This window comes from Cryptomeria japonica, chromosome 7, assembly GCF_030272615.1.
Source record: "Cryptomeria japonica chromosome 7, Sugi_1.0, whole genome shotgun sequence".
Taxonomy (NCBI): Eukaryota; Viridiplantae; Streptophyta; class Pinopsida; order Cupressales; family Cupressaceae; genus Cryptomeria; species Cryptomeria japonica.
The window spans coordinates 360006225-360078313 of NC_081411.1; positions in this window are offsets into that span (position 1 = coordinate 360006225).

The following is a 72089-nucleotide window of genomic DNA, read 5'->3' on the forward strand; positions in this document are numbered from 1 at the left end:
ATGAGACCTATTTATAATCTAACCTTATTAAAATTAATGGAAATGTGTTTAAAATATCATCTCTAGTTTTAGGAATTAGATTAAGCGAAAAGGGTCTAACCCATATTAATGGATACCTTATTGGAGTTTTAATTATGAAAAAATTAAGTTGCAAATTTGAACTCTTTTTAAATTCTAAAGAGTTAGTATCTCCTTAATGATGGGAAAAGAGTCCCTTGGGTTTTGAAAAGATAAATATTGCATAAGGAAAAAGGGGTAATTAACACTTGGATAATCGAGCATTAAGAGATCTATCATCTTGAATTAATCCTTCTTAGGATGTAGATATAATAGTTAAATCTCCTTATTAAACAAATTAGTTTGACTTACGAAAAACAAAGCAAAGGAAAATGTTATTGCACCAATGATACACTTATTCCATAGTTTTGGATCTTTTCATCAAATAAATAAATCCTAATAGTAAGTAGGTTCCCTCAAGACATTCAATACATTTCAAATATTTAAGTTCTTTAATTATTGGATTTCAAAACTAACTTTTGTATATTTCAATTAGTACAAGTATCAAATGTTAAAGGAATTTACCTAACAAGTAGATGTGTTTAGATTCATAGTAACCCTTTTATGTATTTCAACAATATGAGTTAATGTTAGACAAAGTTTTGCCTCAATTTGAAAGGTTGGTTATTTGATTTGTTTCTTTATTAGATTCCAAGATATGAGTATATAAGGCATTGTGAATAGTCACTTCTTTTAATAGTTAAAATCATTTACCTTCTAGCTAAAAGAAACCTAAGACTAGTGAAAAGGAAAAGTTACACTTAATAGTACAAGTAATTAGTAAGGATAAATTTAATCAACATTAAAACTAGAGGTAAATTGCATAGTTAAATATTCATATGGTAATAGTATTAATTAGGATGCAACAAGAGTTTTATTCAAAACGAAAATTGTTTTAGCAAATGAGTTTCAAGAAACCTATTCCGTGATCACTTAGAAAATTAAATAACAATTCTAATTGAGGGTAATTTAAGGAGCAAACATTAGCTCCCTTTGAAGTATTTGAAATTGATAAAGTTGTTATTTGTAGAATGTATCCAACAATAAAGTTAATGTTACTTCAAGTGGAAGGAGTTATTAGTTATCACTTTATAATCTTGCAAAGGTATTAGTTCAAAAGCAACTAGAATTTTATTGATTAGAATTTTTTATTAGGAGACTTAGTATTATTTACTTGGTTAACTAGCAAGTGTTTATACTCTTGTCTAATCTCTTTTTCAAACAATTAGTAACTAAGAATAATGTGGTTAGTTTGAAGCTTATTGTTGAATAGTTGTTTCCTTTTCCCTTCAGCAAGTGAGTATTAAATTCATTTCCAAAGTATAATTATTTGATAATTTAAATTTTATTTCAAGCAATTTAGTACCTTTCAAGTATTAGGATTCACATTTAAAGTAGTGTTATCATTTGTCGATGAAATTTGTATTTCTTCATATGGAAGAATTAGTTGGGATTATTATTAAGTACTTTTCACTTCAAACAAGAAGGTGTTAAAATTCATTTCCAAATTCTTTCTATTCAATCATTTAATTTTCTTTCAAGCAAATCAGTACTAGGATTCATACTTATTGTGTAATGGTTTGTCCCAAAACAATTATATCTTGCAAGTAGTTCAAATCATTTTCATAAGTTATCTTTGGAAGTATCATGGTTTCCAAGCAATTAGTAATTTCATGTATTTAGTTCAAGTTTTCAAATTTTTAATTATCATAACTTTCCTTAGGAGAAAATACTATTCCAAGTAGTTGATTTGTTTATGTTCCTTTCAATTACGTAAAATTCATACTATAGTTTTTAAATTCAAGCGATAATTCCTTGTATATAATAGTTTCTTTTTCATAATTGTATTGGTATATTGCTTCATTTAAGATTCATGAATTCAAAGTTAAATTCCTAGTTAGATAACTAAACAAGAGGAGTTGAAACCAAAAATTAGCAGCTTTCGGTATCTATGGTGCCTCTGGGTCACACTTACGGGTAATGTTGTCATGTTGAACTACTGCACTTAATGCCTAATAAAGCTACAATAATGGCGTCTGTGGCATCGTCCCTCTAAATCATCAGGGAGATATAAGGGTCATTTGGAAGTTAAAAACCAAGGGGTGGGTAATCCCCCTTGGATCGATAATCTAAAAAGATTAATTTTTAATTGAATTTACATCCAATCAATTGAACTTTAGATAACCCCATTAGGGTTTGGATGAGTGTGAAGATCTTGGAAATTTATTTTATCTTGATACTGTAGACACCCAAAATTGTCATGTCTAATTAAATAAATATTTTATTTATTTAATTATCTAAGCCTAATTCTTTTATTAATTAAATAAATCTTTATTTATTTAATTAATTCATTTATCTTCTTCTAGCCTTATTTCTCATTTAAATAAATACATTTATTTATTTAAATTATCCCTTTCCTAAATTAAATAAATATTTTATTTATTTAATTATCCTATTTCTTCTATTAATTAAATAAATCTTTATTTATTTAATTAATTCATTATCTTTTTCTACACATGACACATGTCATTCATCTCTTAATTCATACACTACCTACCTCTTTCATTATTTTGGTATTTCTTTTACCTACCCTCTAATCCTAGCCGACCTCTCTTTTTACACCTCTCAATCTTATCCCTCCATTTCATATTGTGTCTTCTATTTAAGGAGATGCTTCCTTCATTGTCAAACCCTAATGACTAATGACTGATTTTGGAGTACTTGGCTACACTATGATCCTACTTGCAACCACATTCCGTTCTTTGTTGAGCTCTTGTGCATATAAAAATTTGAGAGCAAATATATCAAGCAAGATCAATGGAGATAGGAAGAATGGAGATCAAAACCCTATTGGACATGTGATGGTATAATCTTTGTGATTTTGAGTTATTTGCATTGTCTTAGGTAATCTCCATATGTTATGGTGGATCTTTGTTCATTGTTAGGCTAGGGTTTGGTGGTTGAATTCATTTAGCCTTTCAATATTGTTATTATTGTTATCCATTTTCACCATAAACATTTTGGCACGCCCGGTGGGACTCTTGTCCCTTTGCATTTAACATTTTTGTTGCAGATTTCGCATTTTTGAAGTTGTAGATCGGACAATTTTCGACGACATTTTAGGTTTTTCCGCGTCTGCGAGCGTTCGGATCGCGTTTTTGTGTTTCAGAAGCGTCTACAATATCTTGAATCGCGTCTGTGTTTTTGCTAGATTTTATTTTTGCAGGTTTCTGGAACCGCGTCTGTGATTGATCTTATCGCGTCTGTGTTCAGGAATAGCGTCTGCGGTATCCAAGCGCGTCTGTGCATTACAGAACCGCGTCTATGTCTGGTATAACTGCATCTGTGTTTTCTGTTTTGCAAATTTGTCAATTTTCTTTGATTCGGGTTTTCGGATTTTGTGCTTAGAGTTTCAGATCTGGATTATTTTCGGCTAACCCTTGCAGATCTAGCTAACCAAGTTTGTGCAGCTTGCTTTGAAGGCAAAATACGTTTTTGTTGAAGGCCCCTTTTCACAAAGTCTTTTTGGGTTTTCTAAAATTTACCTAACTTGTGTGCTTGCAGGAAGGGGTGATCATTTGAAACAACCCAAACTATAACAATTTTGTTGCAGGGCCTTAGCTAGGGTTTTGTAGTTTTGTTGTGTGCCTTGTTTTCATAGATTAGCAAACACTTCAATTGGTGCACTAAAATTGAATCATTGTCTTTTGTGTCTTGAGCAATAGGCTCTTTTTGTTTAATCTTTAGAGGGCCTGTCTTCCCGTGTGGTCATTAGGACTACTAGTGAGAAGAGAACGACCCAAGTGGTAGCGAGGAAAACCCACCTCTTCCGAACCACTATAATCAAATGTATTCATGGTGAAAACTATGGATAACGTGTGCTGATTAGTTCATACCGACACTATGTCTCCCCATAAACCCGTTTGATCAAATTTATTTGATCATTTGTAGGGCGTAACCCCTACCGACTGGGAGCCTTCTGTATTTACAGAGCTGAAAGTGCCGCATGTATGGCCACACGAGCGGATGCCCTTACTAGCACCTTTTTGATTTAGAAGCCCAAATCCTTCTAGTTGTTGAGGCAGGAGGTCGGACCTCTGGTAGCGGCCCACACACATACGGTTCTTAGTAGAGATAAAAAGTTTGCCATGGGGAGTTTTCATGGGGACTGATGCTTGGCTGACCCGAGAAGTGAGTGCCGAGGGTGGAGCCAGTGAGGTCAAGCATCTAAGTATCCGCTCTGAATAGCGTAGCCTTGGGGGTAAAACCCTATGTGGGATCAACAACTATTGTCTTGGCCAGCCCTAAGATTTGTGCTTGTCTTATGCTAAACACTCAAACATTCAAGACCAAACAACAAAACATTGTGTCTTTTGTGTCTTCAAGTGTATGCAAAACTTTTTACATCAAACAACACACTTTTGGAGTCTAAACAGTTTGCAAACATTGGGTCATCAACATTGTGTCCTCTTGTCATGAAAAAAATAGTCAAACAGTCGGATTTGGTCACAACAAAACAACTTCACACATTGGAAAAATTGCACTAAGGTTACAGAAACGCGTCTGTGTCTGTTTGAACCGCGTCTGCGTCATATAAACGCGTCTGTGAAGGGCAGAATAGCGTCTATGTTTTCAACAGCGTCTGTGTCAAATAAAGAGGCATCTGTGTCTGGGAAGCGCGTCTGTGAAGCATACAGAGGCGTCTGTGTCAGGAATTGAAAACTTTAACAGTCCAGCGAACAAAGAAAATCAGTTTCGACATACTTGAGCTTCCTAGGTTGTTTCTTCAGGTTTCATCTAGCGTTCAGCTTGTTCTAAGGTCTCATAGTCCATCATTGCTTCACATCTCATTTTACATTCACAATTGTCTAAACTTGAGTCAAAAGGTCACTTGCTTGTCCTCATCATACTTTGTCAACATACTACATACTACTACTACACTTTGCTGAGTGGTCCCTCATCAAGGTTTCTTACCTTTGGGTCTCATTTGGTCTTACTTAGAGTCAAGGTCAGCTTACCTCATCAAGAGAAACTATCCTCTCTTTGGAAGTCACACCTACTCTACTACTTACATACTTGGTCTTACACTTTGGACATTGCAAGTACACCTCAAGATTCACTTACACTCCATACAACTCTTGGTCTTCCATACTCTTGTCATTTTTCATCTAGTCTCTCACATATTGGTCAAACACCTAGTTCATGGTTGAAACCCGCCTTCAAAAATCTAGGAGAATAGCTAAAGAAGCTCAAGAATCCGTAAACATGAGTTCTTATGAGTATGACAATGATCTATTCTACAATCCTGAGCACACTACATTACCAGACATGAATGTTTATAGACATAATCCAAATGTGGAAAGCATAAATACTATAAACAACAATGCTACGCACAATGACAATGTTGACAATTCTTCAATACTATCAGCAGACATAGAAGAATCCATAATGAATCCTCAATTCAATAGATTGGTTGAAGAGATAATGAGGAGAGATCGTCAATACTTTTTACACATGATGGCACAAAGTGGAGCTAAAATACCGCATGATTTTGACTTATCTCAACTTATAGAAAGTCGACCCTCACAGCAAACTCAACTCAACATGGATCAAAGGAGACCAAATAGTGGAGGAAATAGAGGACCGAATAATATGATGCCTGAGTCACCATCAGTTTTGCTTCAAAAACCAGCAATCCCACATACACAAGCTCAAACATATGATACTTACACTCAAAGACCATCATGGAGGCCTTATGCTCAAACACATACTCAAGGTGTGGATCAATCAAAACAAGTGGATACTCAAGGACATCCTCAAAATTTTGACACAAGGAGACCTCATGTCAAAATTGGGGGCAACACAATGGAAAATGAAAGGCCTATTGAATATGGTTTATATACACAAAACAGATATGGAGTCCCTCAACATGAAGTTATGCCAAGTACTCCATATATGTTGCAACAATATAGACCTCCATATGGACATGTCTATGATCAGTATCATCCATACATGCAACAAGCTCCTCCTCAAATGGGCATTTCAAACATGGGGTATGCTACAAGAAATCAATCTCCTCCCAAGAATAATTTGGAGCAACAAATTAGGGATCTACAAAAGAAAATGGAGGACATGAGTACATCAAAACCTACATACACTATGAGAGATATATGTCCTTATCCCTTTGATAAGAGCATTCCAATGCCTCCATTTCCTCCACACTTTGTAACGCCAAAATTTGACAAATATAGAGGGAGAGGAGACCCCAAAGCACACATACGACAATTCTTCACAGCTTGCATTGAGGTAGCGGCAGAAGAAACATACTTGATGAGGTTGTTCCCATAGAGCTTAGGCGATCAAGCTATGGAATGGTTTTCTCAATTACCTCCTGGTATTAAGTCATGGGGCGACTTAGCAGAGGCATTCATTCAGCATTTCTCTTACAATATAGAAACAGATGTCTCAGTTACTACCTTGTGCAATACGAAACAAAAGGAAGGAGAATCTTTCGCAACATTTTTACAAAGATGGAGAAACTTAGCTAGCAGATGTTCTTGCGAAATCCCGCAAAAACAAATGGTAGAAATGTTCACACAAAATGTTAACAAGGCTATTGGATATGATCTCAGAAAAGCTTGTTTGTCTACTTTCAAGGATGTTATTGAAAAGGGCCTAGCGACAGAAAAAGTCTTAATTGAACAAGGAGTTATCAAGCTATTCAAAGAAAACAAAGAGGACTTTAAGGGAAAGGACAAACCAAAATTTTGGAACAAGAACAAGAACACAGTTAATGATGGCGTTGTTGATGCCAATACAGTGAGACCAAAGTTCATCTTTTCTGGATCAAGTTCTACCAACAATCAGGTGAACACTCAAACAACTTCTAGACCACGAAGGAAGTACACCCCATTGGGAGAACCACTTGAGTCAATTTTCAAAAAGCTTGTGGCAAACAAAGTGATCACAGTTCCAGATTTTCCTCCATATGAACCAAAGGTCAAACCAAATTGGTGGAATGATGATGAGTATTGTGAATTTCATAAGAGCAAGGGTCATAAGACAGGAAATTGCCATCGATTGAAAAACATTGTGCAAGATCTCATTGATAGAGGCGACATTGAGATTGAGGGACATTCATCTAATCAAGAGCATGAGATGTTTAAGGAACCATTCCCAAAACATGACAAAGGAAAAGGCAAAGTCACAGATGATCAAGCCAATTACACTAGAGCACCTTACAATTATGATTCTACTATCAATCACATCTCGATGGACAATCATATTTCTACTATCACTATCAAAAACAAAAATCCTGAGAATCCTTCTCAGAAACCCAAGATTGTCCTAAAAGGTGTGGGATCTTCCTCCAAAGCTACCTCTGAATGTCATGTTACAACCCGTCGAGGTAAGATTACATTGCCAGGTACCTCCACTAAGAATACCAATCCTTTATCAATCAAGCCCGAGTACGACCTTGTAGAACAATTAGGGAAGACACCCGCGCTCATCTCCATTCTGGAGCTTCTGCGTATATCCCCTGCACATAAAGCTATCCTTGACAAAATCTTGAGAGACACTACCGTTCCTACTGATCTGAACGTGGACCAGTTTCAAGCCATGGTGGGATGCCTTTCCATTCCACATTCCCTTACGTTCACAGAGGCCGATGACGCCTCCATAAGTCAGCCACATAATGCACCTTTACACGTTGAAGCTTTCATACATAAACATAGAATCAAGCGAGTCTTGATAGATGGAGGAGCAGGCCTAAATATTTGTACCTTGAGTACCATAAGACAATTGGGATATTCTGACAAGGCTGTGAATGCTACAAACCAAATCACCATCAAGGCTTATGATGATGAAGAGCGCTCGTCCAAGGGCACAGTCACCTTACCGCTAAGAATAGGACCAGTCACAAAGGATGTGGTTTGTCAAGTCCTAGATCTAGATCTCACGTATAACATATTGCTAGGACGTCCTTGGATTCATGAAATGAGGGCAGTCCCATCAACATACCATCAATGCATTAAGTTTCCTCATAATGGAGTTGAGGTAACAGTCAACGGTGATCCAAATCCATTCATATATTGCAATAACTTGAGGTCACATACTGAAACTATCATTCCCAGTAATCGTGAGGCTACTCCTTCTTCAGCATACATCGATCCTGAGTCATTAAAACCCTCGACATCCAAACAAGGTGAACTTAGAGGCAAGTTTCAAGACAAAGGCATGGGAGAATACACTTTGAATCAGACAATGTTTTTACGACAAGTCCTGAGCTCCCCAAAAGAATATGGGAGGCCACATCCTAACAAGCAAATCTCCATCATGATACTCAAATGGGATCCTACCATCTTTCAAAGATGGGGCGAACTAGAAGAGGAAAATTTATATAAAATGCTTTATAAAGATAGTGAAGAGGACACACATGATCAGACTATTATACCCTGTGAGAACTATGGCGAAGGCTTTAAAATTCTACAAAAATTCGGGTATGATGGAAAAAGCCCTCTCGGGTTACGCAAAGAAGGTGTCATGGAGCCCTTACAACCTGAGCTAACTACAAGAAGAGAATGCTCCAAGGGACTTGGTTTTCTGAATTCCAAGATTCACAATAAAAGAACAAAAGAGGCATGGCGAATCAAAGTTGCCGAAGTTCAACAAGAGGATTATCCTTCCACAGATTCTAATGAGTGGGAATGGGGTTCAGACAAATCCTCCAGTGACTATGAGCTCACCGAGACATTCAGAGAGCCAGATGAACCTACAGAGGAGGAGGAATTTTACAAAAAGTTCAGAGTTGGTCAAGAACCAACCCATAAGGATCCCGCACAGTCTTCGTTTCAAGGTCCTAGGTTGAAATCACATAGGATGAGGACACCTGTCCCAGAAGGCGCTACTAGTGATGACAATTTAGATTCGCTCACGATCGAAACTGATGAGGAGAGTGCCATCGATGACCTTGACAATTGCCTTGACATACCTGAATATAACTACATCTTCACTATTAGTCTAGCAAACTCTGAAAACACTAATGACCTTCCCCTTGTTCACCCCCAACTCATTGACTGGGATCATGAAGGACCAGCACAATTTGATACATTTCAAAATGACGAAGCTATTGTCGACTATCTTGGCATTCGAGATGATCTTCCCCCTGGAGACCATAAAGCAGGATACACCATAGAACTCAACAACATGGCATACTTCGGTGAGGGTGTAGGGCCTTCTAGTCGCAAAAATGTGAAAATAAGAACAAAACAAGGGTCTTATGGCGAAAACCACACTGTGGCGCTATCTGACCCCAAAAAAGTAAAAAGAAAGGACGTATCTGAGGGCGAAAACCTCTCTGAGGCACCCGAAGATGGAAGGCTCGACATTCTCCCAACATCATATGAGGAAAAATCATCCATATTGGTAGAGGAGACTATAAAGACAAATATTGGTACAGAAGAGGTTCCACACAACATATTCTTGGCGCAATCTTTGACAGAGGCCGAAAGGACAAAATTCATAAGCTTCTTCAAGGAACGACAAGTCAACTTTGCATGGTCATACGCTGATATGCCTGGACTGGATCTGGATTTGGTTATGCATCATTTGACAGTCAAACCGGGGGCAAAACCAGTAAAACAGAAATTGAGGAAAATGCATCCACAAGTGGCATTACTCGTCAAGGCAGAACTGGAGAAATTATTGGATGTCGGATTCATACACCCAATTGATTATCCTGAATGGATTTCCAATTTAGTACCTGTCAGCAAGCTAGATCGCAGTATCCGAATATGTACAGACTTCAGAGATATCAACAAGGCTTGTCCAAAGGACGATTTCCCATTACCAAACATAGACTTGATCGTTGATCTCACAGCAGGTCATGAAATGTTATCCTTAATGGACGGATTTTCTGGATATAATCAAATTAGGATTGCACCTGAAGATCAACATAAAACATCATTCACTTGTCCATGGGGAACCTTCTGTTGGAACGTCATGCCCTTTGGGCTGAAAAATGCAGGCGCCACTTATCAACGAGCGATGACTACTATCTTTCATGATCTCATGCACATAACCGTGGAAGATTATGTTGACGATCTTTTAGGAAAGTCAATAGACAGAGACACCCACTTGGACATACTTTCAGTTGTCTTTGATCGGCTGGAAAAGTACAAGGTAAGACTAAATCCAAAGAAATGTGTCTTTAGAGTAACCTCCGGGAAGCTCCTAGGATTCATTGTGTCTAAAAGAGGAATTGAGGCCGATCCAGCGAAAGTAAAGGCTATCTTGGACATGCCGCCACCCAAGAATATCAGTCAACTTCGGTCTTTACAAGGGAGACTCCAGTCCATACGAAGATTCATAGCACAACTTGCAGATAAGTGTAATCCTTTCCAGCACCTGCTACACAAAAACATCAAGTTCAAATGGGATGAGAACTGTCAACAGGCTTTTCAGGCGCTCAAAGATTATCTTTTGAACCCACCAGTCTTGATGCCACCAATTCCAGATCAACCTTTGTTACTCTACATATCAGCTACTCCAACGGCACTGGGGGCACTCCTAGCACAACAAATACCTGACGGCAAGGAAAAAGCAGTCTACTATATCAGTCGCACATTGGTGGGATATGAGCTAAACTACACTCCAATCGAACGTGCATGTCTCGCTGTGGTCTTTGCTTCACAGAAGTTACGACATTATATGCTCACTCACAAGACTAAGTTGATTGCCAGAATTGATCCACTAAAATATCTTCTCAACAAAGCTACACTTACTGGGCGGCTGGCCAAGTGGGTAATGATTATGAGTGAATTTGACATTGAGTACGTGGACAGGAAAGCAATAAAAGGACAAGCAATTGCAGATCAATTGGCAGATGCTCCCATGATAGATGATGTTCCTCTACAGTCAGAATTTCTAGATGAGTCCATTCTAACAATATCACCTGCAAAGTCATGACAATTATATTTTGACGGCTCATATACACAGCACGGGGCAGGAGCGGGTATACTCTTTATAACTCCTCAGGGCAATTCTATACCAAAATCATACTGCTTGTCATTTCCTTGCACCAACAATATAGCGGAATATGAGGCATTAACAACTGGATTAAGAATTGCAGTTCAGTGGAAGATCCAGGAACTTTGTGTTTTTGGGGATTCTCAACTTGTCATCTGTCAAGCAACTGATGATTACCAAACAAAAGATGAAAAACTAATGCCCTACAAACAACTGGTAGATGATCTGAAACAGCACTTCGCAAAGATAGAGTTTGAGCAGATACCAAGAGAACAGAATCGTGCTGCAGATGCCATGGCTACAATTGCTTCGCTCATTGATCTACCACAAAATGAGACCTGCTATGAGTTCCTGGTAGATAATCTGCTGATTCCTTCATATGAGATCACTCCTACAGAAATGATATGTGTTGTTGGTCCTGAATCCCAGTTATATGGTTCCATATTCACATACCTTCGCGACAATATCTTACCTCCCGATCTATCGAACAACCAACGCCGCACTTTCATTCGCCAATCCTCTCGATACGTCATTCTAGCTGATATCCTATACCGACGAGGTCTAGATGGCACCCTTCTTAGATGTTTAGAGAGTGACGAAGCTCAAATTGCGTTACGAGAAGTGCATGAAGGGATATGTGGCCCGCATACTAGTGGTCCTACCTTGGCCAAGAAACTTATCAGGATTGGATACTACTGGCCTACTATGGAAAAAGATGCATATCAGTTTGTCAAGAAGTGTAAGCAGTGTCAAATTCATGGAGACCTCATACATGCACCAGCACAAGAACTACGACCACTTGCATCTCCTTGGCCCTTTTGTCAGTGGGGACTCGATCTCATAGGTAAGATTCACCCTCCTTCTTCCAATGGACATAAATTCATTATCACAGCCACAGAGTATTTCACAAAGTGGATTGAAGCCGTGCCTCTCATACAAGTTACTGGGAAACAAATCGCTACCTTCATTTTGAACTACATCATTTGCCGATATGGGATTCCTACTTCCATTATCACTGATAACAGGCATCCCTTCAAAAATCAGGATGTTCATGAACTCTGTGACGGCTTCCATATCTCTCACCGTTTCTCCACACCATATTACCCCCAAGGTAACGGCCAAGCTGAGGCATCTAATAAAACAATTCTTAAAATCCTTAAAAAGACAGTCGACAACGCTGGCCGTAACTGGCATATCCAACTCAATCCTGCACTTTGGGCCTATCGTACAAGTGTCCGCACACCTACAGGAGCTACACCCTACTCACTTGTCTACGGCGCTGAAGCCATCTTGCCTATTGAGGTCGAGTTACCTTCTTTACGGGTCTCTTTGAGAAACATAATCAACGATGAAGATTACAGGGTCTCTCGCTTACAAGAACTAGAACTGCTGGAGGAACGAAGACACACTGCTTTTAATCATCTCAAGGCTTACCAACAAAGAGTGAGTCGCAGCTACAATCACAAAGTTAAGCCTCACACATTTGAAGTAGGTGACTTAGTCCTCAGAGAGAACCCCAAGAATTAGCAAGACAGAGATAAGAAGGGCAAGTTCAACCAAACTGGCTTGGTCCTTACATCATCACAGCGGTATATGGATCTGGAGCATATCAGCTCTCCACTACAGAAGGTGAACCTTTGGAGGATCCTATCAATAGCATGCACCTTCGCAGGTTCTACACATAAGCTCTTCGGAACATCCTAATTCAAAAATACAAAAAAAATTATAAAACAAAAAAAAAAAATCGTCACTTGGTGAAAACCTGGCAAACAGGCACCTTATGACACAAAAAAATTGAAAAATCAAAAAAAGTAAAGAGAAATAATTTCGTCCAACGGTGAAAACCACTTCGGTGGCACCCTGGGCAAGTACCATGGTGAAAACTGGGTCACCAGCGCCATGCGTAGAGACTTTGCTCCTCCCTCTTTCAGGATTCTCTTTCATCATTTCACTTCGCACACACTCACAACCTATTCATCCACAATAAACTTACCCATTCCCATCATGGCTTGTTATTGATCTACCTAAGATTGGTTAGCCATTCATAATAAACCTCCCTTTCCATCCATAATAAATCAGATCCTATCTGTGACTACGGCCAATTCCTACGTCTAGTGATGGGTGTGGAACTAAGAACATCACATGTTTCGAGGAGTACAGTTTCTTCTAGCTTTCTCCAGTCTATTCGCGCAAAATCCGCAATAAAGCAACATTTGCATCACAGATCCGCAATAAAGTTCCATCTTCTCCGCAATAAAGTATCAGTTTCAGGGATTCAGTCAGTTTCAAATGAGACACAGCAGCAACAATGGGCTTCAACAAAATCAAATCTTTCAACAGACTCAGACAACATATGGTTCAATGCTATCTATCCTTTTTGTGAAAGTGAACATTGTGACCACAATCAAATAAGACTTATACAAGTGACAAGAGACACTAAACTTGAGGACTACAGTGGATGTTGGTGTCGAGTCTTGGTTTTCTTTTGATTTTATCTTTTTGGTGACATGTCTTTTAGCTTTTCCAGGATGTCTTTGACTAGAGATTCTATCTCCAGGATGTCTTTGACTAGAAAGGCGAGGATGGGGTATCGTCACCTATTTGCATTTGTTGTCTGTGGATTGTCTCTTAGTAATGCTATGACTTGTCCAAGGATATGAGGACACTGTGAGTCTAGTGTGAACTGGGGCATTCCTTGTTTGTGACTGTCTTATCTCCATGCAAACGGGTACAATGACTTTTTGGGTCGAACAAATGCCTCGATTGTCATAACCTACTTGCCATAATAAAGCTCAATGATGATAACGCACAAGAAGCTCTTTCACGTTCATATCTTCTATCTTTCATCCCCCTTTCTTGATTGACTTCCATTGTCCTTCTCGAGTCCGCGTAGCCCGCTATCACATGACTGAGTATAATGACACACCAAAAACATTTGCATTTCATATAGTCACACCTACATCACCACATATAAGCATTTCATACATACATATAGATATCACAATTGCATCACATCCTGCATACAACACATATTAGCACATCTCACATTTTCATTATGTAAATAATCATTCGCATTATCATATTCATTTACATTACATACATTCACATTTGCATCATGCATACACATATACCACATAAAAGAACAAAAATATATTGCATTGTATCATATAAGCATCCATATCATAAAACATGTATCACATAAGAACATCTCATCACATAAGGTACACATGCATATAGCTGCCGCAAAAAAATGGATCATCTCTCATATATAATCAAAATATGTCATGATACAATGATGTCAAAAATCATATGGCTACAAAATCACCCGCAGGTGTCTACAATACAAAAATAGTACATATACTGATACAAAGGGGAGCCCTCTATGGCTATGATGAACTCCCTCCCTCGGAGCCGCCTAGCCTCGACGGACGCTGAGCTGTAGATGGACCTGCTCCGGGATCACCCTGCCTATCTGGTGGTGGTGGAGGACCCATGACCCCACCACTAGATGCCTACCTCCTACGACTCCCTCCCGTAGTCGTCGCTGTGCGCGACGATCTATGGAAGCTCCTCGCCCGCTGATCTGCTGGCACGACACCATAGTACAGGTCCCTCCAATACCCAATCTCCTCTTCGGCTCGCAACACATATGCGTAGCCTACCCCTGTATCCTCTGCCGCCTGCCTCCCTGCCCTCAGAGCTGCCTTGGCCTCAGTATATCGCTGGATGGCCTAGTCTCTCTCTCACTCTGTGTCCCTAAGCCTGATCCTGAGGCGATCCCTCTCCCACTCCAAATCCGCAATCTCGTCTGCCTGGCCCTGGCAGATCTCTCTCAGCTCTAGCAGCTCATCCTCCTCAGGATCACCACCCTCAGCCTCTGCCTGTGGCTCCTCCTCTGCAGGTTCCTGCACATGTGCCTCCCCCTATACCTGTCTAGGTGCCTGAATAGGTACCTGTCTCTGACCCTGCCTGGGAGCCTGCACCTGTCTCTGCACCTGTCCCTGTCCCTGCACCTGTCTAGGTCCCTGTGCTGCTGGTACATGTAGGGGCAATCCACCTCGACCCCTCACCACCTGAGCTGCTCCCTCCTGTCCTCCCTCCCTCTGAGGTGCCACGCGCCTCTCCCCCACTACTCCCCTCCGCCTTTGTCGGCCCCTGCCTCCATCCCCTCCAGCCTCTCCCTCCAACAGCTCTCCCGGATCTGTCAACCTCGAAAATGGATGCTCTGCCCAATACGCAGCATACTCTGCGTCCATCCCTGCATCCTCCAACTCTGGCCACATATCCCAAGGTAGTGGCAGCATCTCTATCATCTGTGTCACGGCCTGATCATATGATAACAGTGGTCCAAACTGAGCCTGATCCCTGACTGTACGGGCATACATGCCCGAGCCTCGCGGCATCCTCTAGATCCTGTCGAACTGTCTCCCCACCCTGTCAACCAACTGCCTCTCCAAAATGTAGGGCGTACGCCCAATCAGATACCTGCTCCTGAACGTATAGGGCAGCTCCACGGCATCGTCCTCTCACTCCTCGTACCCCAAGTACGGCCTCCAGATAACCATATCAATGTCATCTCTGACACGCCTCCAGTGCTCCAGTCGACCAATCCGAGGCTGTGATGTAATCATATCATACAGGTGTACAAAACTCCGTCCCTGCCCTCTGCCTCTGAAGTGGATAGGCCATGTGATCGGAAGGTGCTCATAAGCCCATACCTGTAACAGTGTCACTCTGCAGCCCAAGCCCACTGATCCGTGATAGACAAACTGATGTAGCTCATAGTACAGATGCGCCAAGACACATGGCCCCCATGCATATCTAATGTGCTCAGTCACTAGTGTCTCTAGTGCTCCTCCCCAGCCCACTGCCAACCCTCGTGTAGCCCTGTCTGGACACAAGAAACCACTGATGGCTCCTCCAATAACAGCTGGCAGCGCTAACCCTGTCGCGGTCATGGTATCCCATGCCACGTGCCCTGCTCTCATCTCCAAACTGGGATCCTGGAATACCCGTCTAAGCGCCTCCCTGTCTCCATCTCGATCATATGGAATCAACTCTCCATCGATTGGTATATGCAGTATCCTGTACACATCCTCGAGGGTCACTGTCATCTCCCCCATAGGCAAGTGAAACGTGCAAGTCTCGGAGTGCCATCTCTCCGCCAGTGCAGTTAGCAAACCCATGTTTGCCCGAAACTCGGGCACATATAGCACATGTCTGAGGCCCATCTCCTCAATAGCAATCCTGTCCTGAATCAACAACTCTGGTCGCAATCTCTAAGTCGACGGGAATCTCTCCCGTGACTCCAGCATAGGCAGATACTCCTGCAGTCAAGCAACTCAATCATGTCAGTTATCGTGGCATTCACTGTTCATCACAAAATGCTACTTGCTACCTAAATGCATACGCTTACCTATCCTAGTGACACTCACTGTTCATCAAAAAGTGTTGCTATCTATCCTAGTAGTGCTCCCTGTTCATCACAAAGTACTACGTGTGTGACATTCCCTGTTCATCACAAAGTGTTACTCACATTCGCACTCCCTGTTCATCACAAAGTGCTGCCTATCTTGGTGCTCCCTGTTCATCACAAAGTGCCTTGATCTATCCTAGTCTTCCTAGAGGACCTGCTTGAGTGTATCCTCTCAGCAGCTTATCCAATCGACAGCGTATGTTCATCACAAAACTGCCAATTTGACCTAGACGACTCAAACTATGCATTTTTGACACACAAACACGCTTTAAACTCATAAACACGCTTATAGACTGCACAAACGCGCTTCTGCAACATAGACGCGCTTTCTGAACACATACGTGCCTAAATCTTTCCTAAACGCGACCAGGGAACACAAACGCCCCTAAAGAGCACAAACACGTCTGGAATTCGCAAACGCGCTCGCATTACTCACAAACGCGGTCCCAGGCATAGACGCGCCTAGACCCGACACAGACGCGCCTGTTGGACACAGACGCGCCTGGCACTGACACAGACACGGTTGCGCATTTTTGCATTTTTTAACTACCCTATTCCTAGCGCATTTATTGCTACCTATTGAGCATTAATGACAAAACTTGAAATGCGTGAAAGTACGAGGAGGTTTTCTTGTACTTACCGGCTCTCCTGCATCTACTGGCCTCTGAAATCGGCGAACACGGTCGAATCTATGAACGAAGGCCATCGCTGCTGACTGCTGCTACTCTTTTCTCGCTCTACACTGTGATCTTGTAAGGATGTGGATGACAATGAGGATGTATTTTCCCCCGTGGTCTATCTTATAGCCTACCCTAGCCCTCGCCCTCATTTCTCGAGTCAGTATTCTTCATCCCGTGACTTTGTCACTTTATCCGATCAGTCCATTCTATCCTGTCTTTCTTATCGAGAGATTGTCTACAATCTTTTCAGACATTTTCATCCAATCTCTCGAGGGGGCATATCATTCCCATTCTGGGGCAACTCTGTATCAGTTCATCTTATCTTCTTTGAAACAACGCGACAAGCCGCATTGTCTCAAAGAGGGGCAAAATGTAGACACCCAAAATTGTCATGTCTAATTAAATAAATATTTTATTTATTTAATTATCTAAGCCTAATTCTTCTATTAATTAAATAAATCTTTATTTATTTAATTAATTCATTTATCTTCTTCTAGCCTTATTTCTCATTTAAATAAATACATTTATTTATTTAAATTATCCCTTTCCTAAATTAAATAAATATTTTATTTATTTAATTATCCTATTTCTTCTATTAATTAAATAAATCTTTATTTATTTAATTAATTCATTATCTTTTTCTACACATGACACACGTCATTCATCTCTTAATTCATACACTACCTACCTCTTTCATTATTTTGGTATTTCTTTTACCTACCCTCTAATCCTAGCCGACCTCTCTTTTTACACCTCTCAATCTTATCCCTCCATTTCATATTGTGTCTTCTATTTAAGGAGATGCTTCCTTCATTGTCAAACCCTAATGACTAATGACTGATTTTGGAGTACTTGGCTACACTACGATCCTACTTGCAACCACATTCCGTTCTTTGTTGAGCTCTTGTGCATATAAAAATTTGAGAGCAAATATATCAAGCAAGATCAATGGAGATAGGAAGAATGGAGATCAAAACCCTATTGGACATGTGATGGTATAATCTTTGTGATTTTGAGTTATTTGCATTGTCTTAGGTAATCTCCATATGTTATGGTGGATCTTTGTTCATTGTTAGGCTAGGGTTTGGTGGTTGAATTCATTTAGCCTTTCAATATTGTTATTATTGTTATCCATTTTCACCATAAACAGATACAATTCAACGGATGATAACGGATTAAGGGTGACGTATTTAATAGAAAATAAGACTTAGTTGTTTTAGGACACAAGCAGAAGGCCACCTTAAGCCTTTTTGCTATAGAGCTACCATAGTGGGTAGCAACCACAAAGAAACTATTTGGGACATTGACCCTAGAAAGGGTTGCATACCCACCAAATAGTTTACATTAAACCATAGTTAGAAACCAGAACTACATACTTTACACCTTGATCCTGTGCCGAAACGGGTATGTAGGTAGTCTAGGGATGGAGTTGTCCCTTGTACTCAGGCGTTTGGGGATGGGGATTATGATTTGGTTATGGGTGAGTAGTTGGTTATTGAAGCTCCTTGGTCTTTTAATCAAATGATACAAATAATAATTGAAAGGTTAAAATTAATTCAATGCATACTTAGAAGGAATCCCGTATGGATTCGCTTGACTTCCCGAGGCTTTAGACTGAATTTTGAGGTGGAACTCAAGCTTGTTTATGTAATTATTCTTATACTCCTAAGGACAGCGACCTCGGTGCACTCCTAGTAGGGGAGTGTAGTCTTTAGAGAGTGGCTCAGGACCCGGATGGTCCCGATGAGTCTAAAGTCTCTAGCCAGAGCATATCCTATTCTTATGAATAGATGCCTACCCCATTTGGGTAGATGCCTATCCTAGATTGGATAGATGAAACCTCTTGTTTCGTATGGATAGATGCCTAACTCATATGGTTAGATGCCTAACCCGTATGGTTAGATGCTTAGTCTCATATGGATAGATGCCTAACCCATATGGTTAGATGCCCATCCTAGTTGGATGGATGCATATCTTATTTGGATAGATGTACCTGAGTATGTGATTGAATAAAAAATAAATAAGAATAAGTAAGAATAAGAAATCAATATTTTTATATATTAAAAAAAAAATCAGTTGAGTTTTTGGATTAATAGTAAGTGGGTTATTACACATTCCAAAGGAGGGATATTAAAGATGACTTAAGCTCATGAACAACCTTGGGAGGATTTTTTAAAATAGACATCAAATAAATAGGAATAGCATTAAGAACTAACTTGATCAAAATAATCTTACCAGCTAAAGTAAGTCATTTATGGTTCCAAGAAGAAATTTTGGAAGACACCACATGAACCACCTTGTCCCAAAACATTGTCTTATCCTAACTAACAAAAAAGGGGATGCCTAAATACTTACAAGGAAAGGATCCCACCTCAAAAACCCAAAATTGAGTCAACCTATTTTGTACTAAAGGGGAAACATTCAGAAAAAAAGTATTAGATTTGGAGCTATTAACTTTCTACCCAGAAAAAGAAGAGTAGTTTGCAATAATTTTCTTGATGACTTTAGCCTTTTCCAATGAGGCCGAACCAAACAAAAGAGTATCATCTGCAAAAAGAAAATGGGATTGGGCAATCAGATAACCATCAATCTTAATTCCTTTCAAAATGCCTGATGATCTAGCAGCATAAATAGCCCTACTAAAACCCTCAACTAAAAGAATAAACAAAAAAGGGGACAAAGAATCACCTTGCCTAACACCTTGAGAGGAAGTGAAAAAACCAAAAGGGGAACCATTAAGTAATACTGAAAATCAAGCAGAAGAGATGTAGGAAAAAACCCATTTAACCCAACTATGAGAAAAACCAAAATGATTCAAAACAAAAGCTAATGAGTGTCAATCCACCCGATCATAAGCTTTAAGCATATCAAGTTTAAGAATCATAGCCAGAGTCTTTTGTAAAGAGATGGAATGCAAAACCTCATGTGCAACAATAGCATCCTCTAAAGTTTCTCTCCTAGGTACCAAACCACCCTGACCAATAGAAATAATCTTAGGAATGAGTTTAGCCAGCCTAATTGAAATTGCCTTAGTGATGATTTTGTACAAGGTGTTACATAAAAGCAATTGGATGAAAATCAGAAAAAGAATTAGGATTCTCCACCTTAGGGATAATAGAAATAAGATTTGTATTAAGCTCTTTCAGTATGGTTCTATTACGCCTAGACTCCTCAAGAGCTAATAGGACATCATTCCCTACAAAATCCCAATATTTTTTAAAAAACAAAGCAGTGAACCCATCAAGCCCCAGATCCTTCTCCGAGGACATGGAAAAGACCACCTCTCTTAATTCAAGATTGGTAAAAGGAGCCATAAGCATCTTATTATCTTCCTCCTTAACAAGAGGAGGAATTGAATTAACAAAGTTACTATTTGAATCCATTGTATCAACAGAAAGCAAGGACTTAAAAAATTTAACAGTCTCAAAGGCAATTTCACCCTCATCGGACATACAATTCCCATTAGAATCATGAATGCAAGATATCCTATTACACTACCTCCTTAATTTAGTTAGGAATGAAAAAACTTAGTATTCCTATCACCTTCTAACAACCACAGATCCCTAGACTTCTATCTAATAATATTCCTCACAAGCCAAAACCTCCTCAAGTCGAGCTTTCAAATATTTAAGTCTATTAAAGGACAAAGAATCCATACCAACTTTTAAAATAAACTCATTCACCTGTTCAATTTCCTTCTGAATCCTAGCCTTTTCTCCAAAAATATTCTTGAAATGAAGAGAATTCCATTCTCTAATCTTTCCTTTAAGATAGGCCAACTATTTTAACAATATGATACATCCTAGACCCACTCACATGAGGGGCAAACATCCACTACATTTTCAACAGGGGCAAAAAGATTGTTCCTAAACCACATCGACTCAAACTTAAAAGGAAGCTTCTGAGGAGCCCTATCCTCAAGAATAGAAAATAAAATAGAAAAATGATCCGAACCAGTATAAGGGAGAACTAACGAAAATAATTCCCAATATGAACCAAACCAACTTTTAGATGCCAAAAAATGACCCAACCTCTCAGCAATTTGGAAAAAATACTTTCTCATGTTTGTCCAAGTAAAAGGACCATTCCGAGTTTTACAATCAACTAGGTTCAATTCCTCAATAAAATGACAAAAATCAACAATAATATGCTTGTTTGGAATAATAGCCCCCACTTTATCTTCAAGACTTGAAATAGCATTGAAATCTCCCCCCAAAATAAAAAAGGAATCCTTCAATGGAGATGCAATCACAACTAATCTCTCCCAAAGTTTCCTCATCTCAACAATACTAATGGGTCCATAAATTTTGAAAAGCCATAATTTAGCATTGGAAAATCTACTTTTAACCAAACCAAGCATCTAATTTGAAGAAGAAGAAACCAAAGAAATATCCACACTAAAGTCATTCCAAAGGAAAGCAAGCCCTCCTGAAGCCCCCTCGGAAGGAGAAATGCAAAATTTCCAGAGCTTCCAGGAGGAGAACAAAGACTTAGTAGAAGACAAATTTAATTTAGTTTCTTGCACCCTCATAATATCACACTTCATTAAATCCAACTGGGACTTAATCAAGCATCTTTTGTTAGGGGCATTTAAGCCCCTAACATTCTAGGAAATGATCCTCATTGGCCTCGAGGGGAGACCGAGGCTCCCCTCTTTACACAATCACTAGTCTGAGAGATCTTCCCCTCAAAAACACCTTCTGAAGACACCTCTTAGAAGCTAGGGACCTTGTAACAGGTGAACTAAAAGGCTTATTTTTTCTCTTCCCCTTGGAATAATCCATCAGAGAAAGAAGAGTTGATTAAATACCTGCATCAATTTCTTGCTAGGTCTTGACATGCTCTGGTTTATGACCCCTCTTCAAAGGGGTAGTGAATGGAGATAAAAGAGAGAGTGGAGACTGAATCAAGGGAAACCTACCACTACTACCCAAAGGAATATCAGGAACACTAGGAAGCCTATCCTTATCTAGATCAAGCACCTTAAAAGGATTAGCTATAGGAAATGCAGACAAATCCTTATTCAACTTAACTAGATCAATATCAATCAAAGTAATCACTATATTTGCTACATCAGATTTAAGAGCAACAAAGACTTATGAAAAGTAGACTTAGGAAGAGAACCAGATCTACCCAACTCATAAGAAGGTTGATCCAAAACATCACTATATGAAGGACGATTAACAAAATTAGCAACCAAAGAATTTACTAGAACATAACAATTAACCTTATCCGAAACAAAACCAACCCTAGATGGAGAATTCATACCCAACGGACGCAAAGGAGGGACATAAGAGGGGATATTAGATCCCTTTAAACTATCTTATATTTTATCCCATGAGAGTGAATCCAAGTTAGTGAAATCCTTCTCCATGAGACCAGTTGAAGATTCCAAACCTTTAGAAGCGGACTTAGTCGACACCCTTTTCATATTAAAAAATAAAGCAGAATCCATAGAAACAGAAGAGTGACCAAAATCATCAGAATCCCTAACAATATTTTGATGCCAAATACCAACAACTGACCTAATATTGTAAGTTTGAGGAAGAGAATTGCTTGAATTAACTAAAACACAAATTTTAACAAGGAACAAATCATCCTCAAACACCGAATGAGATAATAATTTTTTTCCAAAAGAATCCCCAATTTTCTGTAAGATATCAGAATCAACAAATTCAAAAGGAAATTGAGGAAGCTTAAACCAAATCGGAGTCAATTTGAAGGAGACCCAAGAAGGCTCAAAGAGGGGTTTCCATATCTCAACAAAAATTAAATTCCTACCCAACCAGAAAAATGGAACTTCCAAAGCCTTATTTCTAGCTTCTTCTGAATCAAAAACAACAATAAAAGAACTAGCAGACAAAACATGAAAATATAAAGTGCCATACCAATGCATATGAATCTTATATTGCAATTTTGAAAGGGTAATGGCATCACCCCAAACTTGAATAATGAGCGCAAGAGATTGAAGATCCTGAGCTTTTTTACCCAACAGATTAGCACAAATATCAATTAAAGGCACCATAAGCCAAACTGTCTCCGGCTTATCAACCCCCAAATTATGACTAACAGCCAAAGGATTATGGATGCCACTTGAGGCATCCACATAAATCTCTCATGGAGATAAATGAGAATTAGGGTTTACCGCAAATTGATTTTCCACAGAAGTTCTATTATTGAGGGAAACCCTAGACCCATCTTTCTTCTCATCATTCAAATTAGGCACTGAAATAAAGGGCACCTTACCATTCACATTGACAACATCCTTGGACACCCTAAATTTATCAAACCCTCTTTCACCATGTTGCCGCATTATAGAAACCTTATTTCCAGTCTTCCATCGATTGCTTGAAACAAGCTTTCCCTTATGTTTAAAAAAACCCCAGAAATAGTTAGATACATGATAATAATGAAAAATCCTACCGCTGAACTTCCTTCTGCTAAAAACTCTTCTCAAAATGCCAATTGTCTTGCACTGTTGCCATGTATACCCACTTCCCTCCATGAAAAACCCACTGAGGAACATGATCCACGTGTTTCCCAAAGGGATCCATAGGTGATGGGGGATCCGTGAACGCTTCATCCCCCCAAACATGTTTCTAAAAAACCTCTCGCATTGCAAAAATTTGCAGATTAGAGAAACTTTAACTTTTATTCATTATTTTTAAGTTCTTTTTTTTAACGTTTTTTTCCGTTACAAAAATTTATTATTTGATCTTAATACATGTATTTTATTTTTACTTTATTTGAAATAGAAAATAATTAGTTTTAATCAAAATAAGTGTTTTCTAAAGAAAAAATAATTTATATATATATATATATATATATATATATATATATATATATATATATGTATATATATATATATGTATATATATATATATATATGTATATATATATATATGTATATATATATATATATATACATATATATATATATATATATATACATATATATATATATATATATATATATATATATATATATATATATATATATATATATATATATATATATAGAAACGGAAGCTACTATCCTATCTATTTCAAAGGAAGGCAAGATTTACAAATTTATTTCATGAATGCACACTAATTTTTCGCTGACAAAGTCTAAAAAGAAAAGGAAGGAAAATTCTTTTGAAAAGATATGCAAATCCTATATTATTTAATCCCTCCCTCTTTTGATTTAAACAAAATATCAAAATCTTTTTCCTTTAACTAAAATAAACAACATACAAGAAAATAAATAAATAAAAACCCCTCCCTTCCTTTATCCTTTTTTTTTTTTGATAGAAAAAATGCAAGTAAGAGAGTTTTCCAACCTAGATCAAGATGAATGAAAGAACCTTGTTGAATACATCCCCTATTTCACAACCATCCTTTCTCAATCCACATTTTGTAGCTTTATGAAGATCTTCCCAAAACCTCGAAGTAAAATCCTACAATATTTCTACAAAATTCCTCCTACAACTAACATGAATTTGAAAACTAATTTCTTAACAATTCAAAGACCTATTTCATCTCATAGAAATAATAAAATGAACTCCCCTTTTTTCAAAAATCTAGAACTCAATATATAAAAAAGAGAGTCATTTTCCCACTACAAAATAAATTAATTGATTTAGAGATTTTTTTTCCAAAAATAATTCCATACAAAAATTACTATTGTCATAGTGGGGGTTACATGCAAAAATTTGAATTTGAGATTCTCTTCTAGAGCCTTCTCATTTCCTCCTACAACATGTGCTAAATAACATATTGAGAAATTACCTAATTTCTAAATTGATTCCATGCAAAAATGATTGTTATCATAGTGGGGATTACATTTGACCATGCATTCAAAATTTGAATTTGAATTTTCCTCCATTTTATCAAAAATAAATTTTGTAACTCCTTTGTCATAAAAAAAGCCATGAATAGAATTATTCTTTTCATAGAATAGTTTGTAACTCACATGTCATATATTTGCTAAATATAATATTTAATCCTTAATATTTTGAATTTGAAAATATCTTTTCTAGAATCTTCTTAATTTCTCCTACACCACGTGCTCAATTAGAATATTGAAGAAATAAATAATTTCCAAGTAAATTATGACCTCACGAGTGTGTCACCGCTATTTAATTATTCTTTTTAAACCAATTCCATCCTTATTCAATTTTCATTTCCAACTAATATTGCTCATAATAATAATAATAATAACAAGGCATATCAAGGTCCAAAAAGAGGCTTATGACATCAAGTTGAATCTATGGGCTTGCATGAGAGAATGAAACACATGGCAAGATATGAGGGTTTGTTGCAAGTTGTTGTTGTAGGTTGGGGGTTTTGGGGTTGCAGATTTGTGGGCATATATTTGCAAATCTGGGTTTATGAAAATTTATTTGGAAAAAGGTTTCTTTTGTATGTTCATTTTAAAGGTTTTGAGGGGGAGGTTTTACAAACGGCCCTTTAGGAAAAAAAAAATGGACCTCATGGTTGGATTCAGAGAGCCCAAGAGATGAATTTTAACATAAAATATGACCTCCTTAGGCAAAGTTGGACAAAGATGCAATAAAAATTTAGGTTGTATGATGTAGTTGTTGGTGTCATAAAAAAAATTATTAAAAAAAAAATCTCTGCATATTATAAACCCATCAACTTATTGTTTGCATAAAACAAAAAAAAATTGACCGGAAAAGTTGACTTTAAAAAATAAAAATTGGGGAGGGGTTATTGGCCCACATCTCCACTAGTGGTATCAGGGCAACAAGGTGGCTACCTAGGCTCTAGTCGAGGTGGTGGGACCGGCCACCATGCCAAAAGCCAATAAAAACAAAAAAATGCATTCTTTTATGCTGGAGTTTTTTAAAATAAAATAAATTTAAAATGTCGCCAAAACATATATGCCAAAATTTATTAGTGGAAGGGTCCAACTAGGCCGACCCCCCTTATAATATATATTTTTAAAAAAATTGAGAATTACAAATTTAGGTAGATTGGAGAAATTTTGAAGTCCATGTTCACCCATGCTTGCATTTTTAGCCCAATAGGCTATTTTTTCCATGGAGCATAACTTGGGCATATGATGTCAAATTCTTTACTTCTTATAGTCATTGAAAAGGTGACTTAGAGCACTACATATTGGTTTGGTTGATTTTTATAGATTTTTTTCATTTTGATAGTGAAATACATGCTAGAACTCAAGTGTTCCCTTTTAACTTTGAGAGGTCATAGCTTGAGAAAATATAGTCAAATTTTGGACTTCCAATAGTCAACGAAAAGCTCGTTCAGAGCACTACATGGTGGTTTAGGTTTGGAGTTGTTTTGATATTTACTATTATTTTAATTTGATTTTTTTATGGGTTCTTTAGAATATGGCGACATTATGAGTTTATGGCAAGTTGAATCTTAGAGATTTGGAGTTTGTGGCATTGTATACTCAATTATGTGTCTTTGATTACTCATGTATTGACATGGTTATCAATATTTGGTTTGGATTTGTATGTTGTGTTGTTGGGTTGACAATTTGTGCAATGTTGTAGGTGGTCTATACTTGTACAAGTTGCATATATGGCTTAGATGCGGGTTTTCTATGCCCATAGACATTTCATTGTTGATACATATTCCAATTGGGCTTGGTTAGTCACTTGGTTTTTTATTTTTTTTGGCATTTTGAGGAGGAGAGATGGTGTTACCAAGTACACTCATGATGGAGGACCTATGTTGTTGAGTATGAGATGCTTATAGGTGTGAAACGATGTGAGTTAGATGATTTTTTAGTGGAGGTGATCATGGTGTCATGGATGTTCCTTGTGCGTAGGAATTTTGGGATGACATGATTTTATTTGTAGGTGCTTTGTTAGTGGTGTTGGTTATGGATTCCTAATTGGTTATGGTGGTGTATCTTCTTTTTTGAGGAAAATGGTTTTAATTTATCTTTTGAGAGATCATGATATGCATTTGAGTTTCCTAATTGTTTTAGGGCCTTGGTTGACTATCAGTTAGAGGATGTTTTATCATGATGTCATTGATAGCTTCGTTATACATTTTAGTGGGAGATTTTGATAGTGATGATTTGGTGGTGTAGGATTGGCTCCTCATTGGTGGTTTGTTGGTAGGTTTGTATCTTCTTGGCTTGGAGATCTTGGTTTCACTTGATGTCACTAATATTTGAGTTGTGTGTATGTAGACTTTGATGATATTCATTTAGGATTTGGTTATCAAGATGTCATGAAGAGCTTGGTATCATGGTTCAATGGGAGCTTGTGGCAGTGATGTGGATTCAATATTGGATGGTGGATGATATTATTTAGTGTTGCAGATATTTGGAGGATGCCTTATATTTTTTTGTTGCAAAAGGGTATTTCACATTTGCAGTTTCACTGGGAGGAGATAGTGATCTTCATGATATTTGGTGATGTGGACATCTTGGAGCCATGGAGGACTCATGGAATATTTGGTTAAGGTGTGGTTTATAATATCATTTGACATGTTATCTTTGTTTTTTACGATGGATTGTTATTATGTCATGGTACACTCTTGATTGTGCAATAGATTTTTGGCATGATATAGTTATTTGATATGTTCAAATGGACCATGTTATCTCCTAGGAGGGGATGGTCAGATCATGTTGTCATGTTTATGTTCCAAATTTCATAGTTGGAGCTTTGACATTAATCTTAGTTGTTTCTCAAGTAGTATTGAGTATGTGATCATTTTATTGATTACTTCGTGATGATGTTATGTTGGATTTAGATTTTGAAATGGATTGATTGGTTATAGGTGCTCATAGATACTTGGAGACATAGGTAAGGCTTGGATTTCTCTTTTGATTAGAGACATATTTTTGAGATGGAAGCTCTTGGTGAGGATTTCAATAGGAAGTCTGAGGATCCTACACCTTGGTTGTATGTGAGTCCAACATGAACCTATTAGGAGTTTTTTCTTAGTTGAGGCATTATGACTGGATATCTTGGAGGATTATTCTCATTCCCCACTCATGATCTACTTGGTGGTTTATCACTTGAGAGGTATTGCCCATTGTTACTTTTAGGTGCAATATGATTTATGCTTTATCTTCTCATGCGTATGGGTCTCGAGCTATAGTTGTTTGATTCTAGATGGTTCATTTGAGAAGTATATGGCATGTTTATCTCCTTATGCATTATGGTTGATTTATGGTGGTATTCATTTATGTTTAGATTAGGAGATGATATTGGGCTTACTCCCTTAGATTGGGAATGTATTTGGCTTGATCTTCTTGGTCATGAAAGGCTTAAATCCATGTTGGTATTACATGATATATATATTTATTTGAGCTTATTGGATTGAATGGATGGATGTTGTTGATGCTATTCAATTTGGGGTTTTATGGAGGATATCATGCTTGAAACAGTTGGCATTTAGAGGTGACTTTAGAAGGAAATGCTACAAGTTTTGATTTGTAGTTTCTCTCTTTGGTCTTGGTCATCTTCTTAGATGTTTAGTTTCACATTACATTGGATTTGAGGTTTGGTTGGATCTATTGTAAACACTAGTTTTTGTTCATGTTTTTTCATATGGGAGATGACATGGAGGTTTATTTATTTGCTTCTTTTGTTGGTTGTGGAGAAGATGGGAGAGCATTGGAGACTTGTGGCAAGAGTTGTACTTGCATGTTAGCAATTTACAACTTATGCATACTATTGTGGATGTTACTTGAAACTACATGGTTATGATTACACTTTCTATATGATGCTATTAAAATATTTTTGGATGTCAGTCATTTTCAAATTTTACATTACCTTCTCCATGGGAATTCTTGGGTATGTATGGTCATTCTTGGCAGGTATGGTACTTGGGGCTTATGATTTCATGTTATGGGTTGTATATGTTGATGAGAAGCAATAAAATTTATAAGTTTTATATACCTTGGAGGTATGGATAATTGGATATGTTAGCACTTGTTGTGGGTGTTATTTTAGTTATGGATATTGGTTCTTGACAGCTACTGGTGCATATCAATACCTTTGGATTGAGTGTTTGTGTTTGGGATATTAAATTGTTGGAACACAATGGACCACTGAGAGGAGGGTGAATCAATGGTAATCAATAAAAAATTTAAGCTTCTAAAAGATCTAAGTATGAATAACATCAATTACAAGACTATGGGTAGTGATACCAAACACATGATCACACACACATAAGAGACATATCCATAACACCAGAATGTATGAGGAAAACCCATGGTGGGGAAAAACCTCAGTGAGAAATGTTGTTGGTGTCTACTGCTCCAATCCAACATCACAAGAAAACATTGGTTACAACATTTAGGGCACCAACCCCTAGAGTTTATGGGCACCAACCCCTAGCTTTGAGCACCCACTGAGAGATTACAATGATTATATAATGAATATAGTTTAAACACCTTGTTGAAAATAAGGTTTTACAACTCACAAGTATGCTTCTCTTGAGATCAAACTGGCTCATTTTTTCTCTCTGATCTTAGGCTTCAATCTCTCCTCTCTGCACTCTTTTCTGTCTATCTCTCTGTTCTTAGACCTCTGCTCTATTCTAATTGTTGATCTCTACTGCACTCTTTCTTGGTCTCTGCTACTCTTCTCTGACTCCTTTGTTGTTCTATCTTCTCAAACTCTGCACTTTTTCTCTAGTCACTGCAACTCTCTATTGTTCTTTCTCTTTGTTCTCTCCTTCCATTGATCTCAGTTTGCTACTACTCTTCTCTTTCTCTGTTTCTGCAACTCACTAGCTCTTCACTGTTGCATACATCCACTGCACCTGCACTTAGTTGATCTAATATTAACTCATCATAACAGGACAACATTATTCTTCCTCATTATCATGCCACATGATCAGTATAATTTCTTATGCACCATGCAAATCGTTCATTTAGTCGGTCCAATTGGCAATCAGAGTTCTAAGACTTGCCAATCTGTATTATTTACAAACTTTAAACCTGACCCATCGATCTGTTGGATCCAACTAGGAGGACTTGATCTTAGCTGTCATTATGGTGGTTCCACATGCCACATCACCATACACCTCAGCCTAAATAATGAGTCATTCTTTGTCTGCTCTACTACTTGTCCACACAATCCTCTTTGGATCGACCATCTGCAATAAACATCCCTGCTCTATTTTTTCTTTTTGTCTCTGTACCAGGTTACTAATTTTAGTAAACTCAATCTGTCCAGAAGATTTGATTCTACCATAGTTGATCACCTCGAGCCCATCACCTGTCTGCAATAGAATTGGCATTAATCAATTCATCAACATCTGTCGGCCTACCTAGACAAGATCGATAGCAACCTCCATCAAATGCACTAACTCTGCACATCTGATTTGTTCTATACACCAAGGATCCACATGCCTTCACTTTCTTAGTCCAAGTTAGATGGTCATGGTTGGTCAAAATCTATGTGGAAAATTGGGCTACTTTGATTAGTCAAACTTCATTTTGTGGATAATCTTTCATGTTATGTGGTCTACAAACATGTTCATCGCTATAGCTATCTCGAAGATGGATTCTCAAGGCTTCATCAATATAGCATTAATAGTCGGTTGGACCTTGAAGTGTTATCTCGAAAGTTATCAGTTACTCTGATCATTCATCTCAACTTTCCATTCTTATCGTCGTGACTTACTCCGATGTAACACCTTGTCCCCTCATCGACATAACAAACACTATCAGGCAGATTTCTAACACTTAATCCATCTTCACAACCTCTCCCGATGGCCATTTGATTCCTTTCATCATTCTCATCGGCATGAGTTACACCAATGGAAAAAACTCACCTTGATTCCACTTATCGCCATAGGCTGTCCCGACACACAATCTCCATGTTGATGTAAACCAATCTTTGTCCACATAGGTAACTCTGATGAGAACCTCTCCTTTGACTTCCTTTATCACCACAAGCTATATCAAACTGAAGACTTCAATCCAAATGACCACTCATCAAAATAGTTATAACTATCGACATAGGGAAAATGTGCTAGGATGATAAAATAAGTTATTCTACTGCCACACTATCTACCTCCCTTTATCGGTATAGGTATCCCAAAATTTATACTCCATGGTGATAGAATTCATCAACGTAGGCTACTCTGAAATGCATACCCATCAAAATAGTTAGCACTATCGGATCAACTTTTGGATGTTATACCACATGTAAAAAATTATTCTGGTGACTCAACTTGAACCTGCATCGGCATAGCTACTCTGACACCAAACCTCAAGGACCTCCTCCATATCAGCATAGTAATTTCGAAATTGCAACTCATAGTCCTTCAACATGTTGGCATATGTTATTCCGATGATCTTACCAGAGAGACTTCTCTTCTTTTTCCTCTATTGGCATAGAGATAAATTATCATTCCGAGTTCAAAATCTACTCTAATACATCTGATTGATCTCCTTGTCAGCATAACTATTCTGACACAACAATGTCAAATTAGTTTACACTATCGGCATTAAACAAACTTGTTATGTTGCCTTCAATAGTTATGCTGATAGGCATCCTCGGTCACTTGGTCGGCATAGCTATTATGACACAGTGATGTCAGAGTAGTTACCACTATCGACATTATCCAAAAATGCTACTTCACCTTTGTCCTGCTATCCCAAAAAAATGGTTGTCTTTATTTTCGGCATTGCTATCTTGATCCGACAAAGCACAATAGGAACACCACCGACCCGACATCGGCCATACTTATGTCGATAGCACTCTCCTCCACATGATTTGGTATCAGTCGAGCTATTCCAATATGACCACTTCACATTCACAATATTTAATAGGCTTAGCTATCTCGATATGCTTGTGATGCATATGTATCAGATCATAATGTGATCGATATAATATAGTGAGGTTATGCCAGTATACATGATTTAACTTTATAGACTTTATAGGCATTGTGGGAGTCTACAACTTCATAACTGGTCTCTTCTACTACATTTTCCATGTTCATCAATCTGATTCATCAACTTGATCACTCCCATCAACCTGATCACAACAACTCATTTGCAACTTCATCAACCCTGCACACACACATGTTGACATCAATGACAACTTCAATGCCAACATAAATGAGGTAGGACTTATGCTTTGTTGTTACAAATTGTGTGGCTTCTCTTTAGATGGATTCTTATCTTTGTGTGGTGGCATGATGAAGGATGAGAGAATTCATGTTTGAGATGGTGGTCACTTTGTTTCTTGTGGCAAGTATCTTGATGGAGAACATGGAGCATTTTTATTCCTTGATGGTATATGTGGCTACAGGTATTTTTTCCTTGTTCATGTTTGAGGTTACTTCTTGCCTCTTATGTAATGTATACAACAAGTGGGAGAATGTTGGGAATCAGGTGTTGTACACCTTCTATAATGTTTATAATTGTATTATTTATTTATTATGTGTGTGGTGCACCTAGTGGAACTTAGATGGGCATACATCACATAAAGATTTCATTCTTGGGGCCACTTGATGAGTTGTATTGTAACATTGGGATATTATATTGTATTTATTCTATATTGGGGAAAGTAAATTAATAAAGTAAAAAATTAGTACCAAATATTACATGTGGGGTCAATGGTTTGTAATCCCATGGTTTTAGTTACATGGTTTTATGTAAAACTAGTTGGTGGTTTTGTGAGAGCTTGATTCTAAAAATTTAGCCACAAGGGTAGTTGTTTGAGTTTGACAAGTTTGCAGGTTAGCCAGGTTAGTAATTTTGGAGATTTAAAAGCATGGCATGGGATGTGTGGTTACATGCTTGTTCACGTGGAGTGCTTGTAGATGTCTTGTGGTTTAGAAGTGTTCATGGTGTATTGTAATGTTGCATTATTGAATAATACATGGTGTATGGATTCTTTTGGAGGTTGGTTTTCTCACTCATGAGGGTTTTTCCAAGATATATCTTGTGTCATATTTGATAGCTATGTTTTCTATTAATATTTTTAATAATGTAGACCATTAAATTAGAGTCTCATTTTGACTGATAGAAGCTTCAACTAGGATTATTCATACGATTCTATCTTTTATGGGCATGAATGATATATTCAATATTTGTTGCATCTAAGTGATACTCACATGGGTGAAACATCAAGACTTTTTAGGACATATTCTTAATTATTACTTTGAATCTAACATTATTAAGCATAGTATTTCTCCCAAGATCAAGCCTACTTAGCTCGTTGTCCTATTTACAAAATCTTCAACAAGTGTCATGTCTTATGAGACATTTTTTATAGAGCCTCTCATTAATATTAGTAATGATAATACATAAATTACTTATGTTGATAGTGTCCAAAACAAGAGAGAAGTTTGAAATCAACAACACCTTCTTCAATCACTTTATTAACAAGGAAGACAATTTAGTAGTGATACACCTAACTTCAAACTTCTCAAACTCTCAAATAGTAAAGTGAATTTCTCTAAAAATTTCAGCACACCTCAATGAGTGAGCTATAATTATTATTTAAGTTGTACATATCAACAATATAGTCACATCAATTATGTCTTAATTGAGTTGCCCAAAAATACCTCAAAAAATATTAAGTTGAAACATATACATCAAGACATGTAGTGAAGTGATTGCTTTATGCATCACCATATGATTAGTTGTTTCTTTAATATGACTCATGAAAATAATTTTTTATTTATTTCTTAAATACAAAGATAAATACTCATATTTAACTTCACAAATAATAAAAACAAAAAATCATTACCAAGAAAACCGTAACTATTAAGAATGCTCATCCAAAAAAAAATGATATTGAAAGAGAAGTTTGAAAATAAACACTACCAATTTAAAGGACATGAAAGCTTTTTTCAACATGACAAAATAATTATAAATATCATGTCATACACCACCTTTAAAAATGTCAAATCAAACATAGAATGAGAAACTCAATTATTGATAGCTTATGAAAATTAAAGAAAGGGTGTTACCTTTGAAAATAGTGATTACATTTTAATCTAATACTCATGAAAGACAAATCAATAAGGTTTACTTTTGTCTCATCATATTTTGCTACTGAATAATATTTGATTATTATTCATAAATTTATACTCCCTTTTCATCAAAATCTCAAAAACAGGGTCATCATATTATTCTTTAATATTGTTTCTTCCAATAAATAATGTTTTTTAATGAGAATTTGACAATAGTGTATTATGTTTTTGATATTTTGTTTGATAAGTTGTAAGTATATTATAATTGTAGTATGCAGTAGATCTTATGGAATTAAAAATATTTCAGTTAATTAGAATATTTATCATTATAATTTATTAAAAAAATATTTTTTATAGTTTTTATATTATAATAAAATTTGATATAGAATATATATAAATTGTATTTATTTAAAAATGAAAAAATTAATCATGAAAGTAAAAAATGAATAATTGTAACAATAATTTTTAGTTGAGAAAAATTTAAAAAGATGTTTTCTAGTTTATGAATAATAAGATATATAAACCATTACATATATTAGTTAAGGCTCATTATTTATTTTTAAAAATAAGATTAAAAGTAATCCAAAATCAATATTCTCTAATATGAAGATTGTTCGTAAAAAATTGATAAAAAAAAAATGTTTTGATGATATAGAGGGAAGAAGAAGAAAAGATAATTTATAAACATTGGAAAAACTAGATTTTTTTTATGATAAAGAAGGAAGTAGAATGTTTTTATCATATTGCATGTAACTTTTAGTTTTGTTTTATCCATATCACTTACTCTTAAGGCTCCCATTAGATCATTGCAATATTGTGTATTGCATTATGCAATCTAGAGTAGTTAATGATATAAATTGCACAAGAAAATAATATAATGGAAAGTATGTTGTAAATACTTGATAATACTTGAGATTTATAAGCCTCTTTGAGGGGGGAAACCTCAAAATATATTCAATAAGAATCAAATTTACAATATGTCCATCATAAACTAACTATTATCTCCTATAAATGCCTATGTGTGTCATGGTTGCCATCCAAGACAACTTAGATACTTAAATATCACCTATGATGACTTAATTACCTAAATAAGATTAAATAAATGTTAATATAACTTAATTAAGAGCTATGGTAGCCACAAGGAAACTACGCATATCTATATACACACTATAGGATTAAGAGCATAGCATTTCCTTCACCCTCATACAAGCATTGTCCTTAATATTGATCATTTATGGACGATTCTACACAAAATCTCATCTTCCTATTGGGAATATTTGATAACAAAATTCTTCCATAAATGAGGTACTTTATGATGGTCATAGTTCTCAAGTTCTCTATGCACGTCTAGAGAATTAACTCTAGATCCAAGATTATTCCCCCCCCCTTCTTCTAGCCTTGGTACTATTTTTTATATAGGAATCTATTGAACAGTCACCTTCTTTAAACATGGATTGGAAGAATTTGGATGTATATTTGTTGCAGGAGGTAACTCAATGTTGTAAGATGAACTACCAATCTTTTATTAAAATTTATAGGGAGCATAATATTTTGATGATAACTTCTTTTTTTTATTCCTTCAATATATTTGATTATATAGTTGCAATCTCAAGAAAAATCAATCACTCACTTTAAATATCTTTTCATTGTCATTTTGTTTATCCTATTATGTTGTTTGATTTTATGTCATGGTAAAACTCTCCTTGAGACCCAAATGTATATATTGTTGATGATTCATGAGATATTCCATAGCTTGTATTGTTGGTATAATCTTCAATGGTGAAGTGATGGATGGGGGATGATTCCCATATGATGCCATAAATTGAGAAATTTTGGAAGTACTATAGAAGGAAGTGTTATACCACCATTTTCTAGTGGTATCTAAGCAACCCATTGCCATATCTTATCTAAATTTAAACAAGATAAATACCCCTCCAAGCACTCATTGACAACCTCAATTTGTCTATATAACTAGGGATGATGTTAAAAGAGTGGTGATATAATGGGGTAGCCAAAACAAAGTGAAGCCATCTAAAAATTACTAGTAAATATAAGATAATGATCACTAACAATACCATGGAGATGCCATGTAAATTTTTCATATTTTTCATAAATACTTTTGTTGCTATAGATATTATAAAAGGATAAGATAGTTCACAAAATATGTATATTTGTTAATTCAATCCACAACTACCATGATGGCACTCTTACCTTTAGACATTGGAGGGCCAGTGATAAAATCCATGGAGACCTCTTCTCAGTATTGGCTAGGAATAAAAAAGGGATACACAAAACTATGGTAATTGTCTCATCTTTATTTCACTTGCATACCAAATATTCTACCATAAATATTTTAAGATCACCTTTAATCCATTCTCAAAATAAATATGTTTAATTATTTTAAATCTCTTCCAAAATCTAAGTTACCCTCAATTAGAGAACCATGGATCTCCTTACATAGGTATAATCTCTCTTTATACTACAAGGAGTATTTATTCCAAAAAAAAAAAACTTATTTGAACTACTCATATCATTCTACAATGGTTTAATGAGATTCCTTGTAGCAATATTATTTTACCACTCTATTTTTTTCTTTTTTAACTTAAATCACTTGTAACATTACAATGACATAATAGGTCTCATTCTTCTCATCCTTTTTGGGTAGTATATTAGCCACTACATTCTTCTTCACTCTTATATATGATCTCAAAGTCATATCTTAACATTGTAGTAACACATTTTTATTTCTCTTCTGAGGATAACCATTTTTCTAAAATATATTTTAGGATATCATGTCCAGTCATTGCATTGAAATGTCTACCCATCAAATATTCCAATCATTGCATTGATGAGCAGAGTAGATGTGGAAAATAGTGTTAACAAAGGAAAATGATGAGTCAGAGTACCTGCAATATGTTTTTCAGAAGGAAACAACCGGTAGGAAGAGAAAGAGGGAGAGTAACACAGATGATGTCCTAGAGAATGATAGTGGTGGGTATGTGAGAGTTCCCATGTTGTTACACAATTATTGTCACCTAAAGAAATTAAAGTTTCTTATAAGCATAGCAGTGGTAGTATATGATGATCATCACTTGTCAAAAGGCTTGGAAGGGTACATACCCATGAAAGAAATCAAGTGTGTAATTCCTATAGTCACAATCGAAATCAGTCTTATAACCTTGCAAATTTAATAGCATCATATGTTTTAGAACTTAGGCAGTACTCTTAGGGTTAGGTCAAGCTCTTACACTTTCTTTTTAGTGAAGCCTCATTGTTTGTTTGCTTGGAGTCTCTCTTATGCTGACAATGGTCTAACTTAGATATATCAAAACTAAACTACTAATGTTCTATTGTATGATATTCTATTCATAAATTTAAATAATATATCATTTTATTAGCCCACCATATGACCCCTTAGGTGTCATTAAAGGTCATATTGTTTCCTAAGAGGTCATATGGTTTCCTTTGACCCCTTAGGACACCATATGACCCCTTAAGACACCATACAACCCATAGCAACACCATATGGTGTCCTAAGGGGTCATAGGATTCCATATGACCCCTCAAGACACCATACGACCCATAACAACACCATATGGTGTTCTAAAGGGTCATATGGTGGTCTATGACCCCTTAGGACACTATTTGGTGTTGTTATAGGTCCTATGGTGTGCTAAGGGATAATATAGTGTCATATGACCCCTTAGGACACCCTATGAACCCTTAGATGTTGTTAGGGGTCATATTGTGTTCTAAGGGTCATGTTGTGTTATGGTCTCTCTCTCTCCCTCTCCCCTCCCCACTCCTTCTTCTCTCCCTCTCTCCCTCTCCCTCTCTCTCTCTCCCTCTCTCCCCTTATCCCTTCCTCCATACCCCCATCCCTCTCTCTCTCCCTCTCTCCCCTTCTCCCTTCCTCCATACCCCATCCCTCTCTCTCTTCTTCTCTCCCTCCCTCCCTCCATACCCCACTGCAACTATGTCTGCACTTCTATAAAAGTAAGTGAATTTATTTCTTGTCTACAACTTCCTCTTTGATTTTTATCATGTATGATCTCCTCAGAAAATTGATTGATGGATTTGTGTGTGTATATTGAATAGGAGGAATAGGGTCTGAAATTGAACCGTGGGTGCATTATCGTGACAAACAAGGAAACCTACAACAATATTCTTCTCGGATGTGTTTTTAATGAGCAGAGCAGATGTGGAAAATAGTGTCAACAAAGGAAAATGATGAGTCAGAGTACTTGTAATATTTTTTTCAAAAGGAAACAACCGGTAGGAAGAGAAAGAGGGAGAGTAACATAGATGATGTCCTGGAGAATGATAGTGGTGGGTATGCGAGAGTTCCCATGTTTTTACACAACGCCTGTCACCTAAAGAAATTAAAGTTTGTTGTAAGCATGGCAATGGTAGTATATGATGATCATCACTTGTCAAAAGGCTCGGAAGGGTACATACCTATGAAAGAAATCAAGTGTGTATTTCCTATAGTCACAATCAAGATCAGTCCTATAACCTTGCAAGTTTAATAGCATCATATGTTTTAGAACTTAGGTAGTACTCTTAGGGTTAGGTCAAGCTCTTACACTTTCTTTTTCTCGAAGCCTCATTGTTTGTTCACTTAGAGTCTCTCTTATGCTAACAATGGTCTAACTTAGCTATATCAAAACTAAACTACTGATGTTCTATTGTATGATATTCTATTCATAACTTTAAATAATATATCATTTTATTAGCCCACCATATGACCCCTTAGGTGTCATTAGAGGTCATATTGTTTCCTAAGAGGTCATATGATGTCTTGTGACCCATTAGGACACCATATGACCTCTTAAGAAACCATACGACCCATACCAACACCATATGGTGTCCTAAGGGGTCATAGGATGCCATATGACCCCTCGGGACACCATACAACCCATAACAACACCATATGGTGTTTTAAAAGGTCATATGGTGTTCTATGACCCCTTAGGACACTATTTGGTTTCATTATAGGTCCTATGGTGTGCTAAGGGATAATATAGTGTCATATGACCCCTTAGGACACCCTATGACCCCTTACATGTTGTTAGGGATCATATTGTGTTCTATGACTCATATTGTGTTATGGTCTCTCTCTCTCTCTCTTCCTCTCCCTCCCCCCTCCTTCTTCTCTCCCTCTCTCCCTCTCCATCTCTCTCTCTCCCTCTCTCCCCTTCTTCCTTCCTCCATACCCCATCCCTCTCTCTCTCCCTCTCTCCCCTTCTCCCTTCCTCCATACCCCATCCCTCTCTCTCTTCTTCTCTCCATCCCTCCCTCCATATTCCACTATAACTATGTCTGCACTTCTATAAAAGTAAGTGAATTTATTTCTTGTCTACAACTTCCTCTTTGATTTTTATCATGTATGCTCTCCTAAGAAAATTGACTGATGGATTTGTGTGTGTATATTGAATAGGAGGAATAGGGTATGAAATTGAACCATGGGTGCATTACCATGACAAACTAGGAAACATGTAGCAATATTCTTCTCGAATGGGTTTTTAATGAGTAGAGCAGATGTGTAAATAGTGTCAACAAAGAAAAATGATGAGTTAGAGTACTTGCAATATGTTTTTCATAAGGAAACAATTGGTAGGAAGAGAAAGAGGGAGAGTAACACAGATGATGTCCTGGAGAATGATAGTGGTGGGTATGCGAGAGTTCCCATGTTGTTACACAATGCCTGTCACCTAAAGAAATTAAAATTTGTTGTAAGCATGGCAGTGGTAGTATATGATGATCATCACTTGTCAAAAGGCTTGGAAGGGTACATACCCATGAAAGAAATCAAGTGTGTAATTCCTATAGTCACAATCAAGATCAGTCCTATAACCTTGCAAATCTAATAGCATCATATGTTTTAGAACTTAGGCAGTACTCTTAGGGTTAGGTCAAGCTCTTACACTTGCTTTTTAGTGAATCCTCATTGTTTGTTCGCTTAGAGTCTCTCTTATGCTCACAATAGTCTAACTTAGCTATATCAAAACTAAGCTACTGATGTTCTATTATATGATATTCTATTCATAACTTTAAATAATATATCATTTTATTAGCCCACCATATGACCCCTTAGGTGTCATTAGAGTTTATATTGTTTCCTAAGAGGCCATATGGTGTCATGTGACCCCTTAGGACACCATATGATCCCTTAAGACACCATACGACCCATAACAACACCATATGGTGTCCTAAGGGGTCATAGGATGCCATATGACCCCTCGAGACACCATACGACCCATAACAACACCATATGGTGTTCTAAAGGGTCATATGGTGTTATATGACCCCTTATGACACTATTTGGTGTTGTTATAGGTCCTATGGTGTGCTAAGGGATAATATAGTGTCATATGACCCCTTAGGACACCCTATGAACCCTTAGATGTTGTTAGGGGTCATATTGTGTTCTAAGGGTCATATTGTGTTATGGTCTCTCTCTCTCCCTCTCCCTCCCCACTCCTTCTCTCCCCTCTCCCTCTCTCTCTCTCCCTATCTCTCCTTCTCCCTTCCTCCATACCCCATCCCTCTCTCTCTTCTTCTCTCCCTCCCTCCCTCCCATACCCCAATGCAACTATGTCTACACTTCTATAGAAGTAAGTGAATTTATTTCTTGTCTGCAACTTCCTCTTTGATTTTTATCATGCATGCTCTCCTAAGAAAATTGATTGATGGATTTGTGTGTGTATATTGAATAGGAGGAATAGGGTCTAAAATTTAACCACGTGTGCATTATCATGACAAACAAGAAAACTTGCAGCAATATTCTCTTCGAATGTGTTTTAAATTAACAGGGCAGATGTGGAAAATAATGTCAACAAAGGAAAATGATGAGTCAGAGTACCTGCAATATGTTTTTCAGAGGGAAACAACTAGTAGGAAGAGAAAGAGGGAGATTAACACAGATGATTTCCTGGAGAATGATAGTGGTGGGTATGCGAGAGTTCCCATGTTTTTACACAACGCCTGTCACCTAAAGAAATTAAAGTTTGTTGTAAGCATGGTAGTGGTAGTATATGATGATCATCACTTGTCAAAAGGCTTGGAAGGGTACATACCCATGAAAGAAATCAAGTGTGTAGTTCCTATAGTCACAATCAAGATCAGTCCTATAACCTTGCAAATTTAATAGCATCATATGTTTTAGAACTTAGGCAGTACTCTTAGGGTTAGGTCAAGCTCTTACACTTGCTTTTTAGTGAAGCCTCATTGTTTGTTTGCTTGGAGTCTCTCTTATGCTAACAATGGTCTAACTTAGCTATATCAAAACTAAGCTATTGATGTTCTATTCATAACTTTAAATAATATATCATTCTATTAGCCCACCATATGACCCCTTAGGTATCATTAGAGGTCATATTGTTTCCTAAGAGGTCAGTCCCGTGACCCCTTAGGACACCATATGGTGTTCTAAGGGGTCATAGGATGCCATATGACCCCTCGAGACACCATACGACCCATAACAACACCATATGGTGTTCTAAAGGTCATATGGTGTTCTATGACCCCTTAGGACACTATTTGGTATCATTATAGGTCCCATGGTGTGCTAAGGGATAATATGGTGTTCTCTCTCTTCCTCTCTCTCTCTCTCTCTCTCTCTCTCTCTCTCTCTCTCTCTCTCTCTCTCTCTCTCTCTCTCTCTCTCTCTCTCTACCTTTCCTCCCTTCCCCCTCTCTCTCTCCCTCTCTCTCCCTCTTCCTCTTCCTCTTTCTCTCTCTCTCTCCCTCCCCCCCTCTCTCTCTCTCCCCTCTCCCTTCTTCCCTCCTACTCTCTCCCTCCCCCCTACTCTCCCCCCTCTCTCTCTCTCTCCCCCTCTCCCTTCCTCCATAACCCTTATTCTCTCCCTCCCTCCCCCTATTCTCTCCCTCTCTCCCTCCCTCCCTTTCACCTCCTCCTCTCTCCCTCCCCCCTCCTTCTCTCTCTCTCTCTCTCTCTCTCTCTCTCTCTCTCTCTCTCTCTCTCTCTCTCTCTCTCTCTCTCTCTCCCTCCCCTCCCCCCTCCTTCTTCTCTCCCTCTCTCCCTCCCTCCCTTTTGGCCCCCCTCCTCTATCCCTCTCCCCTACTTCCCCCCCCCCCCTCTCTCTCTCTCTCTCTCTCTCTCTCTCTCTCTCTCTCTCTCTCTCTCCCTCCCTCCCTTTTCATTCACATTTTTTCTACTACCAATAGCACATACAAGGTAATGAACCTATTAGTTCACTGCCCTGCCATAAATTTTGTAAGGAGTAGGAGCACATACGTGGTACTTATTACTTGTAAGCGCGTACGAGGTACTAAGCCCATTATTTTCTACCCTACGATACCATTTTTTAGGCTTAGGAGCGCACACACACTACTTATTAGTACATAATGGAAAAAAAAATACCGTTGGGCTTGCCAACATTTTATGGACTAATAGCGTGCACATGGTTATTAATGTAGCGCATACATAGTATGTAGACATATTTTTAGTTTTCCAAGAGCCTCAACAACCTCAAAAGAATTTTTTGAGGTCGTTGAAGGCCCCACTGGAACTGTGTCTGCACTTTTATCACCGTTTTATACATAGAAGTAAGTAAATTTTTTGTTTTTGCATGATTTCAAATGATTGAATTATTGTTCTTATTAGTTTTGTCAATAGTATTGCAATTGTTTAATAGTTTGATTCCAAAAAATAGTGATAAGATGCATATTTATGGTTATTTGTTTGTTTATGAAATTTTATTTACATATATATGTAATATGATTCTATTTAGGACAACTGATATCAACCATGGGAAAGAACAAGTGAGGAATAATGGAACAACGGAGGTTAAAAAGGAAAGACAAAGGTAGCATATGAAGAAATTACGTGACATAAGAACAATGGGAGAAGAAGGTATGTCATCCTCAACATCTCAATTCGATTTACCAAATGAACATAATGCACCTAATGAAATTGAAGAAGAGACATTTGATTTACCGTATGAACCTAATGCAATTGAAGAAGATACTGCATTGAATAATCAATTAAATGATGAACATACACCTTCTCTATTTGATGAATTGAATGTACATAATGCACCGATGTTAACACCTCCTAGAATCATTCGTAGGAAACCAAAGTATCTAATTGACATTGATGAGAATATATTGAAGTCAATGCCCAGTAAAATGAATGGACAAACTTGTAGGAGAATAGTTAAAATAATATGGCAAAACTATTTTGAAAACTTAAACAAACTACAAGATGTCAATTAATTGTTCAAATGATAAAAAATTTGAATTTTAGAGAAATAATAAAAATTCTAGGCCTAAGATCATCTGAAAGTAACAGTGAAAGAACTAGTGTGAGAAATATATTTGATGCATATCAAGCTATTGGTTCAAAATCACGTACTAAAGATTCTAATGCTACTTGATGTGTCATTACATCAACCATAATGAGCAATAAAATAAAAAAAGATCATTTGATAAGCAAAACAAGTAAGTCATTAAACGTTAGTAGAACAACATTAAGTAAAGCATAAAAGAGGCGGGAAAAAATAGAGGAACCTAACAACAATTCTCTTTGGGCATTCTCAGGTAGACTACCACGAAAATACAAGGTTGTTGTTGATGCACTAAGAATGTTTAATTGAAAATTTTTGGCATGACAACACAAGAGTTTCGCCCAACCAAAGAGATGTTATTGAGAAGGCAAATTGGGTCTACAAATCATGAGCCAAATGCCAAACACTATTTGGATATGACTCAAACTAAATTTTATGAAATATTCCTTCAAAAGTTTCTACAAATAGAATTTCTCAAAGATTTTTTGAAATGGCAAAACCTTTTTATATTAAGATTAATCATGTACACACCACATGTTGTTGTAGGATGCATATTGAATTTTCCATGCACTATGATATTTTTTGTCATATTTGTTCTACTTTGCACACTAACGATGTTTTGCAAGAATGCAATATACAAACACCTCCTAAGTCGATAAGAGAATTTATTTCAAGTGTGCTATGTAATAGACATGATGGTTGCATTTATTATAAGATGCCTTGTTTGGAAGGTTCTTGTGCTATATGTGGTGGCTTGCAATGTTTACCAAGATGCGTACATTAGGAGAGCGCACATGAAATTGGTATGAAACTAGTTTCTTTCGAAAAATACAAGACAGTCACATGTGGAGTTAAAGATGGAAAAGATTTGAAGAGATGTGAGCTAGTGAAAAATGATATATGTGTAGCTGAATTTATAAAAATGTTTCAAGAGAAACTAGTTTACGAGTACATGCATACACATAGAACTCGATGGTTAGATGAGCAATTCAAGTTATATAAGGACACATTTCCTCTTGGCACCATTGTATCTATCATTGATTTCACTGAAAATTATACACTACAACCTCAAAATGAAGTGCAATCTATGTATTATCACTCTACACAAGTTTCTATTTTTGTACACATAGCATTCATGCATGTAGATGATAGCACAGAGGAGGATATAAAGGTTGTAAGAGAGTATCACTTCTACATAAGTGAAGATCATACTCATTCATTGGAGTTTGTACAAGGATGCTTTAAAGTTTTCTATGAAAGTTTAAGGGAAAGGAACATACGATACAACTAACACTTAATATGGTCAGATAATTGCACCACACAATTCAAGAATGCAAGGATGTTTTATTGGTTGACAAGGATGCATATGACAAGCGATGTACAACATTTTTGGAATTTCACTGAGGCTGGACATGGTAAGGGATAGCACGATGGTGCAAGAGCATGTGTGAAAAGAACCCTAGCTAGAGAAGAATTGAAGTACGAAGGTGGTGTTGAGTTGATAGATGCAGAAACAATTGCGCGATTGTGTAAGTCTACGATGGGTCCAGGTAATCCAATACGTCAATGGTTCATAGATATTTTTGGTTGATCACTAAATCTAACATTGAAAGTTTTCTAGATTGTTGTACAGTTGCAGGATCGAGTGGAAAGCACTCATTTATGAGTTCAAATTCAAGTTCACTGGTAATTTATACGAGATAGATGGTATGTTTTTTCTCTTCATGCATGTATTGTTTGTGGGAAGAATGTGAATCACAAGAGTGGGTTGACAAATGGTCTTGTAGACCGTTGGTTCCCATTGATACATATCAAATTCACAGAGCAGTACAATTGAGCCAAATGGAGACATCAGTGAATTTTGACCATGTATCCAACCTAGTGGATTCAGGTGATTTTTTGAGTTAATTTTTTTACAAGTATTCTTTTTGGTATTAATTAACACTTTATAAAATGCAGGTCATGTGTATGCAGTTGTTGTAGAAGAGAACAATGAAGAAGGAATGAATTACTATTTGTGTCGTTGTGTTGAGCCAAAAAGAAAATTGACAACCAAAATCATTAATGGAGAGGGTATTGAGTACCTAATAGGGTCTGTTGTCGGGACAGGAACATGGCTTCGAAGATACCCTATCTTTGAGGACTTTGAAACACACAGACATATTCTTCATTTCTCTAACCTTGTTGTTGCAACAAATATTCATTTGATGAAGTATCGTGGTAGACCTCATAACAAGATTTTATGGAAAGCTCATGAATCTGACCACGAGGCAACACTTGACACAATACGAGTTAGAGCTGATCCTGAAGGCTCACTAGATTGATTCTATAGTTCAGAGTAGAATGATTTTGAGAATTTTGTATATATCATCGACGAATTATTCTATATTCATTTTTTGTATATATAAATGTCCATGAGCTGCTTTTTACATGTTTAGGGGCATAATTTTGTATATTTAAATGGCAATGAGCTGATTTGTACATATGTACATGCCAAATTTTGTATATTAAAATGGCGATGAGATGAATCGCACATATTGTAATGCCAAATTTTGTATAAAAACCCATGAGATGATTTGTAAACATTTTTTTGTATAATCAAATAGCCAAGAGCTGATTTGAACATATTTAGAGGCAAATTTTTGAATAATATGTGACAATGTTTTGTGACTATTTTTTGTGTCAATGTTTTGTGACTATGTTTTGAGTATATGTGATGTGATAAGGTCAATCATGAGAATTATTGATTCTTGTATAATCATGGAGAATTATTTCAGTCATTATCAGGTCATAGGGGTCATAGATTGAGACTAGATACAATTTGAGCAAAAATTGTCATTATTGTCAAAAAAGTAGTCAAGCAACTTGTACATTGCACCGGTAGGGTATGACTCTCGATGTTTTGATGCTTTGGGATGAATGAAAGGGGAGTTCCTAGCGTAAACCTACCCACCCAGACGCGCTCGTGACGTTGGTTTGTGCACATGACGAACTAAATCAATTCTAGCCAATTCTGCAACTTTGCATTGGATGCAATTGACGGTTTTTGCAGCAAGCGAAAAAATGTTAACAATTGAAAATGACTCTAAGTCATTAAAAATTGAGATAGGCCATTTTAGAGGAGCCTCACATGACCCCACAGATTCAAACAGATTGATCATATGTGTCCTGGATTGGAAGAAACAATTCGTCAAATTTTGACAATGTTTTGGACTCAGGGCACTTGAGAGATTGCGTCGGTAGGGTATGACTCTCAACATTCTGACTCTTTGGGATGCATGATAGGGGCATGCCTAGTGTAAAATTTCCCACTTGGGCATGCTTGTGCCATGAGTTTGTGCACACGGCAAACTGAAACAATTCTAGCCAATCCTGGAACTTTGCATTGCATGCAACTGACAGTTTTTGCAGTAGGAGAAAAAATGCTACCAATTGAAAATGGCTCCAAGTTGTCAAAAAATGAGATAGGCCATTATAGAGGAGCCTCACACAACCCCACAAGTTCAAACAGATCGATCATGTGCATCTTGGATTGGAAGAAACAGTCCATCAAAGTTTGACAACTTTTTGGACTCAGTGCACTTGAGAGATCGCCCCGGTAGGGTATGACTCTCGACATTCTGATGCTTTAGGATGCACAATAGGGGAATTCCTAGCATAAAACTGCCCACCTAGACACACTTGTTATTTCAGTTTGTGCACACAGTGAACCGAATCAATTCTAGCCAATCCTGCAACTTTGCATTGCATGCAACTGACAGTTTTTGCAGCTAGCGGAAAAATGTCACTAATTGAAAATGGCTCTGAATCATCAAAAAATGAGATAGGCCATTGTAGAGGACCCTCACATGACCCCACAGTTTCAAACATATTGATCATATGTGTCTTGGATTGGAAGAAACAGTCCGTCAAAGTTTGACAATTTTTTGGACTCAGTGGACTTGAGAGATCGCCTCAGTAAGGTATGACTCTTGATGTTCTGACACTTTGGGATGCACAAAAGGGGCATGCCTAGTGTAAACCTACCCACCTAGACACACTCGTGACGTCGATTTGTGCACACGGTGAACCGAATCAATTCGAGCCAATCCTACAACTTTGCATTGCATGCAATTGACAGTTTTTACAGCAAGCAAAAAATGCTACCAATTGAAAATGGCTTTGAGTCATCAAAAACTGAGATAGACCATTGTAGAGGAGCCTCACGCAACCCCATAGGTTCAAACAGATTGATCATATGTGTCCTGGATTGGAAGAAACCATCCGACAAATTTTGACAATTTTTTGGACTCAAGGCACTTGAGAGATCACCTCGATAGAGTATGACTCTCGATGTTCTGACAGTTTGGGATGCATAACATGGGCATTCCTAGCATAAAACTGCCCACCTAGATGTGCTCGTGACATCATTTTGTGCACGCGGCGAACCGAATCAATTCTAGCCAATCCTGCAACTTTGCATTGCATGGAACTGACAGTTTTTGCAGCAGGCGAAAAAATGCTACCAATTGAAAATGGCTTTGAGTTGTCAAAAACTAAGATAGGTGATTGTAGAGGAGCCTCACATGACCCCACAAGTTCAAATAGATCGATCATATGTGTCTTGGATTGGAAGAAACAGTCTCTCAAAGTTTGACAATTTTTCGGACTCAGTGCACTTGAGAGATCGCCTCGCTAGGGTATGACTCTCGACGTTCCGGCACTTTGGGATGCATGACAGGAGCATGCCTAGTGTAAAAATTCCCACTCGGATGCACTCATGACATAGGATTGTGCACATGATAACCAAAATTTGACCATTGCGAGCGTGAGGGTGCTCTCACATGAAACACATATTGTTGTTTATATTCATATTGTTGATTATGTATGCAAATATTCATTTAAATTTATAAAAGGGCAACCACCAAATACAACGAATACACAATAATGAACTGAATACAATAAGTTTTGTAGGGTTAATTCAATATTTTATAAATTTTATCAAATCATATTCCACGATTGTAATATTTTATATCATATATTTTTGTTGTTTATATTCATATTGTTGATTACATAGGCGAATGATCAATTAAATTTATAAAAGGACAACCACAAAATACAACGAATATAAAATAATAAACTCAGTACACATTTATTGGATCAAATATCAACATTTATATATATTAAAAAAAAGACATGTTTGCCAAGTCAATACAAGTATTACAAAAATGTGGCATATGCCATGTCCAAATCAATATACAATAAAAATGTAGAATCTATCTACATGTATTGGTCATTCTATGACAAAAATAACACTATATGATCCTAAACTTGTGGTGGATCATCAAAATCAAGCCTCTTCAATGCAGTACGCGGCTCTATAGATGGCTGCAAAGCCACAATTCAAAAGCCAAGTTAGAATTCTTTTGTAGAAAATAGTTCACAATTAACAACATAACTATGCATTTAACTATAATTCCTTTCCAATTGAAATATAGATTACCTCATCGGCTGATCTAGGAGCTAATGTCTTCGCTCTCCTCTCCTTGTCACTCTTACGAGTTTTCTTGAAGACATACTTAAAAGGATCCACGTTATGGTCGTACTATGAAGGGGTCTATTGTAGATAAAATGTACAATTAATACAATGTAATAACATAAATATATCAAAAACACTTAAAATCTATAATATAGAGAACAATGACGTACCCGTACCTGAGATGCTTCTCCAATGGACTGAGGATGGCTCACCATCGATGGAGAAACTGTCGCTATTACCTATACAAAAAATGATCAAAAATTAAATACAATTAATATAATGCTAATTATTGTAGGTTAAAAACAATTAATGTAAAATATCAAACAAAAGTGTACCGGATCCTGAGATGCTTCTCCAGTGCACGGAGGAGGGTTCGCCATTGATGAAACAACTATCGATATTTCCTGTATGAAAAAATTATAAGATTATAATATATCACAAGTTCACATGCACGCGTGCATATAATCATGAAATCAAGAAAATAAAGTAGAGATACATACCTTCGCCCTCTCTTGATCCACAGCCGAATCAGGTGCATTCAATAAATCCACATAACTCAAAGGTCATTGTACATGTAAAATAGACAAGAAACACTAATCAATCTACAAACCCCAACTAATACTTGATTTCAATATTTTCAAACAATATTACAACTAAAAATGTGTTCAATTACCTTCTTCCCACGTTTTGGCATCTTCGAGAAATTATTTTTCTTAGGAAGAGCACTAGACGTGGAGGGGGTACCCTAAAAAAAACAAAATTAACATGAGATATTAGTACAAATAATATATTAAACATAATTTTAAAAAAATAAAATGAAATGACTTGCATATTCCATCAAAACAATACATAAAAAGGGTTGGACAAAATATGATACCGTATAGCCTTGTAGGCCAAAATCGATCGTTGAGAGCATGATGTCATCAATCTGGGACATTTGGTCCCCTGTCAACACCTACAAACCAAAAATTGGACCAAGCATTAAAGATAGTTAGTATATCTTGTATTTTTTTTAATTCAAAGTGTACTATTCTATTTTAACATGTTACAAAATTTATACTTCAAGCATCGAAGTTGCACCTAGAGTAAATGGGGGAGGAGTATGGGATACCGCTACTGCATCCTGAAATACATATTATTTGTCTCAATTTAAATCGATGTATAAGGAAAAATTCATTTATGTAATTACAAATTTAAAGTGTCTGATAAATAAAATGCTATGAATTCAAATCAACACACCTGTGTCTTTCGCTGATGGGCAAACACCATGTCCATCAACTCATCTGTCAGCACAAAATCCTCAGTCATGCGAGCCTACCATCTACTCCCGCAAATCATGCACGAATGAGATGTGGATCCATCTACACTAGTCGCATCATCTATCCCTGAGCATATCCCCGAGAAACTGACACACATATGCTAGATGGGCTCTATGTCACCACCTGGAGCAACTAATTGCTTATCATCCAGTACAATAGGGTGTGCTAATGATGTCCCATGCTGGATGATGGCACCAGTCAACATTGTGGCAGCCTAAAGAGTTTGTATCTCCATCGACTCTTTCAGCTCTACTAGGACAACCTGATGCACCTTGGGTTTGGGTGCTAGGGGTGGTGACTCTCTGCGGGTAATCGCCTATGGGCTCTAGGTCTATCTTGGGCAAAGCCGCCACCTCTACCATGGAACTCTCTCATGTCAAAATAGTTTGGCCGCACACTGAGCACAAACTCACAGTATAATTTTCTCAAAAAATACAATGGTACCTCATAATTATTACAAGGTGGATCATCAAAGACCATCCACCACTTCTGCCAAAAAAGATTCTTCATCTGCACATTGGTACACCAATGTATGGGAAACCTCTTTGCATTAAGAGGTAATGGCTAACCAGTTTTGGGATCAATGAAAAGGGCACATATTTCTTGTTTACAAATATTTTTGTTTTTGACTCCCTCATATGATAGCCCATCGACATAGAATTGACAACACCTATCCCTAAAGTTTCCCCATCTAGTAATTTGTGTGACAACAACTATGGCACCACTAGCTAATGTTTCTAGGCTATTGGCGAGGGATTGATGATGCTCAAGTTCGAATGTTTTCAATTTATCAATCAGTCTATTGATTTTAGAAGAATTTTGTCCTAACTGATTAATTAATTGCTCCTATGTTTCAGGTGTGCGGTCAAAAGGAGGAATTGGGGGTGTATCTTGTGGGTTTTCAGGAGGTGCATTTGGTTGTTCTTGTTGTGGATTAGAAGAATTTGGTTTTTGAAACAAAAAATGAAAAAACCTAATCAAAATTAATGAAATTAAATTCAAAATGTAAAACAAATTGAACAAACGGAAAAGACAGACAAAAATTAACAAAAACTAACCTTGATCCATAGTGTCTAGAGGAGAAATCTAGCACCCCGTTCGCAGTTTAGGAGAAAAAATGAAAGAAAAACAAAATAAAAACATGCCTTTCACGAGAAAATAAGACCAGTTTTTTTTTAAAAACTTTTTTTGATAGGTACCACGTACGTGGTTCTTTAGGGATTATTAGTGTGTATGCGCTCATTTTCCTAGAGGTAGCACGCACACTACTTTTCCTAAAAGAAGTGCGTATGTGCTACCTTCTCTAGGCTCAGGAACAACAAACCTAAGCGCGTACGCGGTCATTTCAAATTTTAAAACCACGTACGCACTGCTTGTTTTTCCATTTTTTTTTTGGGTGGTGTCCACTTTTCTAACCACCATCTTTGTGCACATACCCATGTGACTCTTAACATTCTTTATATTTATGTTTTACCTTAGCTTTTAGGAACATGATAGGAGGAGTGGCTTCCATGTGGGTGTCAAGGTCTAGAGAGAGACTACAAGGAGATCTCATTGGAAGTTTTTTTGTAAGCACATGATAATCTTAATTAATTGATTTAGGGGTTTGGGTAGCTTTCTCATTTAACAAGATAAGAAAATGGTTGAAGCCCCACTCATGGCCTAGAATGATAGTTCAAGCTCAAGATGAGAATGGGAAGGCCTTATTGGCATGACTATACTACCTTGTCTTCACGAAAGGTTGAGTTGGTTCCACATGGGTATCACTTGGGTGTCAGGGTCTAGAGACTACTAGGATAACCCTTGTTGATAGCATTTTATGACACTCTTCCCTATATGTGTCCTACTACCTTAGCCTTGTGTTATAATGGTAGCCTCTGGTGGTTTTCTGCTTTTTTGTTGAGCCTCACTTTGTCCATTTTGGTTGTGGCACTAGTACATTTGGGCCTAATTTTCGACAGCTAATTGTCAGAAGCCCGACGACACCAAGTCAAACTTTTGACAAATGTAACTGTCAAAAACTCATTGTCGGTGTTCCCGACGATGCCATTTGCGTCAGCAGTCTGACGACGTTATGAACTCTTCTGACGGCTGCTATATTTGCTCCTCCGACCAAAAATATCGATGGATTACGGTCAGAATTCCGACGGTTTCTATGTTTTCTCCTTGACGATTGTCCGACAAGGAAGTGACATTGGACATACAACATCCTTGTTGAATGTTTCTTTACTTGTCATCAGAATTCTGATAGTATCAGATGTTGTGGGTGAGACGGCTTTGCCATCGGTGCATGAAAACATTGAATGAGCTCTACTTTTAAAAATTGTATAAAACATTTTTTATTTATTTGATTTAGTGTTATTTACAAAAAAAGATTATCAATGATGTTTCCTTTCTCCAAGAATTGTCTAAGATCTTTCCATCAGATAATATGTAACATCCAATGACTAAATCTTTTCTTTACAAATGCTTATTTTATTTAATTATCATCTGAGTGTGAATTATAATTTATATATGTGCGGAAGTAGAAGATACAAGCTGAAGACTCGTGTGCAAGTAAATTTCATAAAAGAAAGCAAGCAGGCATTATCTTGAATGACATGGAAACAAGCTCATCAGCTGCCTAGAAGAGAGAAATTGGAGAAAAGTAGAGGAAAGTGTTAAAGGGTGATAAATACATAGAGAGTATGCAATACAAACAAACAATGTCTGGAGTGTGTAATGTGATGTCTCTAATTTATGTCCAGAGGGACTAACTAGTTTTGGAGTTCCTAGGAAACCTATTGGGCCAGGCTTGGAGGAAATCAATGTGTTCATGCAAGGACAACCTTTTTTCTATTATGAGAATGATTCTTTTCCACTGAAGGATATTTGGAAGGAAATATCCAAAAATTTCTATAGTGTGGAACCAGAGTTGGTGGACTCGAAGTACTTTTCAGCTTCCAGAAGACCAAGAGGTTATGTACACAATCTCCCAATAGAAGGGTGATTTCAAGCATTAACTCTCCCCCCCATGACTATTCAGGAAGCACTTCATCAAACAAAGGACTATTGGCCTCCATGGGATCAAAGAAAAAAATTGAAGCATAGACTCTAGACGATGTGGTGGTGTCCTTCGTGAAGAACTCTGTACTATAATTGAAAATTCACGAGGGAAATTGCAAGATAGTGAACATAAATACATTCTTGAAAAGTGTGAAGATTGGAACTTGGTTTGGGTGGGGCCAAGTTAGGTGGCTCCTTTAGAGGTTGACGAGATAGAAATCATATTAGGATTTTAAAAAAGATCACACTCATGGAACTTTGTGTGTGAATGATTGATTGCATTGTTTGGGTAATGCATTCCAAATAGATATAGTTGCATACCATTTATCTGTCTTGAAAGCCTTTTATCCTGATGGCATTAAATTAAAGTTCTTTCTCTATTTTCTGGTGATCTTTGGAGCAGAGGTTGCTTTGCATCGACCTGGGATACATTTAATTTGTGTTGTATCTGCGGAAATACGTATCCTAGGTCAATGCAATGTAACCTCTGCTCCACCAATACCAGATAATAGAGAAATTACTTTAATTTAATGCCATCAGGATAAAATTCTTTCAAGACATATAAATGGTATGCAACTGTATCTATTTGGAATGCATTACCCAAACAATGCAATCGATCAGTCACACATGAAGTTCTATGAGTGTGATCTTTTTCAAATCCTAATATAATTTCTATCTTGTCAACCTCTAGAGGAGCCACCTGACCTGGCCCCACCCAAACCAAGTTTCATTCTTTGCACTTTTCAAGAATGTATTTTTGTTCACTATCTTTCAGTTTCCCTCATGAATTTTCAATTATAGTGTAGATTTCTTCACGAAGGACACCACCACATCATCTAGAGTCCATGCAATTCAATTTTTTTCTTTGATCCCATGGAGGCCATCCTTTGTCTGAGGAAGTGCTTCCTCAATAGTCATGGGGGGAGAGGCAATGCTTGAAATCACCCTTCTATTGGGAGATTGTGTACATAACCTCTTGGTCTTCTAGAAGCCGAAAAGTACTTCGAATCCACCAACTCTGGTTCCACACTATAGAAATTTTTGGATATTGTCTTCCAAATATCCTTCAGTGCAAAAGCATCATTCTCATAATAGAAGAAAGGTGGCCCTTGCATGAACACATTGATTTCCTCCAAGCGTGGCCCAATAGGTTTCCCAGGAATTCTAAAACCAGTTAGTCCCTCTGGACATAAATTAGAGACGTCACATCACACACTCCAGACATGGTTTGTTTGTATTGCATACTCTCTATGTATTTATCACCCTTTAACACTTTCCTCTTCTTTTCTCGAATTGCTCTCTTCTAGGCAGCTGATGAGCTTGTTTCCATGTCAATCAAGATAATGCATGCTTTCTTTCTTTTACAAAATTTACTTGCACACGAGTCTTTAGCTTGTATATTTTGCTTCCTCATAGATATAAATTATAATTCATGCTTAGATGATAATTAAATAAAATAAGAATTTATAAAGAAAATATTTAGTCATTGGATGTTACATATTATCTGATGGAAAGATCCTAGATCTAGTTTTGCTTTCTTGTAGTTGGATGTGTTGTTGCACATATAATCACCAAAAATTATAGTCTTTTCTCTTCCACCTTATTCTCTACATCCTTCAAACCTTTGGCTTCCAATTTGAAAGCACATTCCTTAAATCCATTAAGCATCAATTGTATTTTCTCTACATTTGACAAAGACTCATCCAAAAATACTTCTAGAAGTCCTTCATGAAGAACTTTCACTGCATCATTAATAAGTTATGAGCCCTATATTTGAGACTTAATAAAATTATTGTGAGTAGAATGGTGAAGTATATCACCCAAACAAATCATATGCAAGGGAGAAAATCATTTAAAGTCCATCTAATCTTGAGACATTGATGCCCACTTTAGCATGTCCCATCCTAAATATCCCCTAGGCTCGTTTTTCTTTGTGCCCACTTTGATTCTACTCACATCATCTTGAAATCTACATTTTCAACTCCTTCCTCAACCTCTGTTCAATTTTAAGTCCTCATTGACAAGACTAGGATGCCTTAGGTGCCCTGGTACTCATGATTGGGACCCAAAATATGACCCCTCATTTCTTGCCTCATGTGTGCAAAAAATAAATTAGCTTCATGTCATTCGGCTCCAAAAATTCAAACACTTTATGTATGATTAGGTATAAAAGGAAACCTACCCTATCATTTGAAGGGGTCTACCTACAATTCAAGTGATCTCTTAATTATTAAATCAATTCAATTCCAAGTGAACAAGCAATCAAGCATTCATCAAGCATTGAAGGAGAAATCAAGTTAAAGCACAACATTCATGATCAACAGTCTGCATGACATCCTAAAACCTTGTGTGAGGATTCAAGAAAGATTCATCAAGGTATCATGTTCAATTTTAAGCATTTTTAGATTAGATCTATCCTTTCCCTCAAAAGGAAAACATTATACTTCAAGGTTAATTCACAACCCGAGGTTTGACCTAGGAAAGCCCCCATCAACAAACCTATTTTTCGTCATTTTGTGTGTAGGAAATTGATTTAGGAGTTACGTGTGAAGAATTTGGCAAAGTAAATGATGACAATCAAACTCAAATTTTGATGGCATGAAAAGTAGAAGACTAGGCCAATTCACACCTCCTAGTCCCAAGAATTTTTTACAACCTTTTGATAGTAGACTCTGTGTACCATCCTAATCTAAAAATCATTCATTTTGTCTACATCCAATAGGTGGAGGATCTATTCGATCCACGCCTCCTATTCCCAACAATTCTACTTTAACACTCTGTCACAAGAGAAGAGATATGACTTCTAGTTCTACTAAGGAGATGCTTACTATTAGTCATATCATAAGAGAAAAGAGAAGAAATGTAAATACTACTAGCTAACAAGTTGTGTAATGTTGGGTGATTCATGCTACATCATGGATTTCATTGGCTAGGAAGTTGTGCTATGCTAGGTGATCTATGATAGAGAAGATTAACAAACAAAACCATTTGTTTGCAAGGCAATCCAAAAACTCTACTATAAAATGGTTGTTGTAGTGACACAAAACACAAACAACAATAATAACCAACACTTGCAAAGGTGTAAACAACAACAATGATCGCACTAGCATTAATCCATGCTATTCCAAGTAACGAATCTCAAAAAAATAATAACCATGCCCTAGGGGGCGCTATGTAACACAACACTTCTAGTTTGAGGATATAACATAAATGAATTAACACGAGAAAAAAGGAGAGCTCATATGCCTCCCCTTAAGATGTCAACATACCTCTAGGTTGATATCTTAAGGTAGATAGTGACCAAGGATAAGAACCTTCAACACCAAGAAGATACCCTTAATAAACATACATGCATTCCAAGCTAGGAAGAAAGATCCTTGTACATGCCTCGTTGCTATAATAAAGGAAGAGATAGTTGTAAAAGAGATATTTTTCAACAAGTTTAAAGGGATCATTTTAAAGAGGGAGGAAGAGATTTTTTCCCCTAAATATGTCTACCTCCAAAAATAGAGGAGATATTTAATAAAGATATCATCTTTTAAATTAACAAATGGGCAGGAGATTAAGAATACAAACCTTCCATATTGCTAGGAAATGGTATCCTTGATGAAGGATTGCACACTTTCTATCACTAAGGAGAGATCGTTCATAAAATACATACCATTTCAAGAAATAAAGAGGTCATAATCAAGGAACACACACGTCCAAGCAAGGAGAGAATTTGGATTGAGGACAATTCTATGCAAGAAAGGATATCAAGTTATAAAAGATAAAAATCAACAAAGGTAAACTAGATCCTTAAAAAAGAGGAACAAATGACAACTATTATTCTTGCTCCACAATGTAGAGACAAGAAGAACTAGGCTATTGTGTTGCCTCCCAAGTATGATTGTACATGAAATCATAGTATCATGAATCACAATGAGCCCCTAATAGGTAATTAGGCTACCGGTGTCATATAGCAAGATAAAAACATAATAGGTTATAAATGTCATTTAGAAGGGATATGATGAATGTATAAATCATTGTCACCTATTATTTAAATGTTGCTAGAACTACAATAAGTTGTTGAATTTTAATCTCCAAATCGTGACATTCATTAGTGGAACAGTTGATGATGCTTGAAAAAAGGATTGTCCTAATTTTGTTTATGGTTTTTTCTTCAATTTTTCAAGGGGAGAGTAACAAAGTTGGCTTTAAGAAACTCATACAAAATTATCTCTTGTTGTGATTAAAGTTGTTGGAAAAGTCATAGATATATTAGACAATGGGGGAGGGGATGTCAACAAAGGAGGAGGATAGAAACCTAAATCTTCTTCAAAAAAATGTAATGTATACTTCTCATGAACCTCCACACTTCATTGCACACATCCTAAATCATGTCCATTGCATCCATGTGTATAATTAAATGTGGTATTAAAATTACGTCTAGAGGAGTGTGTTCATTCATATTTTCAAAGTTTAAAGATCCTCAACCATCATCAAGACATGTGTTGGAAGAAGAGGTTGGAATAGATTTAGAAGAAGCTTGAATAATTGACACATACAACTCCCTTGAGACTTCATATTTGGATAGAGGGGCCTTATATCAAATTAAGGAAGGCATGAGAGTGATATATGTATTAGTGTAATTATTATACTTTTTGAATATTTATCCTTAGTATAATATTGGAAATAGTATCTTATACTAATTAGGGAGTCGTAATTAGGATATTATTTTCCCATTTTTAGTTGTTGATCTCATTATTTAAGACACAAATGATTTTCATCATTTCTTTTCTTTATGTGGAATATATATCTAATGTAATTATTTATATTTTTAATACGAAAATAAATTTATTGTAGTAATCATGTGTTTTTTTAATTTTATCTCTTGTCTAAGAGAAAGTATTGAAGATCATAACTCTAACATGGCTTTATTTTGGATCAGTAATGTTGGTGTTTACATCGCCAGACTTCAACATAGCTTAATTAGGTTCTTCAGACCTCTTCTTTCATTGTAATTTTGAGATATATGCTTCAGTTAGTGACTGTCTAATGTCTTCAGAAAATCGGTAGCATATCTCTTGGTAGTCAGCCTATGTAAAGATCCTATGATTGCATTGGAACTAGTTTATAATATGATTTGAATGGGCTTGTGGCTGTAATATGTTTTCAGAGGTTGCATGACATGTTTGACGAAATGTCAATAATCTAGTGAAGTCTGATTTTGATACATTATTGTGACAGTCCATGTAATTTTGCATTAGCTGCCTATAACATGTATTTATGACTGTCAATGAGGCATTTGTTTGATTTAGATATGAAATAAGATGAATTTGAGGTTGCATCATCATACACCCATTTTCTGAGGACTCTTGCCAATTGTATGACATAATGTCAGCAAGATAAACATTCTGATTTTGAGTCTAATTTTGTGTTAGATCATCATAATTTGATTGTATATACATTCTTGGCTATCATTCTTTCACTTGCACTCAATTGTAGTTGTACATTTATGAGAAATATGTGATGGTTCACCTCTATACCAAACTGAAAACTTTTGAGACAACAGTTTGCATAACACACAATAGTAGCGAACAACATAACATGCAGATTTGACAACGAATATTCCTTGTTTTTCAGTCATCATTGGACAAGGGATATTACACAATCATACTAAATAGATTTCAAACCCCATAATTTGTATAGAGAACAACAAATTTGGACTCGAGAGCTTCTAGAGTAATTTTTGAGGTTAAATGAATCTATGATCAATAGTTTAAACATGAATAGTGTTTATTTACACTATGAATATTATTTGATGTTGTGATTAATGTCTTAGGTGTGGACAATGTTTTAGGTGTGAATAATTTTTTCAAGTATGAATAGGGTTTTTTGGTAATGAAGAGATTTTCTAGGGGCTATGAATAATGGTTTAAGCCTTGTGTAGTTTTTTTCAAGATTTTTTTGCTTGCCTAAAGGAATAGTTTCATGAAAATAGACATCAGTTGGGAATATGATATCCAAATTCTAAAAAATAAATAGACATTGGAATGTTGATTCTATGATATAAAACATCTTTAAAACATGTACCCTAGCAATTGCAGCTACAACATGTGACAAAATTCCTCTATTATTTATCCTATGATAGATGTTCATACCTTGTTCCAAAACTTCCAATTTCTATGAGCCAGTCTGTCAAACAGTTGGCGTGCCATTTCAAAGCACCTATTTTCGCACAAGCTGGGGGATGTTGACAGAGCTTTATGTTACTACTTATCAAATTGCCATTAGTTTTATATTCAAATTCATACTATATATTCTAGTCGGTTAGTATTACCGAATCATGCAGTCGGTACACACAGAGAAGTCGGTATGAATAGTCTAGTCGGTTACAGAAGAAAGCAGTCACAGAACGCAGTATTCACTGAGCTGTTTATCGAGTATTGTTTCATGGCTACCGAGCAGTAAAGTTAACTCACCGAGTTGATATTCACCAAGTGAAATGTTTTACCAAATACATTGAACCTGGACATGCACATGAAAACGTGTTACAAGATCGAGGCACATCTAACCATTATTACATTGGAAATTGCACTAGGAGATTGTGTATGATTACAAGGTCAATCTAACCAATGAAATATTTTGTTTAGTTATTCATTCGAGGAATCTTTTTGTAAGATCGAAGCAATGAATTAGATCACCACTGTAAGAGATCTATTTATACAGCATGGGAAGAGAGAAATGAGTGTGGATGAATATGTATGAATGCATGTGTGTGTATGCATGAAGGAAGACTATTACAGAGACATAGAGAGGTCACCGAGAAGGTTATCAGTGAACAGTCGAAGAATAGAGTATACAAAATGGTTTACCGAGTTACAATATGGGTTACCGAGGTATGCTACAAGCTAGGTAATCTTATTCTAAGCACATAGAATCTGCTATAGCATTTCAGATGTAAAGTTGCAGATATTTGTAATGATTCTATTGTAATATTTTGAAGTTGCAAGAGAAACCTTTAACAGGGTAAAAGACTCTAACCAAGTCTATAAATTGTAAATCCTCTAACCAGGTGCAACATTTATATAGTGTTGTGAAATCCTTTAGTAAGGTAGATCTAACAGATCGTGATACTCCTAACAGGGTAAGCTATCAGAAATAGCTAAATGTAGCTCTAACCGAGCAATCTTTATTATTGCAGTAGTGAAGTTGTGGGTGCCATCCCCACCGCATTTTTTCTCTCTAACCAAGAGTTTCTGCGTGACCAAAATATACGTGTTATGGAGTGAATCATGTATGATTGTTATCTATTTGTTTTAACTTTATTGTATGTTACTGCACTATTCTGTTTATGCATAACAATAAGGTTATTAGTAAAGAAAAGTTTTGGAGTACTGATTCACCCCCCCCTCTCAGTACATTACCTTTCCATATTGGGCCTAACAATTGGTATCAGAGCTTGAATCTTGGAAAAGGGTTTAACTACCTAAAGAGAAATATCTTATCAATGGAAGGCTATAAACAATCTCAGAGGATTGTGTGTCTACAAGAAGAGCTGGATAATGCAAATCAAGTGATTGCAGACATGCAAAGGCAAATGCAAAAATCTCTGAAAGTAAGGAGAAGATTATCTGATGACTTGCAGGATTCTCAAGAGTTAGTGGAACAAATCGAGACATCATCTGAGAACAGTATATCTGAAGAGACTGAAGAAATGATTGGAATGTTGAAAGAAAAGAACAAAGCATTGGTTGATCAACTAAAAGCAATGAAAAGGGAACATGAACATTTCAGTACACAGATGACTGAAAATCTAGATGCATTAAGGATAGCTGAGGATAATGCAAGAGATCTAAAAAGAGAGAAACAACAACTTGAAGCTCTAGTATCTGATAAGGATGATGAAATCATAAGGTTAACTGGTATTCAACAAAATATGACAGATCAACTAGGTTATGCACGTCATGAAGCAATTCTAAGGAATGATGAAAGTCAATCATTGAAAATTAAAGTATCAAGGTTGACTGGTGAACTTGAAACAAAGAAGAAATCCAAAGAATCATTGGAGAAAAGTTATGAAGCATCAAAGATGTTGGATGAACAACTGAATACAAGAAGACCCTACAAAGATGGAGGACTCGGTTACAAAGGAAAAGAATCTATCGAGAAAGGAATTCATACTACCGAGAGAGGAGAATCATCAAAGCAAGCTGGAAATAGGAATAGCATCAAAAGGAAGAAGCCCATTTGCTACTACTATGGAAATCAAGGTCATACTGCCAACATATGCCAGATCAGAAAAGGTAAGCAACCAAATATCACTAAGTCCAATGGATATTGTTACAATTGCAATAAATATGGTCACACATCTAATCAATGTAGGACAAAGTCTATTAACAACTATCAGAAGGCAAAATTCAAAGGGTTTTGTAGAAACTGCAATAGATATGGACATAGTACCGAGAAGTGTTGGTCTAAGCAAAAGAACTACATACGGTATCCACACCGAGCAAACACTAGAGGTTACCAAACTCACACAGATCCTTACCGACAATATGCAGTAGTACCATGGGATTACAATACAAGGATATGGTACAAATGTTGTGGAAGATATGGACATATCAGTGCCAACTATTTTATAAGGTTTGGAATGAACAACCGGAGATCATGGAGAAATCCTGGTATAGCATGTTTTCATTGTCACAAAGTTGGACATTTAGCTAGAGATTGCAGAGATCAACCTAGAAGAGACACTGAAGAGATAAAAGAAAAATTCAAGATGATTTGGAAAAAGAAAGAAATTATGTCAAATGAAGAAAGCACCTTACCTACCGAGTTAGGTGCACCTATTTCAAATTAGTCAAGAAAAGGTATGATGGGACTGCATTCTCTAAAGGTTAAATCATAACAGTTCCTATTCTATTATGTACAAAATTCAAAATCTACATAGTTAAGATGCAATTAGTCAGTTTATATACTATATAGGAAACCTGTCAAGTCGGTGTATATAGGAAACCTGTCAAGTTGGTTAATAAAAGAAAGTTAGTTACTCGGTTAAAATAGAAAAAGGAGTAAATCGGTAAAAGGTGAACCAAGTGCATTTAATGTCTTGACCTAACTTGCACGGAGCCTGATGAGGTATTTTTGAGTACTTAAAAGTGTTTTCGTGGTCATTTTCATTCACCAAGTTTTTGAGAAGTAGAGCAGAGCGAATCAAAGCGATCAAACTTCATTCAAAGCGAATTTTGAGGTATTTACATCAAATCTATTCACTGTTTAGCTGGTTTCCAATCTAATCAAATTGCTATTGTCTACCGAGTGTGAAGCGTCAGTCATTTGTAAACCCTAAGGATAATTTGTCAAATCTTACTCGAAACCTACCATGGCACCCAAGATCCAAGACCCCGTAGTTGTCCAAAATGTGGAGAAGCCCTCGCTGAAATATACTTTAACTCCCAAAGTTGCCTCAGACCCGGATGACAAAACTGCATTTTCACTCATCCTGGATCGAGTCTTGTTAGTAGAAGATGTCAGATTCTTCACCAAATGTCGTGTTGAGGAACTCGGTCATGTAGAGATTAGTGACACATATGATTAACTTTGCACTGATGGCAAACTGGATAGCAAATTTGAGCATATCAAAATCAAGGGATTAGCTGAAGCCCTAGTCTATCCCCGTGTGTTCAAACCCCAGTGGGTTAAGGTTGTATTGAGCAGAGTACATGATGATTTCATGTGGCTACAGGAGCAACCATTCAAGATCACTAAGGAAGTCATTCACCTGATCACCGGGTATCCCATATATGATCATGCACAAGCACAGAAAATGATATCACAAAAGGAGCTAATCAGTCTAACTGGAGTAGAATCTGATTACCAAGGACTGAAATTGAATAATGTCACTGATGCAGAACTCAAGTTTGCAATTAAAGTTATTGGTTACTGTTTCTTCCAATCTGCAAGGGAAAACAATGTACCATGTGCTACAGTTGACTTGTCCTACAAAATAGTGAAGAAGGGAATGAAAGTAGACTTGTGTGAAGTACTACTGAAGAACTTGTTTGAGAACCTAAACACAATAAGGAAGCCAAAGAAGAACAACTCGACAAATACACTAAAGTTTGATTCATTACTTGTATGTATGTTTTTCTACTTTGAGAAGTTCTTTCCCTCAGTCGGTAAAGTAGTATGGGAGCTACACCGACCAATCACCCATTAGATCAATGACTTCATCAAGAAGTTAGGAGATAACTTTAATGATATCATGGATGATTACTTCAGCAAATTCTGAGAGAAAATGCACAACAGGTATAGGATTCCACCACAGCTAGTAGAAAAATACAAGGACAATATATGTTTTGAGGTCAACACTGATTATTGCTATGTAAATGTTGTTGAACCGAGGACTCAATCGTTGCAACCAATGGGTTATGAGATTGATTATGATATAACACAACAACAAATTGATGCCTGTTTATCATTACCAAGGCATGCAACTGAACTAAGGTATGGAATCTATGAAGAGGTGAAGGAGAAAGTAAAAATGAGCATTGTAGTACCTAAGGCTACAAGAAAAGCTACAAAGATGATAAAGGTTTTATCTGAGAAATTAGGAGAAGAATCCTCCTCTACACCTATCAAAGGCAATCTTGCCATTACCGAAGAGGAATCTAAAGCTCAAGAGGCTGCAATAACATTAAGTACAGAGTTGCCTAAGGGTAAAGTTTTGAAAAGAAAGAAACAAGACATCACAAAGGCCCTACCGACTCCACCAAAAAAGAGACCCAACACCAGAGCATCAGCTGCATCAACAAGTAAGAAGCAAAAGAGTGTTACTGCACCAAAGGTAACCAAGACCTATAAGAAATCTACTCGGAGACTCATTTTGGCAAAAGAGTCGAGTGATACAGAGTCTGATGATGCAAATAAATTCCAAATTGTGAAAAGCAAAAAGGTAAGTATTCACAGTGTTGAAAATTTTTGTGCCAATCTTAAAGAATACGATGGATTTGCAGGATTTAGATATGTTAAGTATGAGACTAGGAATAATGATGAGAAGCGATAGATTGAAGAAGCTATCATCTGTACACTTCTAAAGTTTCGGCTAGCTCCATTAGAACTATCAAAGTCACTTCCGAGTGAACTCTACTTACATATTGATAATAGATGGAAATATGCAATGGATTCAGAGAGATAAATAAGAGAAAGAAGTCTAGTCCATCTATCTCCTGATATGTCCATAGCAGAAATCAAGGAGCATTTGACCACATACAATTCTAAATTTATTGTGAAACAGAGAGCCTTAAAATTGATGAATGGGCTATACATTGATGTGGAGAATGAGACAAAAGCCAAGTGGCAGGAGATCTTCAAACAAAAGGATGTCGGTGAACAATCTCAAATTGAAATTGTTGATGTCACCGAGCAAGATCCAGATGTCACCGAGCAAGGTCCATACCTAGTTGACACTATTCAAATTGATGAAGATGTAATGGATGAAGCAGCACCGGTGCAAGAAATGATTGAAGGCACTACTTATGCAAAACTTGTCTCTAGTGAATCTGTCTTAGAACAAGTTCAGCCTTATCCGCTGGTGAAGCCACCTGTCTCAACCGAAGCTCCCAAGGACATAGAGCAAGGCACTGAAGGTACCAAATCTGAAGCTGCAGGAGATACAACCAAAGATCAAATGTCTCAAGCACAGACAAGCACTGCAAATGTTACAGCTGAGACCCCTAGCACCAAGCCACCAAAAGACACTGCAACGGCTACAGGAACCGACCAAAGTGTTGCATCTACCGAGCAACCTACCGAGGGTCAGCAAGCCTCACAAGCACTTGTCTTAGTGCCATAGACCAAAGGAAAAGAGAAGAAGGTGAGAAAGCATGGTTTCAAATTTGACTTGTCTAAACTGATCGTGTTGCCCAATGTAGACATCTCCAAATTGAAAGGGCAAGCACTCACTGAATTCGGTGAACTATGCAAAGCAAAGGCCAAATAGGAGAAGCAATTGGCCATACAGAAGAAGAATAAAGTACTTCAGAAGGTTAGAACACTACTCACAGAAATGCTACCTTCAGCAACAGTGTCAACCGCTGCAGCCATCCATATTCAATTGGATGAACTCCTAAATCAGATTGAAACATCTGGAGTTGATGCATCTGAGTACTTGAGCAAGATCAAGGATAAAGAGCTAACTGCTAAAATGATAGAGGAAGTATAGAAATCCATTGTTGTTGGCAAGGTAAAACTTGTCAAATTCATTGCTGAGTTGTCCCCTCAACTCAAGCATATTCTTTATTTATTCCAGAAACTATGTACATTTTCCTTATTCATTAAAGATGTCAAAAATAAAACTGATGCAATTGAGAAAGAGATCACCGATCTCTCAACTAAGTTGACCACTGAGCCTAATTCAGTTCATAATTTCTATACAAAGCTTCAATAGCTCATGGCTCAACAGTTAGAAATGAGGAATGAAGAGCATAAAATCAGGATGGACATAATGACCCTTCAAACATTATTCCTTTCTCATCTCTCATCAGTACAGGAACAGATCAACAGAGCTACACGCTTATCAACTACACAAGAGGGAAGCACTCTTGATGGCTTAATATCACTCCTAGCTAATATTCAAGCACAAAATTCATTAATGGAAAGTGTAAAGGATTCACTCTCAATCGCCCTCACCGATGCCCGAACCAAGTATAAGTCTATTTTTTATCAGTTACCACCTCTGGATGGAAATTAAGTGTTTGATGTTTGTCAAAAAGGGGGAGTATTATTATGATACTACATAGAGGAAAGTAATACCCAGCAAAGGGGGAGTAATTCTATATTTTGAGTGATACAATTTTGATAACATAGTTTTGAGTATTGTATACAAGGGGAGTATACCGAGCAGAATATATAGAGCACACAAGCACAGAACAGAACCGAACATGCAAAATTCAGAGTTATGTACAAAATAAAGATAAGGGGAGTATATCTGCATATAATATTTCATTGACTATTGTATATATTGTCAAGTGTAGTCATTTTGCGAGTATATAGTTTTTGAGTTATGACTTTGAAAGTAGTTTTTGTCAAACATCTCAACTAATGTCAAAAGGGGAGATTGTTACTACTTATCAAATTGCCATTAGTTTTATATTCAAAGTCATACTATATATTCTAGTCGGTTACTATTACCGAATCATGCAGTCGGTACACACAAAGAAGTCGGTATGAACAGTCTAGTCGGTTACAGAAGAAAGCAGTCACAGAATGCAGTATTCACCAAGTTGTTTACCGAGTATTGTTTCATGGCTACCGAGCAGTAAAATTAACTCACCGAGTTGATATTCACCAAGTGAAACGTTTTACTAGATACATTGAACCTGGACATGCACATGAAAACGTATTACAAGATCGAGGCACATCTAACCGTTATTACATTGGAAATTGCACTAGGAGATTGTGTATGATTACAAGGTCAATCTAACCAATGAAATATTTTGTTTAGTTATTCATTCGAGGAATCTTTTTGTAAGATCAAAGAAATGAATTAGATCATCATTGTAAGAGATCTATTTATACAGCATGGGAAGAGAGAAATGAGTGTGGATGAATATGTATGAATGCATGTGTGTGTATGCATGAAGGAAGGCTATTACAGAGACATAGAGAGGTCATCGAGAAGGTTATCAGTGAATAGTCAAAGAACAGAGTAAACAAAAGGGTTTATCGAGTTACAATATGGGTTACCGAGGTATGCTACAAGCTAGGTAATCTTATTCTAAGCACATAGAATCTGCTATAGCATTTTAGATGTAAAGTTGTAGATATTTGTAATGATTCTATTGTAATATTTTGAAGTTGTAAGAGAAACCTTTAACACGATAAAAGACTCTAACCAAGTCTATAAATTGTAAATCCTCTAACCAGGTGCAGCATTTATATAGTGTTGTGAAATCATTTAGTAAGGTAGATCTAACAGATCTTGATACTCCTAATAGGGTAAGCTATCAGAAATAGCTAAATGTAGCTCTAACCAAACAATCTTTATTATTGCAGTAGTGAAGTTGTGGGTGCCATCCCCACCACAGTTTTTCTCTCTAACCAAGAGTTTCTGCGTGACCAAAAAATATGTGTTATGGAGTGAATCATGTATGATTGTTATATGTTTGTTTTAACTTTATTGTATGTTACTACACTATTCTGTTTATGCATAATAGTAAGGTTATTAGTAAAGAACAGTTTTGGGGTACTAATTCACCCCTCCCCTCTCAGTACATTAGCTTTCCATATTGGGCCTAACGCTTTACACCTGCGCCCAGGCCAACGAAGAATCAGAAACATCACTATCTGTAGGCGCAAAATAGATGGGTGACCGATACTAATTAATGAAAGAAGGGGAATGAAGCCTATTGGTCTTTAGCCCCCAAAAGAATACCCAATTCCATGAGCCGACATTGCTCTCATTTTCACACAGGCTGGGAGATATTGACAGAGCTTTACACCTGTTGGGTCTCAAATCAATAGATTGGATAGGTTCTAAGGAAATACCAATTCCTATGCTCAAATCCTCCAATTGACTTGGCCAACTTATAGAGTGAACCTATTTGATTACTAACTCTCTCACTTTAGGCTCTGTAGGACCTAGGCGGGTATACCTACTCACTAGTTGTTTTCAATGACCAGTGCCTTTTATAGCAGATTAAGTATCTTGATCTAGCTTCCTCCTATCTCAGAATGGCATAAGTTCCTAGGATGGAGATATAGCAGATGAGTTCAAGATTGTTGTTGTAGAAGTTATTTGATCTTTGTGCTTAAAATTTATATGTATACATTGTTGCTGACTTACTCTATATTTCCTACTAAACTACTCCTATTGTTGTTTGTTCAGTTGTGAGTTTTGTAAACTGTAATGAGGATTGTACTTAATGATCAGTGCCTTGCTTATGTTTTTGGGCTACCGAGTCAATTGCTTCTTTAAGGACTTACTATATGCTGTACGAGACAATGATTAAACCTACCCCTTATAGGTCTGTCAATTGTTATTTCCTTATGAGTTCAGTTAATTACTTGTATTATTAAATTGCTTGTGTGTATTTAACCCAAACTTTACGAGACCACACAAGACAGAATTATCAGGAACAATTACAATCCAAAGATAAATCTTTTAATTCAATTTGAAATAACACAGAATAAGTACTTTACTGAAAGAATATAAACAATCTTATCTACTATGATAATATCACACACAAATGCCACAAAGAGGAATACTCTGCAAATTTGGAATAGGAACAAAGATCTGATTTTGTATCGATTCTTCAATCTTTGATTACAGTTGATTAGCCGAAGCTGTATTTCTATATGGCAGTATTTCTAATTATATTTTTCCCGCTACAATACAAAAATCCGTCACTCTATATATGTAAACGAAGGGTCATGACAAGAGTCGTGTCCTTTTGTTTATACAACAATTAGGAAGATGGCTTGTTAACTAACCTAGACACAAGAAGACTAACAATTCCCATGTGTTCGGTATACTTGTCATCTTTGTAAAGTCTGATGGTGTCAACCAATTTCTTCATTTCAAACTCCTATAGATTGTATCCCGACAAGATGTAGTTCGCCAATGTTGTCGGGTCTTCTTTCTTTTACAGTTCCTGAAATGATTGCTCTTTAATGTTTCCCAATTTTGTCTTCCACTGATCTAAGGTAATCAATATACCTTCGCTATAAAAAGAGGGCACCCTAGGGGTATTCACTTCATCCAAAGTCTGTATTTCCTTTTCCAACATACTCTCAAATTCTTCATGGGGTCCTGTGAAAGTATCAATCTCTGCCTGCTCCTCCAATGTGACGTCAATGATTCCTTTGACTCTAGATGCAAGCTGCTTATGCTGATCAAAGGCTTTCATAGTTCCAGTATATGTAAACCAATATTTTTCTGCAGCAGGCATCATTGATTTAAACCTGTGATCAATTATGTCATTGATCACCTTATACATCTTCTGCTTCATATCTTCAACCTACTTGGTAGCCTTTTCTGCTTTGTATTTCCAATACAAGGCATCTGAGATATCATCCAAGCTTTGACCTGTGGGATATGCATCATATTCACTTATGGGAGTTCCTATCTCATGCTGCAGTATCCTTGTTTGTAACCTCTGGTTTTCATCTTTAGTCTTTTCATATAAACCCTTATAAGAAAAATTTTCCTTGACTAAAAACTCTGTCTAATCTAAATTTAGCTTGGCCACATCCAAATTCAATTTTGCTGTGACCCTAGGGTCAGTCTTCCCTATCTGATGGACCATAAGGTGTCCAAAGGTTTCTTCAATATCCACAATAATTAGTCTTTTCCCTTTCGGATATAGTGCCCATTGCAAAAGAGCTTTTTGATCAAGATCATATCCTGAACCTGTAAACAATTTATCTACTTCTTGGGGTAATACCTCTTGGTTTGGGTCTTGCTTCTACAGGAATCCATCAGATAGAAGTGTTGAATTTATGTCCCAACCTGAAAACATGATGACACCAGCCTCCTTTAGCATCTTCCTCCCCTTTTCAGGGGTCATATCTTTCATGAGAGTATCTATCTCATCCTACAGCCTTTTCATCTGCTCTTCTTCTGGTTTCCCAACCATACTTCTTCTCACATGAGCCCCCTTGTATTGGTATAAGAATGAAAGGAATTCTACAACAAAATCTTCATGTTCTGTCATCCTTATATCAACCACATCCCTAATATTGAATTCACTAGTTTCCACATTTATTTCTGCCTCAAAGCCAGGGGGATAGTCTTCTCTAGGGGAGTCAGCAAGGATGCTACTAGTAGTTGATTTTGGTGACATGTCTCTTCTAGTTTTGACAAAATGGAGGAATTGTGGGGGCACTCTATGCATAATTTCTGCCTCATGCTGAAGCAGTTTTTTAGCTACCTCCAAAGGATCTTGGAGGTCTCCAAGTATGTTTCCATCCACTTTCCCTCTCACTCTCTTCCACTTGAACGCTTCCCAAGTCATCTCATATCTTTCTCTTAAGGCCTTGGCTTCCTCCCTTTCAAGATTCCTGATTAAATCATCTGGCATCTGAGCCACATGTATTCCAGCCCTTAGTTTCTGAGATGTCCTCGCAACTCTCACATATCCCTCAGGATCAAATCTCTCTCTAGGATCACCCAGAGTCATGCCATAATAATCTAACTTATTCTGAAGTAAATGATAACTCTTGGAACTTTTAACAATAAAATCAGAAAATACTAGTAACCCTAGCACAATAGATTGTTTACCAAAATCTTTGAGATGTTTGGCACTGACAGTAGACAATTGTCTTACAATCTCTAGACTAGCCACCCTGTTTGGCAATGTAATTGGAAGCATGTATGGCTTCCCTTCATACCCAAATATTCTGATTTCTATATGATTAGGGTGGCAATACCAATCACCCCAATTATGATCAATCTGAGACTCTGGAAAGAAATCTTTTGGCCTAAGGAATCTTTTGATCTCAGGGGACAAAGTATAGTCTCTATGTTGTCTGAGGGCTGCACTGAGTGGTTTTACAAAATATTCCTAGAAGTGCCAATATTGGTTGTTTATAAATCTTTGGTCCCATGCAGAGACCCACAACTGGACTGGTTTCTTCAAACCACTTTTATCATAAGCTCTGATGCTAAAATCATCTGACAAAAAATTGGACTCTTGTCCACAATAAAGAATAACATGCAACAACAAAGAATACAATGAGAAATGAATATTTACAAGGTCTCCTTTTAACTTTTCCAGCCCATGATTTAGGGCTTCTGCAACATGAGTGGCATAATCAAACGGCCTAGGGTCTTTTGATTGCAAGACAGCACATAGAACCATAACCCCAATATCCATGAGAGGATGAGCCTCTAAACCAAAGACTTGGGCTGCAACATAGTATGTATACTTGAAATAGGGATGGAATTGGTTGACATCAAAGGGCACCTTGTCAGTTTTACTGAAAGGAATTATGGATCCTCCAACCTTTGGCCGGTGAATGGGTAATCTCCATGTCCTATAGATGTCCTCTAAATTGAAAAACTCTTGTGACAGTTTCTGCATGTCAATTTTCTCCTCTCGGTGAAAAATACATGTCGTTAAGTTATTCCAGGTCCTACTCGATATCAGATTTTCATCGATAAGACCATAACTTTGGCTGATGACTTAAGTGCTTCCTTGATGTATCATTTTCATCGACAAACACTATCGATGAGAATATATTTAGTTTCTTCAATATCATTTCATTGGTAAATGGCCCTTGTCGAAAAACCATCTTTTAGTTTCCCCGAAACCATCCTTTCTTTGATGAGATCTCTGTCGATGAGTTTGTCATGACTCTCATCAAAATTGTATTTTGATGAGTTTTATGCCTCGATGAAACTTTATGCTGGCCCGTCGAAGCCTTCCCTTCTTCGATGCCTTTCCTTTATCGATGAAACCCTTCTGTTTTTTATCGACATATTGCTATCGATAGGATTTGTCTTTCAATGGACATTTTTAGGTTTCACCGGTAGCTTAATTTCCTCGATATCACCTTTTGCTTACTTTCTGCTTTTCAATGAAACTGGAGCATCGATGAGTCATTTCTTTCATCTACCGAAAGAGATATTTTACCGAATTCATTTTAACTTAGTGCTTTATACTTTACGTTTCATTTCGATGAAACTATCCTTTCGGTGAAACTCTTCTTGAGGTGCTCGACGTAGTATTTTGGCCAA